This window comes from Ambystoma mexicanum, chromosome 6q (genome assembly GCF_040938575.1).
Source record: "Ambystoma mexicanum isolate Mex_15411 chromosome 6q, UKY_AmexF1_1, whole genome shotgun sequence".
Lineage (NCBI taxonomy): Eukaryota > Metazoa > Chordata > Amphibia > Caudata > Ambystomatidae > Ambystoma > Ambystoma mexicanum.
Window position 1 is genome coordinate 912,103,481 of NC_090937.1, and position 72,089 is coordinate 912,175,569.

The following is a 72,089-nucleotide window of genomic DNA, read 5'->3' on the forward strand; positions in this document are numbered from 1 at the left end:
GTAAGCAGCTTTGGCCTTGGTGATCAGAAAACTGTGATTGGTGCAGAGAGATTTGAGGTTGGTGAGATCTCCAGAGCTAGGATATTTTTCAGAACCATTTTGCGAGGAATCTGATTGAGAATTTGTTGGAGGCATGATTGGTGGTGTACCATGGAGGACATGATTTGGTCTTAGCATGGTTGGTTTTTAGGGGGGCATGAGTTTCCACCAGTTTCATACTGGAGTTGTTGAATACTCCTTGGAGGACTAAGACATTTACTGTTGCAGGGAAGTCTGTGAACTTTGCTTCTAGCTCTTTGACTGGGAAGGTTTTCAAACAGCGGCGCTGAGTGAGTGCGCATTTAAGCCTGACCTTGTGGGCCATGGTGGAATAGGTGATTGACACTGGGATGACAGGATGGTCAGACCAGTCCAGCGGGATAGGGTCCCCTAAGGTGACAAGCAGAGTTGATGTAAAGAAAAGACTAGGACTAGGGTGTTGCCTTTGTTGTGTGTGCGGGAGAGAACAATTTGCTTAAGGCCCATTTTATTTATTTACTGAGCATTTTATAGTTGCCTATACTACAAAATGGTGTTTCCATGCGACACAAGGCCAAGAAGGGAGGGAACAGGAGAGTAAATAATAATGGCAAAAAAAAAACTGTAAATGTACATTCGTGGTCTTACTAAGCATTGTGACATTCAGACGTGCAAGTGCAGTGAAAAGAAGTGCAAGAGAAGGGTAGGGAAGGAGCAAGGTATATGCAAGTGCTGGTGAGAGCATGGGAGGGAAGTGCCAAGGGGAGGCAGGGTAGGAGGCTGGTGGCTAAGTGCTACAGCGGAGTAATCCCAAAGGTGGGATGCCCAGCCACCAGGTAGCGGACCCACAAGGGCAGTGCTGGGATGGAGGGTGTAAGAGGATTCAATTCAACACTACAACTAAGTCAATGCCTAGTCTGGGATACTGAATGGAAACCCTTATTGATATATCTTTATGTCCAGTTCATGCGTTCTGGATGACTAACCCTATATAACACCCCTCTCTTTGAATAACCCTGACCCCACTGAGCCAAGAAGTAGTTCTGTTTTGCAAGTTAAAGGTTTATTTGATAATTTAAACAATAGATATATATATCACACTTTATAATAAATTAATAATTGGATATCACACCTAATCTGATCAGTAATCAATAATGGAGAGTCTGGCACTAGCACACTTGTGAATAGGAACAAAAGAATAAGGTGGTAGAGAATACTTTATATAAGTTCAGATGGATGTAATGTTGAATGAAAAATGCAATACAGAAAATACTCAATATGATTTCAACATAACAATGTAATCACTTTTCTCTGGCAATCCTCTCCCCCCTTTATGCAATGCAAGGAAATGGAAGTAAAGCACACAGTTCTCAGAAATGCAATCAAATGTCACTCAGTTCACCCCAGCAGCTTAGATTACAGATCGGAGTTTTAAACACAGGCCCAAAATGCTTTTATATGTGCTGGCAATGAAGTGAAAAATATGCTAAAATGCTTTTAATTCCCTCTAGAGGTTCAGGGTGAGTGGTATCAAGTTAATATTAGTCCAGGCTCACTTTAGCAAGGATCTAGGGTGTAACTAGCAGGTTAAACGAATTTTTGGCAACTGAAAGCAAGAAAACTGCTGTTTTCACACGTTGAGAAATTTGCAAATCGCGGCAAATTCGCGAGTGCGTTTTTCACGATTGCGGCAAAAGTATCGGGGGTAGGAATGAGGTCCTAGGTTCGTAGAAAAGCCACGATTCCCAGCTTTCGGAAGAAAGTTACTGCAAGTCTCTAGCACAAACGGTTACAGAGATATGAGCGATTAAATAAAGGTCGTTTTTCAGATTTGAAATTTTAAAGTTCAAAAAGACAAGTGCAGCTTGCAACTAGAAAATGACAGGTGACAGCTTTACAAATGACAGGTGACAGGAGGCAGTTCTACTTAGATTAAAATCGCTTGAATTATATTATTTTAACTAAGAGATTGGTTCTGCACAGTTTGCTAGGTACTCACACTATATTCTTGAATTAAATGGGCCTCGCCACGGATCTGGTCAAGTTTTAGACTGGACTCTGGTCTCTGCACTTCACAGTGATCTGGGTCAGCTCTCTCTGGTTCTGCTAACAGCGGTCTGGTCTGGGTCTGCTCTCTCTCTGGATTCTGGAGATTGATGGATTTGAAGTCTGGATCTTTCTGCACAGCTTTCTCTAGAGATTGATGGAGGTAAAGTATGGATTTTCCGGCAGAGCTTCCAGCTGCAAATGGATTTGAAGGTCCCTATCTGTCCTGTCTGTCTGCTTTTATCTGTTTTTAAAATGGGTGTGTGTGCAGCATCACTAGCCCCTACCCCTCTCCACTTGTCATTGGCCACTTCATCCGCTTCCACTTGATTGGGGGAATGAAATGAAGTGTCATCATGATGAGGTCTGTTTATGATACAGAGAACCCACCCCTGTCAACTTTACACACAATCTATATTTGCTCAAAAAACATATTTGCACAGGTACACATTTGTTTAAAATTACATGCACCCTTCACATATCACAGGAGGTATACCCTGTCCAAATCTGCTCTTCCTGGGGGCTTGCATTCAGAAATGGCAATATTTGCACTTTTTAACTGATTTTGCTATTTCGGACATTAACCCAAATTTACACACATGTGCGCAACGAGTATGGACATTAGTTGATGAAGTGTCAGATTTTTCACATGCACACATTTTGAGTAATATCCTCTTTTCCGCTAAACCCCCCCTGAACATACCACCGGGTCCTAACACGTCTTAAAATGTGGGCAGAAAAATCACAAGAATTATGGTATCATTTAAATAATTTTCACAAGTCCGTACTATGAGTTATTCATCTTTTTAGAGTTATGTTCTGGCCCCAAAGGGGTGTGGTTTCCCCCCAGCACAAGGTTGAATTTCTGGTTTTTCCAGTTCTGCCAAGCCAGCTTGCTCTCACAGGCAGTGCTCCTCCCCTGTCCTTCCAGGAGGAAGCTCCATTTACGACTCCCGCCAATAAAACATTTGCCTGAGTCAGGACAGGGCTTTGTTCAGAGCTCCTGTATTCTGTGGGGGCTCCCCTTAATTCAATTATCAGAGAGATGGCATATCCTTAGTGTGGCCAGCAAAAGGCAGATAGGCCTGGGAACACAGCTGTGACTCAAGTTTCATCTCCTGTCGGGGGTAGCTGGTGGGCAGAATTCAGTTCCTTAAGCCAGGTTTCAGATAAAATGTCACTTTTTGTTACCCAGTTTAAGTCAAGACAATGTTTACATATGCAGCTAGAATGCTGATTCTAAGTTTAAAACTATGACATTTAAACAATTGCAACCTATGTGACACTCAAAGTAGGTCACTCATTTCTTTTAAACATTTAGATTTTTAGTGTCTTTCAGTCCAAATGTACTTAAACTGCTGAAATCCACAGCTCAGCCAGTCTTGTTATAAACCTTCAAGTCACTTCAGAATATAACTTTACATTGGATCCACCTCTCAGTAAGTCTTTCTTTGGCTTGCCTTGGGTTCATTTATTCAGTTTTACACAAAAAAATAAAATCGGGTGTTGTTTTAAAACGCCGGCTTTTTGATAGTGGTGAGTACTGGTACTGCACCCCTTTTTGGGATTTAAGAAAATGAATTCCCAACAGTTATGGGTTTGCTTTTGGCAATCAGCATTGCCATTCCCAATGGTTTCAGACTACTGTGTGGGTAGTCCAATGGTGGTTTTAGGCAGTGTCCTTCTGTGCCCATAACATCAGCAAAAATGAGTGGCAGCCTATTCTTCATGCATTTCCCTGTGCATTTTCTGGGAAGCTCTGGCCATCATGATGTTTTCCATGTCAGTACTGCACAGTTTTGAGGTAGGGCTTGGATGTGTGGATAAAAACATCCCACAAGCCCCCCTCTTGCGATGGCCATTCCATTTCACTAATGGGACTCGCAAGACCTGGGATGTTTCCTCATCTTCCAATAGATGGCACAGTTCAGCATCTTTTCCTCCATCCGGTACTGATCGATCGGTTCTCCTCGCCGGTCCAGATGGGAATATTGGGCGGTACTCTGGGCCCGTCGTGTCTCTGCTCCCGGTCTCCGGATCGTCCTCCTTGTCCCGTCCCAAGGTTTTCTTTCTCCTAGGACGACAAAGGAAGAGCGGCAATACCTATTCATAGACATTTTTCCACCACTGTTGAGATAGTGGGGCAGCATCTGCATTTCATCATAACGAAACATTACATTCTTATTTTGAAAAAAAAAAAAACAGTATAACTAAGAGACAGTTTCATGCAAATCACAATATTTTAGAGACTAGATGTGGTATGTTTTATGGTTGGAACTGAATTAGTCTGAGACAGTACCCGCTAGGATTCCAGAGGATTCCTCCAGTTGTTGCAGAGTGTGCCTGGGATGGCAACATTTCAACTGGTTTATGTGGACCCACTTGTCTTCCCCCTCTGCCAAACCGCCTTTGGGGATGCGGATCTTGTAGGCCACAGGGGAGATCTTGTCGATGATCTCAAAGGGTCCCTCCCACGTAGGCAAAAATTTCCGCTGTTTTGCCTGGTTTCTTTGGAAGTTGTATAGATAGACCCGGTCCCCCACCTGATATTCCTTCCTGGAAGTCTTCAGGTCATAGTGGGTCTTCATGCTATCAGCCGATCTTTCTAGATTCCGCTGATCGTAAGCAAAAGCATGTTGAAGGTGTTTCCTTAAATTCTCCACATACTCATGAGTTGTGGAGGCATTTATCAGTGTCTGCTCTTGGGTCCTGTAGAGCAAATGCTGAGGAAGCACCATCTTGCGTCCAGTCATCAACTCAAATGGTGACATTTTGGTTGCAGATGAAGGGGTAGATCTGATGGCCATTAGGACCAGAGGTAATCGGATATCCCAACTTGGCCCAGAATCTGCCACAAACTTCTTTAATATGCTCACAATGGTTCGGTTATATCTCTCTACTGCCCCAGAAGAAGCTGGCCTGTAAGCAATATGCAACTTCCTTTTGACCCCCAGTATCTCCCACATCTTTGTCATCACTTCACTGGTGAAGTGGCTACCCCTGTCTGACTCAATCCTTTGAGGTAGACCAAAACGGGAAAAGATGTGGTTAATCATCAGGGCAGCTGCTGTTTCTGCCTTGCAATTTGGGGCTGGGAGACATTCCACCCACTTGGTAAACAAGCATGTCACAGTCAACATGTACTTATTCCCCCTAGCAGAGCGAATCACGGGGCCTACAAAGTCAATTTGTAAATCTGACCATGGCAGTGTCATCCCCCTCTTTTGGAGAGGCGCACGGTGCGTGAGGGATGATGGCTGAAATTGTGCACACACAAGACACCCCTTCAAGTATTGGTCGAGGTCCTGCCCCATGTGTGGCCAGTATGCAACCTCTCTTAAGATTTCCAATGTTGTGTGAAACCCCCTATGACCGGCGGTGGCCGCATCATGGGCGTGACTTAACATCAGGCTTCGGAATGAGGTAGGAACCACCCACTGATCGTGGCCAGCTTTGGATTTCCTTACCAGCAAACCGTCTTGGATTCGGAACATTTTTGGACATTTCATCAACACTCCTAGGTCCTCTTTCCCAATGTAATCGGTATCCGACAGGGGAAAGTTCTCAGGGTCCTCAATGTGCTGGTAAAATTTACCAATTATTGGATCCCCCTTCTGAGCGGTAATCAAATCAGCATCAGGGGTCTCCTTGCTCCATTGTGCAATTGAGAGGTCATTGTGAGCATTTGTCTGGGACCTAGTGATAGCAGTGACCTGGATTTCCCCCAACAGGGACTCAATCTCAATTAGATCCCCTTGGATGGCCCCGGTTTTGGCCAGCTGATCAGCTAAGTCGTTTCCAGTTTTGTCTGGTCCCTCTACTTTGGAATGACCCTTGATCTTTTTCCAATAGATGGTCATCTCATTCGAGGTGACCAGATCATCAATGTTTTGGATCAACTTCCCATGTTTCAAGGGTTTGTTGTTAGCACATAACATGCCTCTGGTTTTCCAATTAACCAGGTGCTCCACGAACCCGTTCCGTAAATAATCCGAATCTGTGATTATGACCAGTTCGTGGAGTTGATGCTGGACAGCAGTGAGGATGGCCTGATGCACAGCCATCAATTCTGCCACCTGACTACTTCGGGGACCAATTTTGTGTCCAGCGGAGGGCTCTGGGGACTCATTCACCCATGCATTCCCTACGCCGGCCACCAGTTCTTTCTCCCCGTCGTTGTCAACATGGTAAGAGCATCCATCCACATACACAGTGGGCATTCCCTCACACTTGTCTTCTTCAAAGACTTTGTGTGGGGAATTAAAGTATGCCTCCGTGTTGTCCTTGATTTTTAGACTTTCGTCCTCGAGACAGTTTTCTCTGGCACAATCATGCAAGTCAGCCAGACCTTGCGCGAGGGGACTCTTCTCGTTTTGGCCATATCTGACCTCCACAGGAAAGCCTTGCATTGACAGAATCCAGGAAGTAATTCGGGAATTACTCACATTTCCGGCCCGGATTCTGTCACTTTGGAGATATTGCAGAGGCTGGTGTGGAGTCTCCACTATGATATGTTCCCCCTGGATAAACGGGCGGTAATTCTTCAATGCCCACACCGTTGCCAGGAGTGCCTTCTCACAATCGTTGAATTTTTCCTCCACAGAGGATAAAGTTTTACTCGCATAAGAGATTACTTTATTGACCTTGTCATGCTTTTGGTATAATACTGCCGTCAAGCACGTATTAGAGAACCCCGTCTCGAGGAAGAACTCCTTGTTTCTGACAGGGTAAGCTAGGCAAGGCGCTTGTGAGAGGCTTCTTTTGAGTTGTCTTACTGCCTCGGATTGTTCTGGACCCCATTCCCACTTGACCCCCCCTTCAGGAGATGAATCAGGGGTCTGGTGATCTCTGCGTAGCCCTCAATGAACTTTCTGCTGTAATTAGTCAGTCCAAGGAGGCTCCTTAGTTCCCGCAGAGTTGTGGGGTCTTTCAGTTTCTGAAGTGCTTCCACTTTCTTTTCCTGGGGACAGAGACCCTGAGGAGTAATCTCATACCCCAAGAAATTAACACGGGTTCTACCACTGTGCTTTCTGAAAGGAAAGTTTTGCTCCGGCGGCCCTCAACTGCGTCAGAACATAACTGATCTCCGCTATGTGTTCCTCCACAAATGAACTTTTGATGAGGACATCATCTACATAAGCCAGGTTACCCCTCGCATCCAGGTCGGGCATGGCCTTATGTAGGAAAATGTTGAACTCATTACCGGAGTTAAGGTATCCGAAGGGAGTCCGGGTCCATGTGTACTGCTGGCCCCCAAAGGTAAAAGCCAGTTTGTATTGGTCCTCTCTGCTGACAAGCACGGTCCAGTATCCATTGGTCAGGTCTATTGCAGTGAATACCTGTGACCCCTGGATCTGGGCCAGCCCTTGGTCAATGTAGGGCAGAGGCCATCGGGAAGTATGGACCCGTTTGTTGAGCTCCCTGAGGTCGGCACAGAGTCTCCACTGGCCGTTTGGCTTCAATATTCCCAGCACCGGATTATTGAAGGTGCTGTGGACTGGACGGATTATTCCCCTGGACTCAAGGTTCTTAATTATTTCAGTAAGGGACTCCATTGATGCGAGAGGCAAGCAATATTGCTTCACAAACACTGGAGTCATGCCAGGGTCCGTGGGGATTGTTGTTTTGTGGATGTCGGTGCGACCACAGTCATATGAGTCTACCGCAAACAGATCTTGGAAATCCAAGAAAACTTGTTTCAACTTTTGCTTCTGTTCCAGAGTCACACAGGCATCAGCTAGGTTGACTCTCTCTTCCACCATCTGCCTGAAGCCTGGAAAGACTTCTGGTTTGGCTATCTCAGCGGCCTCCTCCAGCTGGGTGGAGAAGTCCCTGGTCAGAGTGCTGATTTGGACTGGAGGCTTCAGGTGGGAAAGGCAGCCCTCATGGACCTGGAAAATCACCTCATCCCTCCTGAAGTCACAAGTCACATCTTTCTTACCATAAGGGCAAGAAGTGTACACCAGGAAGTTCCCCCCATGCCGGGTAAAAATCCTGTCCGGTGTTGTATTGTCATCACTGTCACTGTCAAAGCAGTCCTTGGGGATTCGCCCTAACAGTTCATTACCTAAATCTATGGAAAAATGTCGGTCATCAACCGCCATTCCAATAATGGTGCCTGCGGCTAGAGTAATACTCTTTAAGTCGCTGTTATCCACCTCTATTGGGATGGTGTCATGTTCTATGTTGACTAATGGAGTTGGGTTTACCCCCAACCCTTGCTGGTGGAGAGAAGCGTTTAGATGTATGTAAGCATCAGGGTTTTTCAAATGTTGTCCTCTTTTAACTTTCACTTCCAGGGAGAATTGTCGGGTCCTTTCTGGGATGGTGACTTCCTCTTTAACCTGAATTTCAACTGCATAAGGTAGCAATTGAGTTGACCTAAATGCTTTTTCTGGATCATCAAAGCCCATGGGATTATCCGCTAATCGGGACCAAGCTTTGAAGTTTATTAGGTCCAAACTAATGGCAAAGCGATTGAGAATGTCACTGCCTAAGTAAAAGGCGGCAGGGACGTCTCGCACGACCCAACAATTGTGGAGTATGCTCTTGTTGCCAATGGAGATTTTGAGCATACACCTGCTTGGCAGGAGATGTTTGGAATTAGGTGCTTCCAGGTCCATTTCCCATTTGTCTATCAGTTTGAATGTGGAAATGGCTGGATCTTTTGGGAGTTGGCGGAACATGGCTTCGCTGATGAAGCTCTTACCGTTGTTCACACACACTCGAGCGAGAACAGAGTCCTTCCCATCATTTAACTGAACAGGGATGAACAACTGCTCTCCAATTTGCTGAATATCAGCCAGGCTCTGAGCTGATTTCACATCTTTCTGGACTATAGGAGTGGGAGTTTCTGATTGTGGATTAGTATAGAATCTCAGAGTGTTTCCTTCCAGCGTGGAGTACCACTTTAGACTGGAAAGAAGGTTGATTTTCAGAAATAGAGAGGACCCCCCATCACCAGTCTGTTGTCCTACTGCTATTACTGTCACGTCTGGAATTTGGCTATTCTGGAAGTGAAATTCTACTTGGTCAGGTTTTTGTTCAACCATGTGGCAGGTGCCGTTTAAACTAACATGGTTGACACTCTGTTTTAATTTTATGGGTCGGCTAGTCTGGGTCCAGAGGACCTTGTTTACGCAATCTATTAAGGGTGACAACCTCCTCAGGAGGCAATTCCCCAGTAAACAAGGGGTGCCCTCTGGAGTCACTACTATGACCGGGTGTTTCACCTTGTGTCGCCCGATCTTAATGTCCAAGTCTGCAGTCCCCTCAACGGGAATTTCCTTCCCGTCAAAGTTCTGCAGTTGTCCAGGAAGAGAGGTGAGAGGAATTTGGTAATTCTCTCCCCTTCCAGCATTCAGTTCATCAAAGGCCCTTCTGGACAGAAGGGTGGCTTGAGATCCAGTGTCCACCAGTGCCAAAATTGTACCCTGCCCCTGTACTTGTACCGGGGCATAATATCTTCCCTCCTTCTCCTCAAGGGGGCACAGATAATGCACATTTTTGGACAACTGGTGGGCTAACTTTCTGGTTTTGGACATCGCTAGCGAAGAGATTTGGGCAGAATTCTGTGGAGAGCATTGGGGATCTGAAAGAAAAAATTGGCAACTGGAGATCAGAGCCATTGTGGGTTCCCCTGGCTCCGGTTCCGGGCCGCCCCCCCCCTTTTTGGAGGCAGTCACCAGGATGGGTTTGAACCAGGGGATTTTCTTGCTGTTGGTTCTGGGATGAGATGGTGGGCGGCGGTAGCTCAGTCTCCACATCTCCCCAGTCTGGATATGCATCCCTAGGGACCCATTTTTCTTTGGGAGGAGTTGCCCCATCTCTGAAGGAGAAGATCCTTTTCCCAGGATCCTCTGAGGATCCCTCTCCCTCAAATTGGAAGATCTGTACCTCCTCCTCAAACTGAGTCTGTTTGGGTCTTTTGTTTCTCCTACCACCCCTCTGCTCCTTAGGAGGCAGACTTTCAGGGGCAGGAGATTTTGTTTCCGGTTCCTGGGTTTCCAGGGGCTGTTTACAAGCGAGGAAGGGAGCTTCCTCCAAGGCTTTACACCCCCCTTCCCCTTGTGCCTCCTCCCTGGGAACTGGTGAGTTATCGGGGTGCTGCCCCCGTCATTGTTCTGGAGTACCAGGTCCAGAGTTTGGGGCCTTCTGTGCCGGCATGCCCATCTGAGGGTTCTGCTGCGCCCTCAGTATTTGACCCAGATCCCATGCCATATTTTGGACCTGGCGCTCTAATTGGGAAACCCGCTCAGGCTGATACGGGGCCCTGTTTTCTCCCCTGGGCTGATCCCGGGAAGGGTAGCTATCCCTTCTTTGGTAGTACCCCTGGTTAGGAAGATTTGGATACCCCTCCACCCTTGGCCTCCCCTCTCCCGGATTCGGTTGTCTGGGCTCAGGGAATTGGGGAAAGAAGGGTGGAGGATTTTGGGGCTGGAAATTGGGTGGATACCTGGGGAAAAGTTCTGCCCAGGATTTGGAGAATTTCTTCCCTCCGGTGGGAAGTTAGGAGGGAAGTTCCCTGGGTTAGGTGCTTGGCTGGATCCCCCCCCTTGGGCTGGAGGAGTCCACACATAACCCAGGATGGGTCGACTTCCCTTGTAACGGGGACTTACATAATCAGGAGAGCGAGGGACCCCATTTGTGGGGCTGCCTCCCTGGCTCCCTGTCTGTGACTGGCCCGAGGACCTTCTGGGCCTAGCATTATTAGGTGCAGGTAGGTTTTTAGGCCCCCCCATCTCCAAATCCAAAACGGGGGTGACCTTTACCTCTGCCACCTTGGCAGCAGCAGGGGTGCTGTTGGCTTTGGGGTTTTTCTGGGCATTACTTTTGCTATCTACCGGTTTCTGCACCTCATAGATCCGGGAAGCCTGTTCAATGACCCAGTCTAAAGATCTTTTCTCGTGAAAATCCCTCACGAGCTGGGTCATTATGTATTTGGGCAAGGCATGAAAAAAATGTATTAATGAATTCTCTACTGTCTGTGCGCACCCTTCTGATGGTCTGCGCAAAAGCACGTTTCAGTTCTTGCACAAATTCTTGTGGGGCCTGATCCTCCCCACATTGCAAATTGTAGGCTGCCTTGCGAGCCTCTTGAGGATTTCTGTGAACAGAAAAATGTTTCAAGATGGCCGCCTTATAGGTGGACCATCTTAAATGATTTTGGTCCTCCAGCCCCGCAAAGAAACTGGAGTATTCCGGGGAGAAGGTCCACTTTACATATTGAATACAGCTTTGGCTGTCCTTCAAATGAAAAGTCTCCATCATTTGCTCATAGAGCTCCAAGTGTTCCCAAACAGAATACTTGGCGTTCTTATGATAAGGCGTGATGACACTCCTGATCGCCTTAATCTGCTTTAAGGGGTCCTTAAGCAAGGCCCTTTTTGCCTTACTGGCCCTTTTGGTTCGGGTAACCCTGGTCCATTCATCTTCTGACTCAGAGGCACTGCTCCCCGAGGTTCCCGTCAGATCTTCCAGGTTTTCCCGGATTCTGCGAGCCTGGGAATGGCTGGCAGAATGTGGGGACCTGGTCTCCTGTGTCCTGTACCGCTCAGAGGAGTCTTCAGATCCCTCCTTGCTGCCAGGATTTGATGGGTACCCCCCCCACTGACCTAACTGGGCAGAGGTTTTCAGGATGCCCTTAATGGGCCTACTCTCCTGGGGTTCCCCACTAAATTGCACTGTGCTTGGGTGCCCATACCCGGATGCCCGCCCGTCCATTCCTGGGTGGTACTGGCCTATGAGCCCCATGCTTCTGGCTGGATAGTAATCTGCCATCCCTGTGGCCCTGTGCTCATGTGCGCCAGGGGACATGGGGGTGGCAGAGTCCAGGGACTGAGAGAGATAAAGGCCTCTGGTACTAGGGCTCCTGAGGTTATGCTCAGGAGTTTCCCTTTCCCAGCGAACTTGGTCTCTATCCGCCCCTGCTCCCTGTTGCAATGCAAGAGCCTGCGCCTTCAGTTCCTCAGTTAAGGCCTTACTAGACTCTATCAGTCTCTCCTGCACCGCTACCTGTTGTTGGAGCCTATCATTGTGCTGGCAGAGAGCCTCATTCTCTCTCTGTGTTTCCTGATTGGTCCTGGAGCACTGGGCCAGTCTTTGCTGCAGGAGGGTTACCTCCTGAGCTGTGTCCCTATTGGCCTGCTCCTGTCTTGCCAGAGCCTCCTCCACCCTCCCGGTGTGCTCTAGCAAGTCCTGGTGTTCTTTTTGGAGGTCACCCAGTCCCTGGTGGGCCAGGTGATTTTCTTCTGTTTTTCTTTTTAATTGGCAGACTTCCTGGCCTAAGGCGTCTCTTTCCTGGCTAAGAGCCTGCATTTGTGCCGCCAGGTCGTCCCTCTGCCTTTGAAAGGCACCAGCTTTCTGGCGTTCTTCATCAAACTCTGCCTGGGTATCCAGGTCTTTCAAAATCAGCTTGTTGCTCTCTGCCTTCACTCTATCTAGATGACTTTGCAGGGTGGATACCTGCTCCGTGCATGCCCTGTTAAAGTCTAATTGTTGCTCCAGCTTTTTCTGGCTCTGCAGTAGGGAGTCCAAACCTTCTTGGTACTCCTTCTGCAAGGCCAGAAATCTGGTATCCTGGTCAGCCTTTTCCTGTTGCAGGATGTCCATATCCCTCTTTATTTTAATGATGTGCTGTCTACTCTCATTTTCTGACTCCTGGCTCCCCTGCAGCCTCTGCTCAGAAGAGACCAGGTCAGATTGGACCTTCTCTAACGCCATCTGTCGCTTATTCGCCAGATCTTGGCTTTCAGTACATTTATCCTGCATGTCTCCCATATATAGGTACAGGTATGCGGCTATCCTAACCATCTTGTCTTGTTCATCCTTAGCTTTAGGAGCCATGTATAGTTCACTCAGGGCCACATGTAGGGGATTCTGATCTCTCCATATATCTGACCCTGTTTCCGTGACCTGTTGCGTGATGGCCTGCAACCAGACAGTCTGGTCCTGGTGAGTCCACTCACCTCTCACAAATAACTTATGTAAGAAGTGCTCTCTGGCTATTTTCATATCTACCAAGGTCGTCATTCTAGAGATTGGTCTCTGTCCTGACTTACAGAAATTAGTATTTTATTTTTGCAAAACAGACCTTTTTCTTAGAGCGTTCCTTTGAGGAGTGCTTTACAGCGTAACACAGCGTGTGATCCGACCGGATATGTGTATCTGGTCAGCTGGCACACTGTATTAATCTGCACAAGTGATAGATCTAACCCAAACGTCCGGCACGAGCCCCCAATTTGTAAGAGGATTCAATTCAACACTACAGCTAAGTCAATGCCTAGTCTGGGATACTGAATGGAAACCCTTATTGATATATCTTTATGTCCAGTTCATGCGTTCCGGATGACTAACCCTATATAACACCCCTCTCTTTGAATAACCCTGACCCCACTGAGCCAAGAAGTAGTTCTGTTTTGCAAGTTAAAGGTTTATTTGATAATTTAAACAATAGATATATATATATCACACTTTATAATAAATTAATAATTGGATATCACACCTAATCTGATCAGTAATCAATAATGGATAGTCTGGCACTAGCACACTTGTGAATAGGAACAGAAGAATAAGGTGGTAGAGAATACTTTATATAAGTTCAGATGGATGTAATGTTGAATGAAAAATGCAATACAGAAAATACTCAATATGATTTCAACATAACAATGTAATCACTTTTCTCTGGCAATCCTCTCCCCCCTTTATGCAATGCAAGGAAATGGAAGTAAAGCACACAGTTCTCAGAAATGCAATCAAATGTCACTCAGTTCACCCCAGCAGCTTAGATTACAGATCGGAGTTTTAAACACAGGCCCAAAATGCTTTTATATGTGCTGGCAATGAAGTGAAAAATATGCTAAAATGCTTTTAATTCCCTCTAGAGGTTCAGGGTGAGTGGTATCAAGTTAATATTAGTCCAGGCTCACTTTAGCAAGGATCTAGGGTGTAACTAGCAGGTTAAACGAATTTTTGGCAACTGAAAGCAAGAAAACTGCTGTTTTCACACGTTGAGAAATTTGCAAATCGCGGCAAATTCGCGAGTGCGTTTTTCGCGATTGCGGCAAAAGTATCGGGGGTAGGAATGCGGTTCTAGGTACGTAGAAAAGCCACGATTCCCAGCTTTCAGAGGAAAGTTACTGCAAGTCTCTAGCACAAACGGTTACGGAGATATGAGCGATTAAATAAAGGTCGTTTTTCAGATTTGAAATTTTAAAGTTCAAAAAGACAAGTGCAGCTTGCAACTAGAAAATGACAGGTGACAGCTTTACAAATGACAGGTGACAGGAGGCAGTTCTACTTAGATTAAAATCGCTTGAATTATATTATTTTAACTGAGATTGGTTCTGCACAGTTTGCTAGGTACTCACACTATATTCTTGAATTAAATGGGCCTCGCCACGGATCTGGTCAAGTTTTAGACTGGACTCTGGTCTCTGCACTTCACAGTGATCTGGGTCAGCTCTCTCTGGTTCTGCTAACAGCGGTCTGGTCTGGGTCTGCTCTCTCTCTGGATTCTGGAGATTGATGGATTTGAAGTCTGGATCTTTCTGCACAGCTTTCTCTAGAGATTGATGGAGGTAAAGTATGGATTTTCCGGCAGAGCTTCCAGCTGCAAATGGATTTGAAGGTCTCTATCTGTCCTGTCTGTCTGCTTTTATCTGTTTTTAAAATGGGTGTGTGTGCAGCATCACTAGCCCCTACCCCTCTCCACTTGTCATTGGCCACTTCATCCGCTTCCACTTGATTGGGGGAATGAAATGAAGTGTCATCATGATGAGGTCTGTTTATGATACAGAGAACCCACCCCTGTCAACTTTACACACAATCTATATTTGCTCAAAAAACATATTTGCACAGGTACACATTTGTTTAAAATTACATGCACCCTTCACATATCACAGGAGGTATACCCTGTCCAAATCTGCTCTTCCTGGGGGCTTGCATTCAGAAATGGCAATATTTGCACTTTTTAACTGATTTTGCTATTTCGGACATTAACCCAAATTTACACACATGTGCGCAAGGAGTATGGACATTAGTTGATGAAGTGTCAGATTTTTCACATGCACACATTTTGAGTAATATCCTCTTTTCCGCTAAACCCCCCCCTGAACATACCACCGGGTCCTAACACGTCTTAAAATGTGGGCAGAAAAATCACAAGAATTATGGTATCATTTAAATAATTTTCACAAGTCCGTACTATGAGTTATTCATCTTTTTAGAGTTATGTTCTGGCCCCAAAGGGGTGTGGTTTCCCCCCAGCACAAGGTTGAATTTCTGGTTTTTCCAGTTCTGCCAAGCCAGCTTGCTCTCACAGGCAGTGCTCCTCCCCTGTCCTTCCAGGAGGAAGCTCCATTTACGACTCCCGCCAATAAAACATTTGCCTGAGTCAGGACAGGGCTTTGTTCAGAGCTCCTGTATTCTGTGGGGGCTCCCCTTAATTCAATTATCAGAGAGATGGCATATCCTTAGTGTGGCCAGCAAAAGGCAGATAGGCCTGGGAACACAGCTGTGACTCAAGTTTCATCTCCTGTCGGGGGTAGCTGGTGGGCAGAATTCAGTTCCTTAAGCCAGGTTTCAGATAAAATGTCACTTTTTGTTACCCAGTTTAAGTCAAGACAATGTTTACATATGCAGCTAGAATGCTGATTCTAAGTTTAAAAATATGACATTTAAACAATTGCAACCTATGTGACACTCAAAGTAGGTCACTCATTTCTTTTAAACATTTAGATTTTTAGTGTCTTTCAGTCCAAATTTACTTAAACTGCTGAAATCCACAGCTCAGCCAGTCTTGTTATAAACCTTCAAGTCACTTCAGAATATAACTTTACATTGGATCCACCTCTCAGTAAGTCTTTCTTTGGCTTGCCTTGGGTTCATTTATTCAGTTTTACACAAAAAAAATAAAATCTGGTGTTGTTTTAAAACGCCAGCTTTTTGATAGTGGTGAGTACTGGTACTGCACCCCTTTTTGGGATTTAAGAAAATGAATTCCCAACAGTTATGGGTTTGCTTTTGGCAATCAGCATTGCCATTCCCAATGGTTTCAGACTACTGTGTGGGTAGTCCAATGGTGGTTTTAGGCAGTGTCCTTCTGTGCCCATAACATCGGCAAAAATGAGTGGCAGCCTATTCTTCATGCATTTCCCTGTGCATTTTCTGGGAAGCTCTGGCCATCATGATGTTTTCCATGTCAGTACTGCACAGTTTTGAGGTAGGGCTTGGATGCGTGGATAAAAACATCCCACAAGGGTGCTGATGTCGATTGGGCAGGAGCCTGTAACCTGTGAGATTCATGAAGGTCCAGGCCACAAGTCTCGGATTAGCAGGGAAGAGAAAGGGGTATAGAAAAGCAGTTTTGAGCAGTTTCTGGAACTTAAAGTCCGGCTCTGAGAGGGGAAGGGAGGCTGTTCTTAAGAGAGGCACCAGCCGAAGAGAGAGACTTGCCACCCACTCTCTGCTTGGAGAAGCGTTTGACAAGCAGAGAATTAGAGTTAGAGGATTGTAGGGTTGTAGCAGGGAAGTATTAAGAGAGAGAAAGTTTGAGATAGCGTGGTCCCAGGCTGCAGAAAGCCTTGTGAATGATGCAGAAAGTAGTGGATTTGATCCTCGCTGCCACACAGAGCCAGTAGGGAGATTTTAGGGCTGGAGAGATATGGTCCCTGGCCTTGAGGCCAAGGATAGGTCTTACAGCCCTATTCTGGATTAGCTGAAGGGGGCATAGGGAGGAAAGGGGGAGATTGAGGAAAAGGCTGTTGCAGTAGTGCAGCCTAGGGAGAACCAGAGCTTCTGGGGAAAGGTGAGGAAAGGGAGAATGCCTCTAAGGAGGTGAAGCTGGAAGTGGTCCTTCTTGGCAAGGCCCAAGATGTGAGGAGTGAAGGAGAGAGAGAAGTCGAAGATGACCCATCGGTTTTTGGCTTCACAGGAGGAAAACAGGGCTCAGGTGTCCGAAGGAAGGATCTCCATCTTACTGGCAATAAGACAGAGGTCATTAGCCGCACACCATGCATGGATAGCGGAATGACAATCAGGGATGAGAGAGGAGGAAGAAGAGGTGGCAGAGGGAAGTTTGAAGGAAAGCTGTGTGTCATCATCATAACTGGAAATGAGGAAAAAAGGAGGAGATCAGGTGAGCTGGAGGTGCGAGATAGATATTGAATAGGCATGGCAATATAATAGAGACCTGGGGGATGCCACAGTTGGAGAGTGAAGTGGTGGAGGAGAAAGGGCTCAGATACAGCTGAGAGGAATGGCTAGTAAAGAAAAAGTTTAGCCAATTGTAGGGGAGGCATGGTATCACAAGTATGACACTGACACAATGGGTACAATTTGTAAAACCTTCATTAGAATGGTTGGGGTTGGAGAAACTCCTAGTCTGCCCTATAACTAAGATGGGAGTAGTCTCGACCATCAAATAATAAATAATGCAGTCCAAGTGGAGTCTGTTAAATCAAAATGGCGTATGCTAACAAAACTTAATGGCTGCCCTATCTCTTGTACAAAACAAGTGACTAAAGGAGAAATGTATGCAAAAGGAAAGATCAGTGTTCAAATGAATTAAATGTGGTTGAACCAGCTCTCCTCCCCACGTTAGACCTCACGTAGTAATGCTGTCCCTGTAGGCAGGATGACACACTCTGGCTTGGCTTCCAACGCAATTACAGTTCCAGAACGTGTATCAAGGCCAATCTAGTCTTCCACATGTAAGTCTCTTCTCGAATTTCAAAAATAATGTTTCAACCAAAAAGTTCACAAATGTCCCCTTCATTCGGCCTCAGACCTTTCACCACACAGTTCTCCTAGGCTCCCCTCTGCCGGGCTCAGACCTCTCATGATAAGGTTCAATAACAAACTTGCAACAGGGTCCCCCTTGCCCAAGCTTACTTTATTTCCCGTCTCCTTCTGTCAGGCTCTGACCACTTTCGAATGTCAAAGGCTTTTGAATGTGCTTCGCTAACTTTTCAGACCACTGCAGCACCATTTGACTCAAATTTTTACATCAACTTTTACTTTCCCCTTTTTAGGAGTTAAACTTTTCCATATCACTTTTGCTGTATATTCGCTTTCTTGGTTCAAACTATTTATCTTTCACAGAGACTTTCGAGTGGGGTACTTCCTTTCGTCAGACCACTCCGTTACTTAGTATCGCTGAACTTGCAGCTACCTTTTATTTCAAAGTTTATTCACAGGTCTGCCTTTCCTCGCTTCTCATTCCCATACATACAGCCTCCACTTGTGATAAAAGGTTGCTATTTCAAACTTTAACACACACTGGTCTTTCAGGCCACTTGGCAACTCATTGGCTGTATGCGCTTCATCTTTGCTTTACGATTTCCAATTCACCAGTCAAGGTTAGTACTACAGGCTTGGCCTCGCCTCCCCAAATCTGCGGTTAACCCGGAAGTGTCTCTGGTGTCCTTTTAAAACAAAGCATTTTTCACTTGCGGGATCTGGACTTTTCCACATATCTGTCATGGCCTGTCACAGGCAATAACCTCCAGTAGGGAACTCTGGGGTTTTCTAACCCGATACTCTCGCCCATTGGTCCGTTGCCCTGCTCCAATAGGTTTGCCTTCATCCTGGAAGTCCTGCCCATTCTTCTGTTCCACCGTGCTCAGATTATGACTTTGGGTTCTGCTTTTTATTCGTGTGAGGAGAGCTAATTGGTACCAGGTGTATGCACTTAGAATTAAGTGCCTGAATTTGCCTGAGCTGATTAGTGGGACATGGCAATATGATGTGTGAAAGTTAATGTTGTTGCCCTCAGTCACCCTCTTCTTCAGCCCAGTGTTTGTGTAAAAACGGGGTGGGGAGTTGGGACCTTGGAGCATCCTAAAATAAAGGATGGTTTGGATAAACAAAATAGGGGGTAAAACCGCATCTCACTGTCGTCTGTCTCAACCTCACTCTTAAAACCCCTCACCCAGGTGATCCTCCCGTACTGGTCCACCCCCAGGGTACAGATCCAAAAGTGATGGCAGTTTCCTGGTCACCTGGTTGACAACTCCCCGAGGACTAGCGGGTGATACACCCTTTTATTTCTCTCATACCCTTCCCCTATGCAAGGTGGAAAGGTTTGTTCTTCTCCAGAGTCCTCTAGTCTGAGGGATCCAGAGAGGACACGTGGAAATTCTATCTAAGGACTCTTGCGTATCCACAGAGTTTATTTTCTGCTGTGCTGGTAGAGGCTGTGTGTTAACCATAGTTTCCTTTGAGTAGCCTATGAACAGGGATAAAGGGTTTTTGATACCCAAAATGTCTCTATGAGGGTCTGTCTCCATCCATTCCCATACCGGGGAAGTCTGGGAATGCAAATCAGATTGCCACCAATGTTGTAGTGTAAATTCTCTGTGTGGAAAAGGAGGCTCTTGAAGAATGGTTGAGTATTCCAGAAAGTCTCACCCTATGATAACGTCTTCCCGAAGTCCAGGGATAATGGCCGATGACATAGCCAGGTTTCCCCTCTGATATTAATGTACAACCGTACTCCCGGGTAGATATCATTATATCTGTGTACACAGGTGACTCTAACCATGGTTGCATGTTCTAGATCTGCCAGAGTGACAAAATTGGCTCTTATGGCTGTCTGTTTACTGCCAGAATAGATTAGTGCTTTCACTATTTTCCCATTTACCAGAGCTCTCTCATTTGTAAACACAATTGAGGATTGGCATACTCATATGCTAAAGGTATCCGTTCCTCTCCTTTAGACATCCTATTTCCATAGCATAGGATCCTTCTTTGATTTTTGGGACAATGCTGGCCCAAATGACCTGTCTCCCTACATGAGATGCAGATGGGTGGTGATGGTTTAATCCTTCTGGGTTCTTCTGTCCTTAGCACTTCCTTACCTTTAATATTGTTTTTATTTTATTTCAACCCTCTCTTTTGGGATGCACTCTCAGGTTTTAGGGAGTCCTCCTCGGTCCAATGTCAGGTTTTCATTCCAATGTCAGGTTTTGAGGGCAGTTGGTTGCTTTTTGATCTTTTCTATATTCATTTTTATTTAAGGAATTGAAATGTTTTACTGCATCTGAATGATTTTAGGCAGTCTCGATAGCCATGCTAATGGTGGGCCGATTTAATTGCAATATGGCTTTCTGTAGAAAAGGCAGTAACAAGTTGGTAAACTGTGCCAAAACAATAATTTCTATTACCTCCTCCAGAGTTTTATTGCCGGCCCACAGGGAAACAGTGTTTTTAATTTGTTCCCCTACTCCCAGGGGGGTGTCACAGGGGTTTAATCTGATGAACCATAGTTTTTGTCAATAGAAATTATGGTTCTGTCCTACAAGGCTAGTTTAAGTAACTGATAAGCGGTCTGTAACTCGCTTTTAATAGAGGTCCCAAGTAGCATTTCTTTAAGTTTTCTCCCCATCCCAGCTGTTCGGCTAACCGCTCAAAATTCAGAAAAAAATCCCTAGGTCTACTCCTTCCTGCTAGGGTTATAATATTCCTTGATAATAGGGCCCTGGCTTGTAATTCGACCAATTTTGTTACATTTTCTTGAAGGCGGACTTCGACATGAATCTGATGGGTGGTTAGCTGACCATGACTGCTTCAATATTGGCCATCTTTTCAGGAGGGGTAAGGGTTCCCTCTGTTGGGTTTTCAGACTCAGAGAAAAAAAGGGTCTCAACCTCTTCAGAGAAGGTTTCAAAGTCGTCTTACCATTCAGAGCTTGATTTTGATGGGGGTTTGGCCCCCAAAAAAAAGGTTTGGGAAAAGGTGGGTTTAAGGTGCTAGGTCTAATGAATATATGGGAGCGTCTTATTTTTAAGACTATTTGGTCCCACTGTTGTATTTGATAATGGGTTATTGGCAAGGTGTCTAATAACATGGTGGTTTTGAAAAACAAATCCTGTTGGTTAACTGGGATTTGAAGTTGGGAGAATAGCATCTCCTTAATGTTGGATATTCGATCTGAATCAAGGACTTCAATAACTGTTTTCTCCCCTTCTGGTGGGATGGCAATTACTAAAATGGGTTCTCAACTTCTATCGATTGAGTCAGATTCCACTCTGACTCCATATGGAGGGGAGGCATGGTATCACAAGTATGACACTGATACAATGGGTACAATTTGTAAAACCTTTATTAGAATGGTTGGGGTTTGAGAAACTCCGATTCTGCCCTATAACTAAGATGGGAGTAGTCTTGCACATTCAATATAAATAACGCTGTCCTAGTGGAGTCTCTAAAATCCAAATGGTCTATGCTAACAAAACCTAATGCCTGCCCTATCTCTTGTACAAAAAAAGTGACTAAAGGAGAAATGTATGCAAAAAGGGAAGATCAGTGTTCAAATGAATTAAATCTGGTTGAAGCAGCTTTCCTCCCACATTAAACCACACAGAGGAAAGCTGTCCCTGTAGCAGGATGACACACTCTGGCTCTGCTTCCAACATAAATACAGGTCCAGAACCTGGATCGAAGCCCATCTGGTCTTTAGTCTCTTCTCTTGACTTCCAGAAATAGTGTTTCAACTAAAAAGTTCAAAAAGGTCCCCCTCTGTCAGGCTCAGACCTTTCACCACACAGTTCACGTAGGTCCCCTCTGCCGGGCTCAGACCTCTCATGATAAATTTCAACACAAACCTGCAAGGGGGACTCCCTTACCCAAGTTTACTTCACTTCCGCTCTCCCTCTGTCAGTCTCGGACCATTTGCGAATGTTGCAGGCATACTTTTCAGACCACTGAAGGACCACTTCGACTCAAAATGTATAGTTCAACTTTTACTTTCCCCTTTCTAGGAGTTAAACTTTTCCATATCACTTGTGCTGTATATTCTTTCTTGCCTCGAACAATTTCTTTCACATAGACTGTCGAGTGGGCTACTTCCTTTCGCCGGACAGCTCTGTTACTTAGTATCGCTGAACGCGCAGCTGCCTTTTACTTCAAAGTTCATTCACAGGTCTGCCTTTCCTCGCATCTCATTCTCACGTGTACAGCGTCCACTTGTGATAATGTGTTGCTATTTCAAACTTTAACACACACCAGTCTTTCAGGCAGCTTGCCAACTCACCGGCTGTGTGCATTTCATCTTTGCTTTACGATTTCCAATTCACCAGTTAAGGTTAGTACTACAGGCCTGGACTTGGCTACCCAGCTCTGCCGTTCACCCGGGAGGGTCACTGGCATCCTTGAAACACAATGCAATTTTCACTTGCGGGATATGACCTTCTCCACGACTTTCTCGTGGGCTGTCGGTGTCAACAACCTCCAGCAGGTAACTCTGAGGTTTTCTGAACTGCTGCTCTCGCACTTGCGACACATAATTAGAGGGAGGGAGTCACAGAGGTCACAGAACTGTGGGTGGCTGATTCAGGAGAGTTGAGGTAGATATTGTTAAGTGACTTCAATTCAGCACTCCAACTAAGTCAATGTCTAGTCTGGGATGCCCAAGGGAAGCCCTTATTTATATATTTTTATGACAAGTTCATAGATCTGGATGATAAACCCTTGTATAACGCCCCTCTCTTTGAATCCTCCTGACCTCACTGAGCCAAGAAGTAGGTTTGTTTTGCAAATTAAAAGATTTATTTGAAAAATTAAACAATATATATATATCACACTTTTATGAATAAATTAATATTTGATAGCACACTTATGAATATAATGTTGATCAACAATGGCTAATGTTACAATTGCACACTCTTTTCAATAAGTGAGGAGTTAGTATAGAAAGGATAAGGTAGCAGAGAATACTTTTATGGTTTCAAGGAAAAGCAATGATGGAAAGAATGCAGCACCGAAATAAACTGATATGGTTTCAACAAGAGATAATATGATCACTTTTTCTTTTGACAATTCACTCCCCCCCATGACATATATAAGGAGATGGAAGGAGAGCTCACAGTTTTCAGGAATACAATCAAATGCAATACAAATTCTAGTTCCCCCCTAGCAAGCTTGGAGCAACCAACATGCAGAAATATTTTTAATGTGATTTGCAATGAAGTGAAAATATGCTAAAAATAATTTTAATTTCCTCTAGGAGATTCAGGGTAAGTGACAGCTACTTTGAATTAGTTCAGGTCAATACTAGCAATGATTCATGAGGGATTATCAGGTTGAAAACAAATTTCAGCAATGGAAGCAAAAGACAGCTAATTTTGACAGGTGAAGAAGTTGAGTCAAATTGCAATTCACTGCACTTTTTCCGAGTGAGTCGAGCGCAATTACGGAAAACCTATAAGGAGTAGAACGTTTTGGGCTTGTTTGAAAGCTTAGATTCCTTGGTTTAAAATGAAAGTTCAATCTTGCTCCTAGGACGCGCGGTTCAAAAGATACGGACGATTTAATGGAGGTGGATTCTCAGAAATAAAGTAAGATTCAAATGACAAATGACACTTTCACAGGTTTGAAATCACAGAATAGACACACGATTTCTATGCAGTTCTAAATAGGTGGAAATGGTTTGAATTAGATTATTTTAAACTAAGAGATTGGTTTTGCACAGCTCTGGCTGGATACTCACTCCTAATTTTGGAAGGAATGGGCCTCGTCACAGATCTGGTCAACAGGTTTAGCTGCGGTTCTCTCTGTTCTGCTGGTTCTGGATCTCGGGTTCTGGCAAAAGTTCTTGGCACTGCACTGCTTTCTGGGTCTGGTTCTGGATACCGCTGTGCTTTCTGGGTCTGGTTCTGGATACAGTTCTAGCCAGAAGTGAACAGCACAGCCCGGTTGTTGAGAGTCAGGTTGCAAAGATTTTGAGGCCTGCTGAAAACGGATTCAGCTTGTGGTTCAGGCCCCTCTGCTTTAAATTCTGGAATCTGGAGTCTTCTGGCAAAGCGCTTCGCAAGAAATCAGTTTAAAGTGGAAAGTGAATGTCTCTACCTGGGTCTCAGTGGCTTTTTTTATGTCTTTTAAAAATGGGTGCGAAGGCTGACTTTCTATGCCCAACCCTCTGAGGATCCTGATAGGCTAGAGGATTCTCTGTCGCCTGACTGGGGAACTGAGTTGTGAGTCATCCCACGTCATTTTTATGGCATACAGAAAGAACACTCCCCTTGTCACTTTGCACACAAATCTATTTTTGACTTAAATGCATATTTATCTATGTTCAATTTTTCTAATATTATATGTCCGGTTAACATATTTTCTGTAGCGCCAAACCATCCGATCCCTGTCTTTGTAAGATGTTGTGTTCACTTCTGATAGAATTCTGCCCTTTTCATCCAGAACACAATCTCTACACTTTTCCAGAATTTACACAAATGTGCGCAAGGAATATGGGCATCACATGATGAAGTGACAGATTTTTAACATACAGACATTTGGAGTAATACCCTATTTTCTGCTACTACCCCCCAGAACATACCACAGAGTCCTAACACCTCTTAAAATGTGCACAGAAAAATCACAGGAATAATGATATTATTGATATAATTTTGACAATTATGTACTATGAATTATCCATCTTTCTAAAATTATGCTCTGGCCCAGACGGGTGTGGTTTCTCAAAGCACATGGGGGAATTTCCGGTTTGTCCACTTCCTCCAAGCTCAGCTGGCTCACAGAGGCAGTGCCCCTCCCATTTCCTTCCAAGAGGAAGCCATTTATGACCCCCTGATTTAGCAATTGCTTGGAGCAAAGGGAAGTTCATTGTTCTGTTTTCCTGCAGTCCCAGGTACCTCTCACCTGATTCAATCAGAGAGGTGTAATCTCCTTTTAGTGGGGCAGCAGAAGGCAGGCCAGGCCTGTGAATGCAGTTGCTGAGCAAGTTTCAACTCCTGTCGGGGGTAGTTGCCGGGCAGAATTCAGTCCCTTTAAGCCAGGCTTCAGCCAAAGGTCACTTTTGTGCCCATTTTTCTTCATTCAAATCAAACTTACAATTTTGACACATGCAGCTAGTACGCTGATTCTAAGTTCAAAACCATGACATTTAAGCAGTTGCAACCTATGTGACACTCAAAAGTAGGTCACTCATTTATTTTCAACATTTCGATTTTAGTGGCTTTAAATCCCATTTCACTTAAGCTGCTGACATCCACAGCTCAGCCAGTTTTGTTATGAACATTATTTTAGGCTCTTCATCTTTCCAGATTTAGCATGCACACACAACTTCATTCTACTAGACGTCTGCTAGTGTTCAGTAAGATTTTTGAATATCTTGCAATGTTTGAAATAGGCATTTTGAGCTAGCATTCAGAGAAACAAAGGTGATTTCAAAGCGCTCTTTGAGCTAACAGGCACTGCTGTTTTTCCTTTGGCACCACGTTTCACTCATGGCGCTTCTGGCCCATCACGCTTGCACTGGTGGGTGGCAGGTCAGGCGAACATTTTGTTGTGCGCAAAAACTGTGCGGTTTTCCTGGATTCTGGGGCAAATGTGGGCTTTTCAGCCATCTTGGATTTTCTAAGCCCACAGCACCAAATGTTGCAGCATAATAACTTGAACGTGGGTCGATATACCTGACAATATTGAAGTCACAGCGGAGGAGGAGTTTAGAAGAAGAGGTCAGGAGGGAGGAGGCGAGGTTGGCCCATTCAGAGATGAAGAGAGAGATAGGGCCGGGGGCCTGTAGATGGTAGCAAGGGTGAAAGAGGGAGTAGGAGAGACCACGTGCCTACAGACAAGGAATTCAAAGGTAAAGTAGGATTGAGTAGGTATGATAGAGGTAGGCACCACCTTTGAATGGGTTAGGCCCAGGTTTGGAGAGAATATGCATCCCTCAGGAAGGAGAGTGTCAAGAGCAGTGACAGAACTGGCATTGAACCACATTTCGGTGTGGGCAACAATCTCAACATCAAGTTCTTCAAGAAGAAGACAGATGTCAGAGGATTGTTTGACAGCAGAACAAGCATTCAGAGTAGCTAAGTGAAGCTGATTACCACCTTTGAAAGTCTTCTGATGAAGAGTGCAGGGGTGTGGTATTCCCGTAGGTGGTGATGGAGAAGTTAGAAGAGAGGAGGAAGGAGGGGTAGCAGAAAAAGGGAGGAAGTTAATGAGAGAGGGCAGGCACTTTTCAAGGAGTAGAAGAGTAGGTTGAGAACATTGTGCCATGATAGTGCCATTGTGGTAGACATTAATGATGCACCTAGAGGATGGGAAGTATGCCAAGACTACTTCCCATCTAGTGCCACCATTAATGAGTGACGAGGAGAAAGGGGAGAGAGTGGAGACCAGGTGGGGAGTCCATAGGTCTGGGGAAGGGACAGAAAAGAGGATGGCTGTAATAGTGTGCCTGGAAGTAGCATTGACGTAGGTGTCAGTAATAGGTAGGCCTGGATTTGGGGCTAGGAGAGCTTTTTTAAGCTTTTTTCTTCCAGACAACAATAGGGTGAGAGGATGGTTGATAGAGTAGAAGTTAGAATAGATAGGGGAGATAGTGAGTGCCATGTAGCGGGGGAAGGGAAGGAGAGAGACAGACAGAAGGACTGCGCAATACACAAATAAACTCACTAGACGGCCTAGATGACAAGCAGACACAGATGATGGAGGTGCTTTAAACAAGATATGTACACGGTAGCAGAAACCCAGACTGAGTGAGCGCCAAAATGCAGCAGAAAACAATCAATCCAGAGTTTTAAAGGCACATCTAGATTCAGCATTCCAGCAAAGCACTAAAATGTAGCAGTAAACAAACAATGCACAGATTTAAAGTCACATCTAGATTCAACTTTCCAGCAAAGCACTAAAATGCAGCAGAAAACACTAAGGGGCCGATTCATGGAACAAACGTGTACCGAAAATCCATGCGCAAACAGGCGCAAGGTAGCGCAAGTGCGAGAAATGCAGCGCACGCGCACGTGTGCGATTCAAGGAAGACGCTGCGCGTGTTTCCCGCTGTCCGTGCGCCCAATCCAGCCATGCGCACGCAGGCATACACGGCGTGCGCTACGTGCACAGGAAAAGCGCACATAGCGCGGCGCACACAACCAAAGTGGGCGGAACCATGGGCGTAACACGCGGAATGGGGAATAACGCGTGAAAAAGAAGGCGTAACTGGGGAAGTACTGCAGGGAACTACACGTAACACCCACACGCACGCGAACAACCCGTATTCATGGATCCGAATACGGGAAACCAGTGCACGGCAAAAGACGCACACAGGCGTCAACGCGTCCGCCACACGAAGGCAGGCGGAAGTGTCCCCGCACACATGATAAAAGTGCACGCAAACAACAAACACGTATATACAGCTACAATGAATGCCCCATTTGTCGCAGCACTGATCGTGGGACAACGCAGGAGGAGGAGAATAGCCAGGGCACGCATTTCCGCACCACGGACAAGCCTTTTTGGGATGCCTGACGACCAGGTCTCTGGCAGGTATAGGTTTCCACCCCACATCATCCTAGACCTGGTCAGGGAGTGGGAAGATGACCTTACATCCCCCACCCTTTGCTCCCAAGCATTGAGCCCCTTGGAGAAGCTGCTCAATGTCCTGCATTTTTTGGCCACTGGGTCATTTCAGCGGACTACTGCCATAGTGGGGGGGGGGTCTCACAGGCCACACAGTCACGCTGCCCACACCAGGTACTGGAAATCATGACAGCGCGCCCCTCAGTCCGCAGGCACATATACATGCCCAGAACACCCGCAGAAAGGCAGCCCGTTGTCCTGGATTTTTTCGGGTGGCACACTTCCCCAAAGTGCTCGGTGCCATAGATTGCACCCATGTGGCCCTACCTCCACCTAGGGCCACTGAGCACATCTACCGAAACCGCAAGCACTGGCATTCCATCAATGTACAGGTGGTATGCGATGCAAAGGGAATCATCACCTCTGTCTACGCAAACTACCCTGGCTCCACCCATGACAGTTTCATATACAGAATGTCCGCCCTGAGCCAGGCCCTGGAAGCTGGGCAGCATGGCGACACATGGCTCCTAGGTGAGTACAAATGCCCTTGCACATGCATGCATGTCACACACACACACACACACAAATAAACAAACCCCAATAATCACAACCATTTACACCTCCCCAGGGGACAGTGCCTACCCTCTGAGCAACCACATGATGACGCCAATCTGGAACCCCACCACACCACCCCAGGTAAGATACAACGCCGCCCATATTGCAACCAGGGCCATAGTGGAGCGCACATTCGGAGTGCTCAAGTCACGTTTCCGCTCCCTTGACCGCTCTGGCGGGCAGCTACTCTATGCACCACCAGTAGTGTGCAGGATCATTGTGGCAGCATGTGTCCTGCACAATGTTGCAATATGGCAGGGCGTCCCGGTGGACATGGTGGTGCCCCCACATCCCCAACCACAGGCACAGGCACTGCCCATGGGAGGGGACAGGGCACGTGGCGAGGAAGCCCGGACCCAGCTTGTGGCCACATTTTTCACCTAAACTCCCACCCCTGCGGAGTGCACACAGGCCTGGCACATACCAGGTGACAATCGATGATGACAAAGAGACAGTCAACTGTCACAACCCTACCACCCTGAGATAGTTGTCATGGAAGTGCCACATTGTCTGCATCCCTAGCTACCTAAACACAAGCTATCCTGTGTGACCAAAAGGCACACATATGACATGACATGATATGGCCTATACACAAGTATTTCAAGGTGCGATGAGGCAGGGAGGGGGGAACAAAGGAAGACAGACAATGGTACTACTAGGCCAGGTGTCATTTAGATTGTGCAAGTGCAGGGGTAGGGGGAAGGGAAAAGTGCAAGGGGAAGGGGGGGAGTGCAGTACTGGGTAAGTAGACCCAAAAACAAATACATAGGCCAGCTGGTGGCAACTGCAAAGGTAAGTGCAGACAAGTGCTGGGAAGGGGGGGCTATAGAGAGACAGTACCGCAGTGCAGGGATTGCCAGGGAGGCAGTGCAAGTAGAGAGTGGCTGGGCCAGGGACCGAGGTCGGTGAGAGTGGCCCAGTTGCAGATCTTGTGCATTTCCAGTGAAGAATATTGCAAGGGAGAGGCAGAGAGAAAGCAGAAGCAAAGAGGAAGGTCTTGATGTGCTTCCCGAACCGGAGATGGTTCTCATCAAGTTCCAGTGAGGCAGGAAGGCTGTTCCAGAGGGAGGGCCCTGCCGCGGAGAGAGATCTACCCCCAGCTAGTTGCTTTGAGAAGCGGATGACCCTGACATGCAAGGTGTGAATCACACACACCTGCAAAACAGGCCATGGCCATCACTGTTATGTCACTCAAACCCTCCCAAACCACAACATGACATGGCAAGCAATACCCATACACCAACACAGTAACAATAAGGTACACATTGCCATGTCCAAAATGTACAGTGGCATCAGACAATGATGCCTGACCTGGAATCAGATGAAATGACTGACCAACAACCACCCACCCAAAATAAGTCATTTCCAAATGCATTACAAGAGTCGTAGACGTAACATAACAATGAATGCCTGTCTACATGCACATTATGCATTGCAAAATCAACACTGCAGCTTCTGTGTGCTGTGTCCTACTTCTGCAACACACTGCTCAGCGCACAGCACAGTGAACAGCCATTGTGTGTGATGCACACCCTGAGCATCACATCTAAGCGACAGACCACATCAAAAAGCAAATTAGGCATGTACAGGATCCATAATTGGTCACAGAACATGTGCTGCAGGGACACAGTGGGCACCAGAAGGCAAACAGTGTACACGTGGATATGCAAGGGTGGTAGTACATTCAGTGCATCAGAGTGCAAGTGTGTGGGTCAGCAAGGACATGTACTCAACATATGAATGTGCAATCAAGTGACCATCAGTGTTCTCTAAACATCACATGTGAACATTCGCCATGTGTACACCCCAGCATGTCAAACCACAACTATCCCCTCGCACCTGAAAGGTAAACACAACACATGAACAGGCATTGATCAGCAGAACACAACATGTACATAAGATACCACCATTACAATGTCAGGGTTCCCATCACACTGCAGGGCAAGGCAACTATCAACAACAACCCCCCCTCCCTTACAAATGACCATGACCCACTGAACAACTGCACCTGGGTCACTGAACAACTGCACCTGGGTCATGGAGCCTTCAACCCTCAATTCCACCTGGCCACAGGATCACCTTTACCCTTCGTCACCATCTCCCACCTTGTGTGTAAAAAGGTGCCTGTACCCTCAGAATCCACACTCATTTCCAAAATCACAAAATCCAAGGCATAAAAACGAACCAGAACACCCTCCAGTAGATGACTTGACGTAGCAGTACTTCACAAAGGCCAAGTACTACCACAATGATGCAACAACCAAGGTAGCACAGTAAAACAATGTCACAACAGGATGTGAACCATGTGTGGTACATAACATAGAATGATCCACCATGAACAGATGTGTACCGTCACAGGTCCCGTGTACAGGCGCAGGAGTGTCACGAAACAACCACCCCCACCGTGTCCCGGGTGCCTGCAAGGTCAAACTCACACAGGCCCCTGAGACCCTGGTGGGGAAGGAGGTTCAGGGATATGCAGTCAGGACAGGTGTTGGCACACTGGATAACTGGAATCAGTGGCAGGAGAGGGGAGGAGGAATGACACATGAAAGTAGGGAATGCACAAAAATGTACTACCTGCATGAACACGTACACAATCCAAACAAACATGGACATCATTGTCATGGCCTTCTGTAGTCCAGGCTTAGGAGTGGCACGAACCAACCACCCCCTCTAGGGTTTTGGCGCCTGCAAGTTTGGGGCTTACACAGGCATCTGCAACCCCAGCGGGGAAAGAGGGTTAGGGAACGTTGCTTGGATAGGTACGGGAAGCAGGAACACTGGGTAGAGGGTACAAGGTTCAAAATTGCATAGGATTCCGGGTGATTAGGGGGAAGAAAACATACAAAATTGAATTACACATACATCCATGCATTAGTGCACCCCCCAGCAAGCCAATGCAGAGCAGTTTGAAAGAAAAACAACAAGACACTTAGCTCTGGGTTTGAGTGCTGGCCTCCTGCCTGCGCACTCTCAGGTCCGGTTAAAGGAGCATTGCAATGCTGCAAAGAGAGCCACAGTCAACAACCTGTACGTGCCAATCACACAAAAACACACCACCAAAAATGCCCCATAGCAACAAACTACTCTACAAACAGACAATCTGGTGTAGCTGCTACGTACCCATATATAACATTACCCCTGTGATGGGTCAAACACAGTCAATGCAGTAAGTCAGCCGCCGGTGGGTGCGTGGCAAATGGAACACCAATGTGTCACAATTCACACAACATACAATGTTCCCTGGGTAAGCAGACATACCCATATAGCAAGCCATGACTTCAGAGCAAGTTGTGTACCACCATGACCGAAACAAAGTTAGCAGTGCATTTATCATAATGTACATGGAAATGAAATGCACTGCACCCGAGTATGTCCCTTGCTGTATGTCCCTGTGAGCTGCCCCTTTCCATGTCTCGGAAGGCTACATGGTTGATACAAGTGCTTCGATGGACCTTGGTGTACCGGAGGGTATGTGCCAATGCCCCTGCATGTGTCCCAGACAACCCTACTATCAACAGCCATCAGTCCGTCTTTCACATCCAAAGTGTGGAACACTATCTACAGCATGAATTGCAACAAGCACGTGTACAGTAAAGATAAGAAACATACTACACAATGCATAGCAATGAATGTACACATTAATCATGAAACACCCCATCTAGCAAAAGCTGAACAGTGGACAATGACACCAAAATAATCCCCACTAGGGGTGTAAACACAAGTCACACAGCACCAGACATGCCACAGATATGACAGTCCAAAGCCCTTGTGTAAAAGTTTGTGACACCGAACCATCCTTGCCAGCCCATGGATAAGGGAGGCAGGAGTGGCATATTTGAGTCAAGGACCCCAAGCAGCAAACAAATACACAAGACAAGCCTGAAGGGCCCAACTGGAACAGACAGTGGATGCCTTCAAAAGCCACAAAGCACTGCACCGTCACATGAAAGCACAATAGACAAGCAATTTTAAACTATATTAACTAATTATACTAACTATGGAAAACCTACATTACCTAATTAAACTAACTATCAAACAGAAACTTAACTAACTAAACTAAAAGAAAAATCAAAAATGGCCACATACGACCCGGGGGGGAGGGGAGGCACCCAGGAGGGGGAGGTACAGGGTGCTGCTCAACATCCACATGCGATGATGCTGAGCCAAAAAAAAAAACCTCCATGGGCTCAACGCCTGCACAGCCCGACCTATGTGGGAGATAGATGGTCGTCCGAGTCTGGCTCATTCTGTAAAGGAGGACGTGGCACAGTAGCCTGGCCACGCCTAGCCGCAACTTGCCCCTCGTCGGCAGCAAGTCTGCCGGACGGGTGAGCCTGGTTCTGTGTGGCGATGTGACGTAGGTCTGCATGCAGAACCTCACGTGATACACGTGCTTCCTCTTGCAAGGTAGCACGTGTAACACGGAGTTCCTCCTGCAAGGCCTGGCTGGACAACCGCTGCACCTCCCGGCAAGCCTGTAGGTCAGCCGAGATGGTACGCTCAAGCTGTGCAAACCTCTCCTCTGCCTGCTGCCTCTGGGACATCATAAGGACACCCAGAGTGGATCTGAGGGAAGCAAACTCCTCCCTCAGGGCATCCATGTGCGCCTCTGCGTGAGCAGCAATTGCTTGACGCAGAGATGACATTTCATTTCAGCCTAGCGTGCACTGTCTGAGGCTGCCATGCCCAGCCTGAGCAAGTGGGCCGTGGACCGTGCCGCCTGCTGCTGGAGAAGCACCTGCCTAGCAGGGGGGAGCACAGATCGGGCCACACGCTCCATGCTCTCAGTGATGTTCTCCATTGCTGCCCCCTGCCGTTCTGAATTGGCAGTCATGTCTTGCTCCCACTCAGTATACTGCGGTTGCGCGTGGCGACCGCGTTACCGGGCTTGACCCCTGCGGGACCCAAGGACCGAGGGTCCTCGCTGTGTTGGCACCGCCTGCGGCTGCACGACTACATGGCCACGTCGACGTGATGTCCCAGGCACATCAGTGACTGGTATGGAGGGTGACCCTGCATCCCGATCCACCACGGGCAGAGGAACCAAGACTGTCTGATCCATCAGTGCAGGAGTCGCAGACAGAGGAGTGTCCACCTCAGAATCACTCACCCCTGACACATGGACTTGATGCTCATCCAACTCAACATGGACGTCAGAGTCGTCATCAAGGCTGGACTCATAGGCAGCCAGAGACAAGATGGACTGTAGCACTTGGGGGTTTTCGTGGCCTACCACCCCACGACCCCCACTAGTGCCGGGTTGATGTAGTGGTAACAACCCTGTGTCTGGCATGACAAAACCATCCTCCGCCTCCATTCGTCATCACCTGAAAAATAGAGAGAAAAAAGGTCACTACACATGTCAGAAGCACACAACACACACACACTGACAGCAAACGCATCAGGCAGACATGTGACACACAACATATAACCTGGCATGCATGCTGGGTCAACTTTGAATTGCTTCTGTGATCAGACCTGTTGAAAGGTGGCAGTTTACATGGAAGTGGGTCTATGCAGTGCAGAAAATGTGTACGCCACTCACTACCTACATGTACAAGGACTCCATGGTGTGTGCCAGGAAATGTGAAGGCAGTGCAATGTCAAATTCAGACATCACATGCATTGTGCATTCAATGTGTACCATAACTAGAAGCCAAGCACCCCTCCACCCTAGTACCAAAGCAGGGATGCCTAGCATGGTATCAAAAGGCTGACCATACACCTGTGTATTGACAGGCAGTGTTGACTGGCATCAACAGCTTAATGTGATTCAAGTGACAACACTGCAAATGATGCTGGGACAGTAAGCAGGACACATGATGAAAACTCTGGATTCCGCCCATGTGTGAAGAAGACACAACAACAGTTGGACAGAGTCATTGGCCATTGAATAGGCTGAGGCCTGTAAGCCACACAGATTGTCAGACCGTAAAAATGTGTGCAACGCAGGACTGAGCCACAGTTGACATGGGAAGGCTGATGAGATGGCAGGCAATGTATGTAACCAAGGACTTGTATGAATGGGCACTCATGTCCCTGCGGGACATCTGAGCTATGCACAGTACAAGTGAGATACCCTGCATCAAGTACTAAGGCTGTACCACACGGCATGTGTCTGGCAGATTCCATGCTGGAAGTTAGCATCTACACAGGACGCATGAACAAGAAAGTACACATTGGCAAGATTGAAGAACACCAGTGCAAAGGTGGAACTGTGGTACAGAGTGGCAGAGGAGGGGCAAGGGAGCATGCCTACATGGAGTCCCCGCATGCAGGCAGAGGAGACATGCATGACGGAAGCATTGCATTACTTACACATCAGAACCATGTACACGTCCCATGTAGTGGCAATCATGCACAACACATCCCACAAGTGAAACACACACGTCCTCAACAAACACGCATCAACACTCACTGGACTGGGCATCAAAGTCCAGCATCTCTCCCACTCCTTCGACCAATTCAGGTGGTATGAACTCCGAAACGAGTGCCTCATGCGGATTGAGCTCTTCCTCCTCTGGTGCAGGCCCACCGCCAGTCACCAGAGTCAAGTTGTAATTAGAGGCACGCTTAGCCTTAGTGCTGCGTTTCATGTCATTCCAACGCTTTTTGCACTCTTGCGCCGTGCGCACCTCATGGCCGAATGAACTGACATGTTCCGCAACATGTTTCCAGTGGGTGTCACGTTGGGCAGCCGTAGTCTGACTATTGGCACCCACTAGCATGTTACGGCTGTGGCCCCGCACGTAGTCCACGAGGAAGTCCAGTTCCTTCTTGCAGAAAGGCTTCTTCCTCGACGTGCAGGAGGTCGTGGCTGTGTGTGGGGTCCCAGCCTGTGCTGCAGGTGCAACCTTCCTCCTCTTGGACTGTGGCGCAGACCCTGGCTGGCTACTGCCGCCCTGACCAGTATGGCCAGTGGGTTCGGTGGATTGAGCAAAGGGAGTGGCAGGTGGAGGGATGACCAAAGGCCTGACTTGTGTCAGTGGCAGCTGGGTGCCCACTAATGGACCCTGCGCAGCAACATCAGCTGTGGCAGGGTCATTAACCGCAACGGTCCTGGTTGGCAGACTCACAACCGGGGTGCTGTTGGGTGCATCTGCCCCTGCACTTGCCAACACCCGGCTGTTCGGGGCAGCAGATGACATGACTGCCCCAGGGACACCTGTCTTGGTCTGAGCAGCCCGGCCTGCTCCTATGGTTTCCCTCCTGGCCTGTTGGAGATCTACCAAGGGCTCCTCAAGTGCCAACGCAGCCTGCGCTGGCAGACCCTGAGCCTGGGTGGCGGTGTCCACAGCTGCACCTGCAGCTACCACTACCCTTGGGACCGTGGCAGTCGATGGAACGGACTGCCGGGTCACACGGGCGCCAGTGCCAGATGCAGAAGCTGCATCCCCCGGAACCACAGGGGGTGGTGGCATGACTGCACCGACACATGGCACAGCATTGTGCTCAAGTGGCGCACCCCTGCTTCTTCCCCCTCTGTGGACACCCTGGAGTCCCCCTACTCCCTGGTCACCACGGCCACATCCCCGACCACGCCCGCCACGAGGAGGACGCCCAGCTGAGGCGCCCCTCACCTTTGGTGGCCTCCCAACCATGGCACAGATGTAGTAGTGCCGGCACAGATGGAGTGGTGCCAATGGGAGGTGTACACCACAATTGACCTGGGCAATTGGGGTGAAGGGGGTGGAAAGCAAGATGTTAACAGCCCCCCTGCACCTGCAAGGCTGTATGTGACCCCGGTGATGTAGTGACGGGTCATGCAACGCTCAGGCACCCCAAAACTGCAGTAAAACCATGCACGCAACCCTGCAGCCTACGTGCGTGGATTCAACCTCCCGCAGTACGCGGTGGCACCCAGTACCACGAATAACGCGTACGCGTGGGACACGCAGGCTTCTATGACATCGAAAATGGGTGCGATACACAGGGGCACCCGCAGTGGGAAAAAGAGCGTGTGCGACTCACCGTCTGACTAGCGGGATGCAGAAAAACACGCGTAGCCAACACCCCTGCCAAAAGAAGAGATACGTCCTTGATAGCTGTGAAGTTGTGATGGCGCGCAAAACAACAGGAAGCAGCAACACACGTCGGTCTCCACGAAAGGCACGTACAGCGAACCCGTGCTGACCTTTAACCCGTGCTGAGGGAAACGCCCGCGCGCGTCACGTCACTTACGCGCATGGGCCCTTTCCTCGGATTACACGCGGACGTGCAGTTTTTCACGCGCGCTGAAATGCCCATGCACGCCTGTGCGCGTCACATCACAGGGGCGCTTGTGCTTGAGGGGCCTTCTGTCCAATGAAATTGCGTATGCGTGCAGACGCGCTTACGCGCTAAGGACCTTTCCTCAAATTACACGCTGACGTGCAGAATTTTCACATGCCAAATCACTCCGTATCAAGCTGGCCACGCGTAAGCACACGAAAGACCACGCTCCTGCCCAGAAGGCCGAATTACTGCCCCCCATAGCCCCGAGCACGCTCCCACCTGCCATCTGCTGCTGCCTGACTGCCTGCTGCCCACGTGCCCTACCATTTGCTGCCTGCACATCAGCCAGGGGTGCTGTTGCTGTGACCACCCCTGCTGGAACCAAAGACTCCCGACTGGGATTCCATCGCTCCACAGCCCAGCCCCAGGACCCAGTTGCCCACCCACTCCTGCCTCTGGGGTTGTCATGTCGGGCACTGCAACATCTGGCACCACTGACAACCCCCGGCCAGAGAGGCAGAGGGGCACCAGCTTCAGTGCCAGGGAAGTTGGTGTCCTGGTGGAGCAAGTCCTGGGGCAGTATGATGCCCTCTTCGGAAGTTCCCGCGCCGAGAAGGAAGGACAGACTCGGATCTGGACTGACATCGTGACTTCCATCAACGCGGAGGGGGTGGCAGTCCGCGACTTCCAACATGTCAAGAAGCGCTGGGAGGATTTCAGGTCCAGGAACCTGAACAAGGCCCGGCGCCTCTTGAAGGAAGCGGGTGCTAAGGGGTACCGGGGCCACTTGTCGGAAGATCAGATGAGGGTCCTGGAACGCATATCCCCAGCGCTCCACGTCCAGGTCCTTGAGAGGCAGACCCGTCTGGAGTCGAGCGGTAAGTGTACATGCATCCTGATTGTGAGATGTGCGTGTGGTGATGTTTCAGTAGTGTGCAGGTTGCACATCTGTTTGTATGGGGTCGAGTATGGGTAGGGGTGTACAGGGCCGTGAGGCTAACACATGCGAGGGCTGTAATGTGTGAGACATGGATGGTGTTTGTGTGTGTAGGCTTGCATGCCAAATGCAGTTGTGTGGGCACACATGTTTGGATGAATGTGTATGTAAGTAGACATGTTCGTGATGTCACGCATGTATGTTGTTTTCAGCTGCATGTATCAGCACTGTGTACATGTGCATTTGTGTGTATTTGACAAGGGTTCAACAGTGATGCAACATGGATGCATGTGACAGCAGGATGTGGAAGCCTGATTGGCAGATGTGACATGGATGCCCATCTGAACACTGCAACACTTGGCAGAGGTGTACACATGCATGCAAGTGTGGTGGTGTGTGTACATGTGTAGTGCACTTCCTGTGTTGCATGTGATGTCTGGCTCAGCTTTGCCTGCTCATGCTGTTGTGTGTGTATGGATGGTGCTGGCAGTTGCGATATGGCTGTGGTATGGCTCATGTGTGCGAGTTGAAATGACATGTGTGTTGGGGATTGTGATGGCATGTCTGAGGTTTGCTAATGCCACTCATGTACAACTGTCATGTGTGTATGTGTCCATTGTACAGTGCCCTGGTGCCTGTGTTTTATTTCTCCCTGTCTGCAGCGTCAACTGATGAAGAGGGCGGAGAAGGTGCTGTGGAGCACAGCGGCGGGGATCCCACCACCAGCCGGAGACGCAAGGCCCGGCTCCCCTCCCATGTTGTGATCTTGTCGGGGAGTGAGGAGTCCAGTGCCGCGTCCCAGGCCGCAGCTGCCGAGGGGAGGTCCAAGAGGCGGAGGTTGGAGTTGGACTCCTCGGCAGCAGAAGGGGCAGCTGGGACCCCACAGGGCCCAACGGGGGAAGATGGCACGGAGTCATCCAGGTTGGTGGGGGGTTTGGTGGAGGAGGAGGCCGTGCAAGCAACAGAGATGGGGTCTGGAGGTTGGGATCCCACTGGTGCTAGTGGTGCAGTGCAGGACCAGGGACAGGAGGCAGCACAGGCCACCGCGGAGGTGCCTGTGTGCAATCCTGTCCCTGCATCATCTTGCACCAGCAGGGATGCCTACGTCCAGACCCGTTTTCAGGCAGGGGATGAGTTTACGACAACTGGCCTTCCTCTGCCTGCGGACGTGGCTATCCGGGTCCGGGTTGAGCCTGTCCTGACTGGTGTGGCGTTGCGTCAACGGGCCATGCGAGGTGACCTGCAGTCTTTTCATGAGGAGACTGCACGTTATCTCGAATGGCTCGTTGACTGCGTCGGCCTACTGGGACAGGTCACCCAGGCTGGATTCCTCCGTTCGATGGGGCTTGCTGCGACCCCCTCCTCAACTGAACCCCGTATGCGCCAGTCATCCTCCGTGCCATCTTCCCACCCATCAGTCACCTGGGTGCCCTGTGGAGCTGCCTCTGACGGTGCAGCCAGGCTGGTGGAGGAGGCATCCCTGCCACAGTCGGGAGTCGGACGTCCAGCAGGGGTGGCCACATCAACGACTGCACCCCAGCCAGCGGAGGATGTGCAGGCAGCAGGAGGCAGTGCACGGGCAGAGGCACAGCAGCAGCAGCAACGTGGTGGGAGCCATGAAGGCTCGGGGCCTTGAACATCGGACGGGCAGGCATCGGCCGGAGGGCAGGAGGACCCAGGACAGAAAGTGTCTTCCGTGTGGAAGCGGTTGGGCCACGCCATAGATGCGGAGCGGCAGCGGGAGGACGAGGCACGGCTCACGATGGTCCATGCGGAGGGCCCTGAGGCGGGCCGAGTGCCTCGAGGCAATCCGCAGGGGGTTGGAGGTGGACACGTCGACGGCCCTGTGGACCCTCGGGGCCATGGAGGAGGACCGCCTTCGGGACATTGAGCAGAAGTTTGATGATGCCCTGGCCCGGGACATCCAAAAGTGAGCCGTCAGACTAGCCCGCTGCCCTTGTACATAGTTATGTAGTTAGTGTTAGGTTTCCTTTGTTTTTGATTTGTTTTGGACCTTTTGGACAATGGGCCACATTTTTGTATATAGTTTTTTTATTAGTTAGTGTTGTTAGATAGGTTTCATTTCTTTTGTTGGGATAATGGACCCTGGCTTGTTCATCTGTACATAGTTCACTGTTGGATTTTCTTTTTCTTTTACAATTTACCCATGGAGCAATGGCTTTCAATTATAATTTTCCATTGGATTTTCTTTTGTGGGCTGTGACTTTGGACACCATTCCTTTGGATTATGATTTTTGGTTTTGCTTTTTTTCACGGACATGCTTCTTTTCATTTTTTTACATTCCCATTTCTGTTTGTTTATTTTTGATTCAATTTATGTTTCCTTTAATACATATTTTTTGATCAAACTTCAATGTGTAGTATCATCTCATTGGTTTCATCCATTGGGTGTATGTGAGGGACATGTGTTTGTTTCCAAACTTCCAATTGGTGTTCTATCATGTTATTGCCATTTCTAAGTGGGTGGATGCAATACTCGGGTGGGTGTTTTGCATTTGGAGGCTGACCATAGGGACCAGGGATCTAGATTGTGATGACATGTTGGCTGGGGAACATGAGTTGGGGCCTGCTGGCAGGTGCCCCACAGTGCTGGGGGGTGGGGGTGCAGGGGAACATGAGTTGGACATGAGTGGGGGCCTGCTGGCAGGTGCCACACAGTGCTGGGGGGTGGGGGTGCAGGGGAACATGAGTTGGACATGAGTGGGGGCCTGCTGGCAAGTGCCCCACAGTGCTGGGGGGTGGGGGTGCAGGGGAACATGAGTTGGATATGAGTGGGGGCCTGCTGGGAGGTGGCCCACAGTGCTGGGAGTTGGGGGGGCAGGGGAACATGAGTTGGACATGAGTGGGGGCCTGCTGGCAGGTGCCCCACAGTGCTGGGGGGTGGGGGTGCAGGGGAACATGAGTGGGACATGAGTGGGGGCCTGCTGGCAGGTACCCCACAGTGCTGGGGGTGTGGGTGCAGGGGAACATGAGTTGGACATGAGTGGGGGCCTGGTGGAGGGTGCCCCTGCACTGCTGGGGGGTGGGGGTGGTGGGAGACATGGGTGGGGGCCTGGTGGAGGCTGCCCCTGGTGGCTGGGGGGTGGGGGTGATAGGGGACATGAGTGGGGGCCTGGTGGAGGCTGCCCCTGCACTGCTGGGGGGTGGGGGTGGTGGGAGACATGGGTGGGGGCCTGGTGGAGGCTTCCCCTGCACTGCTGGGGGGTGGGGGTGGTGGGAGACATGAGTGGGGGCCTGCTGGAGGGTGCCCCTGCACTGCTGGGGGGTGGGGTGGTGGGAGACATGGGTGGGGGCCTGCTGGAGGGTGCCCCTGGTGGCTGGGGGGTGGGGGTGGTGGGAGACATGGGTGGGGGCCTGCTGGAGGGTGCCCCTGCACTGCCGGGGGGTGGGGGTGGTGGGAGACATGGGTGGGGGCCTGGTGGAGGCTGCCCCTGGTGGCTGGGGGGTGGGGGTGATAGGGGACATGAGTGGGGGCCTGGTGGAGGCTGCCCCTGCACTGCTGGGGGGTGGGGGTAGTGGGAGACATGGGTGGGGGCCTGGTGGAGGCTGCCCCTGCACTGCTGGGGGGTGGGGATGGTGGGAGACATGGGTGGGGGCCTGGTGGAGGCTGCCCCTGCACTGCTGGGGGGTGGGGGTGGTGGGAGACATGGGTGGGGGCCTGCTGGAGGGTGCCCCTGGTGGCTGGGGGGTGGGGGTGGTGGGAAACATGGGTGGGGGCCTGCTGGAGGGTGCCCCTGCACTGCTGGGGGTGGGGGTGGTGGGAGACATGGGTGGGGGCATGCTGGAGGGTGCCCCTGGTGGCTGGGGGGTGGGGGTGGTGGGAGACATGGGTGGGGGCCTGCTGGAGGGTGCCCCTGCACTGCTGGGGGGTGGGGGTGGTGGGAGACATGGGTGGGAGCCTGGTGGAGGCTGCCCCTGCACTGCTTGGGGGTGGGGGTGGTGGGAGACATGAGTGGGGGCCTGGTGGAGGCTGCCCCTGCACTGCCGGGGGGTGGGGGTGGTGGGAGACATGGGTGGGGGCCTGCTGGAGGGTGCCCCTGGTGGCTGGGGGGTGGGGGTGATAGGGGACATGAGTGGGGGCCTGGTGGAGGCTGCCCCTGCACTGCTGGGGGTGGGGGTGGTGGGAGACATGGGTGGGGGCCTGGTGGAGGCTGCCCCTGCACTGCTGGGGGTGGGGAGGTGGGAAACATGGGTGGGGGCCTGGTGGAGGCTGCCCCTGCACTGCTGGGGGGTGGGGGTGGTGGGAGACATGAGTGGGGGCCTGCTGGAGGGTGCCCCTGCACTGCTGGGGGGTGGGGGTGGTGGGAGACATGGGTGGGGGCCTGCTGGAGGGTGCCCCTGGTGGCTGGGGGGTGGGGGTGTTGGGAGACATGGGTGGGGGCCTGCTGGAGGGTGCCCCTGCACTGCTGGGGGGTTGGGGGTGGTGGGAGACATGGGTGGGGGTCTGGTGGAGGCTGCCCCTGGTGGCTGGGGGGTGGGGATAATAGGGGACATGAGTAGGGGCCTGGTGGAGGCTGCCCATGCACTGCTGGGGGGTGGGGGTGGTGGAGACATGGGTGGGGGCCTGGCGGAGGCTGCCCCTGGTGGCTGGGGGGTGATGGGGGACATGAGTGGGGGCCTGGTGGAGGCTGCCCATGCACTGCTGGGGGGTGGGGGGGTGGGAGACATGGGTGAGGGCCTGGTGGAGGCTGCCCCTGCACTGCTGGGGGGTGGGGGTGGTGGGAGACATGGGTGGGGGCCTGCTGGAGAGTGCCCCTGCACTGCTGGGGGGTGGGGGTGGGGGGAGACATGGGTGGGGGCCTGGTGGAGGCTGCCCCTGCACTGCTGGGGGGTGGGGGTGGTGGGAGACATGGGTGGGGGCCTGGTGGAGGCTGCCCCTGCACTGCTGGTGGGTGGGGTGGTGGGAGACATGGTTGGGGGCCTGCTGGAGGGTGCCCCTGGTGGCTGGGGGGTGGGGGTGGTGGGAGACATGGGTGGGGGCCTGCTGGAGGGTGCCCCTGCACTGCTGGGGGGTGGGGGTGGTGGGAGACATGGGTGGGGGCCTGGTGGAGGCTGTCCCTGCACTGCTGGGGGTGGGGGTGGTGGGAGACATGAGTGGGGGCCTGGTGGAGGCTGCCCCTGGTGGCTGGGGGTGCAGGGGGACATGCGTTGGTGGGCAGTAGTGCAAGGTGACATGTGGGTTGGCTGGGGGGCATGGCCATGGTGGATGGGGTGCCTGCAGGACATGTGCAGGGTAGGCCCCTGTGGTGTGGGCCACCTGCAGGGGCCTTGGAGGGTGTAGAGGGAACACCTGGGAGGACCCACACGTGCAATTCACGTGTGGTGCTCCCCGCGCACACCTGTAATACACATAACCTGATGGAATCGCGTGTGATACTTTCCGCGCACCCCTGAAATACACGTACCCTGCTGATTTTGCGTGTGATACTTCCCGTGCACCCCTGTAATAGACGTACCCTGATGGAATCGCGTGTGATACTTTCCGCGCACCCCTGAAATACACGTACCCTGCTGATTTTGCGTGTGAAACTTCCCGCGCACCCCAAAATACACGTAGCCAGGACATTCGCGTGTGGAACTTCCCGTGCACCCCTGATATACACATACCCTGCTGATATCGCGTGTGAAACTTCTCGCACACCCCAAGATACACATAGCCAGGACATTCGCGTGTGGAAGTTCCAGCGCACCCCTGGAATACACGTACCCTGCTGATGTCGCGTATGAAACTTCCCGCGCACCCCGTAATACACGTAGCCAGGACATTCGCGTGTGGAACTTCCCGCGCACCCCTGATATACACGTACCCTGCTGAATTCACGTGTGAAACTTCCCGCGCACTCCTGATGTACACGTACCCTGATGGAATCGCGTGTGGAACTTCCAGCGCACCCCTGAAATACACCTACCCAGCTGAAATGACGTGAGGTACTTCCCGCGCACCCCAGTGATACACGCAGCCCGCTTGCCGTGCTGGTACAGGGTTAGCGCAGCCCTTTGCTCTGGATTGGGGATTTTGATGGCTTTTCCCTGCGCGAGAGGCGTTCTTGGGGGCGTAACTGGCGCTGCTGCAGGGTCGCTGCGCCACTGTGCGCCACGGCTGGTTTTGGTAGCTGGAATCCATGAATACGCTGTGCGCGGAAATGGATTTTAGCGCACGCGGCAGGCGCAGGGATTCGCACGCGCACACTGTGCGCCAGCCGCGTGCGCCACTTGTGCGCTAAATTCTATGAATTACCCCCCATATGCGCTGGTTTATGCATCAAGATTCAAGATTCAGGCAGTGCAGAGACTACAGAGGTAAAAAAAGGTCTTCAGAAGTTAGTTCCAAAGGCAAGAAAAAGGCAGCAATTCAACACAAGCAGTGTATAATTAAAACACCTAGATTTGAAATTCAAGCACACATGTAGAAAGGCAGCAATTTAACAGGGCATGAACAGTAATCACAGATAACAGATGGCACACATAACACAGGCTGCAGTGAAGAAGTGCTGCTATGCTTTCCTGTACGTGGGTGGTGCAGCTTAAACCGGACAGAGTAGGCAGATAACAAGATGTAATTGCAGAGGCACCCATAAGCAGAAGAAGCAGCAATTGAGAATAATAGAAAAGTGAGACAAATTCAGCATAGCTGGAATGGTGGGTAGCATCCACTATGGGAAGAACGTGGCACAAGGGGGTCAAAATAGAATATAGAAGGAGGAGATCAATCAGGTCCTGAAGGCACGCCAAGTGAGGGAGGACTGCTAAAGAAAGCACGCATTTGGAGCTGGGCAGCAGCACATAGCGGGTGGTAGTGAAGTCAAGGCATGCAGGCAAAGTACAATGAACCATCAGAGCTTGGTATGAGTGGGCCAGATGACCCTTAGAAATGGTGGGGGACAGCAGCCAACAGGTGCGGCAGCAGCATATCAGGGTGTATGGAGAACAAGGATGCTTAGCCGGTGCTGCGGTGTAGAGGTCTGTTGTAGGCGAGTTCAGGGATGTTGCAGGGAAGGGCCCTCTAGGCTCTCCCAGGCCCTGACATGGCCAGACAAGGTGCAGGTCCATTGCTGGGGGCCGGCGCTCCGCTGCCAGCTCCCGGGCCAATCGGATCTTTCTCCACATGATGAACCAATCAGGCTGCTTCAAGGATGCTTGTGGACCGCCTCAGATGTTAGCACCAGTCCCCGCGGCCATGTTGGAAAGCCCAGGATCGGGTTAGTGCAAAAAGCATGCTTTTAATGTGGTTGTCAAGGTGAGACTCAGGGACATTATAAGTGTATTCTAATTTGGTACAGCAGAGTATGTTGATTTGGAAGAACACAGCCCCCTAGTGAGTTGAGACAATAATAATAATAATAATAATAATAATAATAATAATAATACTATTAATAATAATAATACAATGATAGTATTAAAAATAATATGCTGATCGTTGGGTCAGGGAAGTAAGGGGGGTCTGGGCGATTCCTTTTATATGTGAGAAAAATGAAATTGTTTGCTGTCCCACCAGGACTCCTGTACCCCTATTGTTTACTATTTTCCCTTAAATTCTAGATGACATTTGTTAGGGCATCCCTTAATGCTTTTGGCACCAGGCATTGCCGGTTGTTACAATCTTGATAGTAAATTCTAGCTGTTCATCTTAATTGGAAGGCATCATGGGGATCTAGGCCCTGCATCGTTCACCTGAGAAAGATGTGGCCTGAAATGCATGTGTACTGCCATGATTTACCCGGAAGATATCTGTCACGTGACACCTTTTGGACATGGACATAAAGGGGGCACTAGTCCCTCAAGACAAATACCTTCATTGATGTATGGAAGGGGGGTCTAATGTTTGCAGAAGGCCATAGGGTGGAGCAACTGAAGTAAACCTGGAGGGCGGAGGGAGTTAATGGGTTGGGAATGGATTAAGGCTAGGATGCTGTTCATTTGTCTTGGAAGACTAACTGTAATACACCATTTACTGAAAGTAAGTTCATTTAAATTTCATTTTCTGATGTTCAAAGATTGGTGTTCTGACTTGGACCAGTCATGCAATACAGCACTGTACTGGTGAACTGCTGCTTCCTCTTGAACACCCCAACATGCACACCAAGAAAAGATAAGGTGTCCTTGTTGAAAACTCTATGGGGGTATTGGGAGGAGGTAATGCAGGTTAGTGGGTGCTGTGCCTGCTGAGCTGCGCAGGGGAGCCAGGAGTTTTACTAATATGGGTGATTAACAAGGCCATGTGTTCAGCAAATATGTTAAGATGGTTTGGAAATTCTGCTTGGGGTATGCTCTCTTGAAAATTGGTGTTAACTGCTTTATTGCTGTGGTTTTGGAAACTATCTACCTTTTCAGCCCTGAATGAGATCTGGCAAAATAATACGAGTGATAAAATAGGAAGGCTGGATTTGTAGTAAAACCCTGCAGGTCTCAGATATACGTATCTCAGTGCAGACCGAAATTCGAATGGACTCTGGTAGAAGGCAGCACTCAAACAAGTCCTCTCTGTGATTCTGGTTTAGACAAAGAAATATGGAAATACAATGAGAATGGGAAAATGAGTTATGGTTGGTGAGACAATAATGCTCAAGATATAAATAGGGAAAGGTGCATTATTCCAAATTGCGTACACCTTAGCCCTTTTCAGGGCCACTCCATGGAGTCTCTGGTAAACCCACTTCCCCTTCGAAGACTGTGAAGGAATGAGGGCAAAGAGGGATTGGTACATGGGCAAGTGAGCATGGTGCACTTGAAAAACATAACGACAGAAAATGGCCAATAGGCAGTCTAGGCAGGCAGAATCCCCCTTCTGAGCGCTCACCCACACATTGTACATTCACTAAGTTCAATATAACGACTTATGAGATTTTGGACTTGTGGCATATCCTGACAAGACATGATAAACACACACAGTTCCTCATCAAATGACCTTTAATCTGGACAAACTGGGAACTCAGTAATGCACTTTAGAAGAACAAATGGCTAAAATAAGCCCCAAAGAGTTGGGGGTATTTGCAACTTGGTTAGAAGAAGTGACATCGAGACACAATGACTGTAAAATGAAGGCAATAAGGGAGGTTAATGATAGATTGCATGGACTAATAAAATACCTGAGGACAAGTGCAGCATCAGGGAAATCAACACACCTGTGCACGCAGATAATGGAGGGAAATATGACAGTGAGATGGCTCATAACATTGTTGACTTTTTTCCCAGTGTGCGTGCTGCAGCGAGAACAGGTCGGAGACAGGGAGGGCGGGGGGCACAGCCAGCATTATAGGACCAGCCTCCTCTGGCGATACTGCCCCAATCTGGTGAGCCCTCTGTAACAGCACTGTCTGGTCTGAGTAATATGTGACCCTAAGACGGTCCCTGTTGTCTGATGCAGCTCTTTCATATACTCCCTCTGTGATGAGGGGAGTCACTGTGTACGGGAGAGACTCTCAAGCACCCCTTAGCCAAATTCAAAATGGAAACGAGGAGTAAGGAATGCAGTAACTGGCCCACGTAGTGACTGTGCATGTTCCATGGACTTCAGGTGATCATTTGAGGTTGGCTAAAGAATTCCCAAAATTTAGAGAGCAGTCACAGTGATTCATAAATGAGCTCTGCGCAGTCAGACAATGCTCCAATCCTCGATGGGCCAACATGAATTGGCTCATGATCCAGGTACCTGGGGCACCCTTGTTCAGTCTAGAGAAGGAATAATTACTGCAGTTGCTGAGATTTTCCCCCAAAAGACTGACTGGGCAAAGATAGGGAATTGCAAGCAAACCCATGTAATTGCCTATAGATTATCAGGTATTACTAAGCCTGACAAAATCACCCAGGAGTCCATAGCAAACTCAATCGTAACTGGGCTATTGCCCAAAGTACAAGCACAGCTAAATAATAATGTGTGAATCACTGCATAGCGTGCCAAGAGCTGAAGATGCGATCCTTTGATAATAAACAACTGACCCCAGATGCAAAGCCAAAAGGGACAGGCGCAGGACATATACAAAAATCACAGAACATGGGACTGAAGGGTGGTAGACTGCAGATAGGGGACAGGAGGTCCGCTCACAGGACAAGTGAGACCAGGAGGACCCTGAGCAGGCTGCCAAGGTTTCCAAGAACAACCTAGACAATGGGGCCTGTAGGGTCAGACAAAAAAAGGGGGCCAACGAGGGCACACACAGGAACTGCAAGGCTAGCAGAGACGACAGAGATAATTTGGTCAGGAAGAACCACAGAGACCACTGACTGACCCATTCATTTGTAATTAGTATATACAGGTAGGGCATTGGAAGAAAGAATGTCCATACAGATCCCAGAGACCATATTTCAGGCCTATCTTGTATACTGTAATATGCAAGATCGCCATGCCAATAATCTTGCTCCTTCCCTAAATCAAATCAGGGAACGTTAGCTACCTTCCCAAATCTAAATAATCCAACGTTTGCCCCCGGACCACCTCTAGTTACCCAGACCAACCAAGACACTGTTCTGTCTACATAAGGATGGTGGGGTTCAAATGGACCTACTAATTCTGATTGATCAGGACGGTCCGCATGCTCAGTGCAGTGTGGAGGGAAATTCAGAAGCTGCCCTGGGTGAGAGAATAGCTCAGAAGCAACTAGCTCTTCAGGGGAACAAGACAATGCTGAACAACATGGGTCTGATACTCGGTGTCAGGTTTCAAGGCTGGAATCTGACATAAATACCTAGATTTAAATGTGCTCAGCATGTGGACCATTTCCCGGATGTACTGGTGTCCACCAAAGCAGTGAAAGCTGTAGGCATATCCAATACTCTAAGTCCCTTTGCCAGACATTAGTCCCAGTTACGAGAGCCTTACCCAGATTCTTTAACTCACTATCTTTCACAGAGGAGAAATATCCAAAACATATCAGTCTTTGTCCTGCCTGCTCTGGGGCAGTCCAGCACTGAAATGATAGGCAATTCTCCTCTGAACAAGAGTACCAACAGCAACCCCAGACACATACTTTGGTCTGGTTCGACCTCATCAGTAGGGTGGAGCTGTGTCTCTCTAGGAATAGTGACCAAGGGATCCACGTCTAGATTGCCCTAGTAACTTAGGGTGAGACCCACAGTTACTTAAATTATGCAAAAAACAAGGGGGGGTCCTGGGAAGTCCCTCTGCCAGATATTAGTCCAGTTATGAGAGGCTTACCTAGATTATTTAGCTCACTATCTTTCACAGAGGAGAAATATCCAAAACATATTAGTCTTTGTCCTGCCCTGGGGAAGTCCAGCACCGAATTGCTAGGCATTTCTCCTCTAACAAGAGTACCAACAACAACCCCAGAAACGTATTTCAGTCTGGTTGGACCTCATCACTAGGGTGGAGCTGTGCCTTTCAAAGAATAGTGGACATCACAACATGTAAGTACCTAAATGTATATCCAGACTCTCATTGTATTATGCTATTTTTCTGTGCAAATGAGGTCTCTTTCTATAAGGACATAACTTTTCATTGATTATCAAAAATATTCTTTATTTTGTATGAATGCATAAAAGACAATATGAAGGCAGTGTAAAAAAAAATCATGCCTTTAAAAGTACATTGCTAAGTCTGTAGTTCAACAATACATTGTTAATCATATAAAAGCAGACAACAGATCAACACTATGACTCATCTAAACCAAACACATGCATTACCATACATAATCCATTCATACTGTGCAAATGACGCAAAGTAATTAATTAGTAGAAAAACAATGGGTCTAACAATTCGACCTCTGATGTAACGTGTTGTTTGAACCTTAAATACACCAAATATTTACAAAATTGGTATGTACCAATATACAATTCTGATACAATAATTTTCCACAAACATCATAAAAAGCTATTCAATTTGTAGTCCAGTGGAGCTTGTGACAAAAAAGTGTCGACTCGAGTTTTGGCTTGGTACTCAGCATGGTTTTCATAGCAAAGCCATCTTCAGGGAATCCATTTGTAGTCACATTGGTGTGTGTTAACTATTTAGACAATGAATATCTAATCTGTGGACTTGCAGCTGATGTTGGAAAAGTACCATCTGTCCCTGTTTGGTGGTGTCTGCCACCCAAATGATGTGGTCCTTATGTAACAGTCTCCCTGGTAAATGATACGGAGATCCTGGCCATGTTTACTTCTGTACAGTGTTCTCTCCTCATTCCATGTGCGCGGTGGCTGAAAGTTTCACTGCAGCAACTCGCCCAGTTTGTACCGTAGTCTATACGCCTCTGAGGTGAATCATAGACATCCAAAAGCCATGTCCAATTTTCGGGCAAGTAATCCCAACATTGTGTTGTGACGCATGGTCATTTCTTCTAAAAGTCGCGACGACAACAAGCACTAAGTATAGTGAGCAAGGGGTCCATGTCTGCATTCTCCTAGTAACTTAAGGTGAGACCCAAGGTTACTTAAAATTATGCAAAAAACAAGGGAAATCCCAGGAAGTGCCTCTGCCGACCGTTAGTCCCGGTTACATGTCCTACAGCTGTACTCCAGGTAAACCTTGTTGGTTGGGCGCCAATCCTTTTTCTTCTGACTAAATGTGTGGGACATTGTTGCCAATGTTGACATTGCATGTAAGGTAATGCGTTACATCATTAGGTTGAATGTAGTATGTGGTATTTATGTGACATCTTTTACAGCTAAAAATAATTTTATTGTGGAAAGAATGTGCCAATTATGATTGATGGAAATAAGGAAAAAAGGGAAGGGAGGAGGGTAAAGAAAGGTATGCCAAAAAACTCCTCAATAATTAAAACGAGAACAAATATTATTTTGAAAAATTAAACAACAATTTCTCTTTTGAATCATAGTGTAATAATGTCCTTATGGAGATCTTTCATTATAGTTTTATAAATAGTTGTGGTACTTTCAGTGGTCCAAATTGTACATGGAGTTTGAGTATTGAAACATTGTTGAAAGTAGCCTGTACTGATACGGACAAATTGGAACAAATATTTACATAATGTCATACTATGTTTTAACTACCTCTTGGTGATATGGTACCATTATGTATATGACCTTTAATCCACAATTTAAATTGGTTATTACACTTGATTTGCAAATCATACCTTATGTAATTGTAATTGGTTATTTGTAACACGCTTAATACCTAGAGGTTTCTAAGCGCAGACCCAGGGATCAAACCTGTGTTGCACTACATCGTCTTGCTTCCAAGGCAAGCCCATTGCTCCTCAGCTATCCTCCCGAGATGATGTAGTTCTTCCTTCTCATTCAGTCCCTCTCTAATTGAATTTAGGATAACAATCCAATATCATTCTTACAACATCAATGTGTATGTTACATTCCTCTTCCTTTTGCATTGATGTATTCTCTCAATTCTTGTCTATTCAAAGTACATCTATGTATGGCCCATCTCTTCAAAAGTGCTGAAAGATTTTAATTGCAGCTGAACCTGTACTGATCCTTGAGCGATGTTCAGCCTAAAGTGTGAGAATTTGATGGCCATCCACCTAAGTGACTTGGGCATCTTGAATATAGGCATATCACATACAGATAAAATAGTGGATCATCAGTCGCACAGATGTTTGATGCCTATTTACTGAAGAATAAGAGATGGTTACCCATTACAGTGTTGGTAAAGCAGGTGGCTGTTTGGCCAGCAGCACTTGTATGAGTTGCTGTTGAATATCTAGCTGTTACCTACCTATTTGCAGTTCAAGAGAGTTGTAGTGTAGCTGTAACTATTGTCTCTAACTGCAGGTGAAGCTTTGCAGTGCTGCATGTTGTCCTTAATACAAATGAACAGTTACTAACTTGCAGAAGACTATGGAATTACATCTACTTATAACCAGCACATCAAATCAAATGCTTGTGATGATTTGTTACCCGGTACATGTCAGACAATGAAAAGTCAAACTGGGTTGTTCAGTGGTTTAGAACTGGATAGTTGTAAAAGTGAGTTAGAGGTCCTGGACCTTTGCTGTCTTACACATGTTGTTTCCTACTATTTTAGTAATGCCTTTTTTTATCCTTGTGTTGACACATGATGATTAAACCACTTATCAGAAATTCTCACATTCTCCCTCCCACAGGATTCAGTCATCCACAAGTTCTCCCATGGGGTGCAGTCACCCTTTAAGGTTCTAGTGTCCTCCAACAGGGTGCAGGCACTACTTAAGTCTTACGTTTCTCGGATTTTTGCAAAGGGTGCAGTCAGTACTTAAGGTTCTATCACAGGGAGCAGCCATCCCATGAGATTCTAGGTTTCTCGCACTGAGCCCAGGCACCACTTATGGTTTCTTACAGAACACAGCCATCCTTAAAATCCCTGGGTTCCCTTACAGGGTTTAGTCATTCTTACAGGGTTTAGTCATTCCTTACATTTCTCAGGTTTTCAGACAGGGTGCAGCCAACCCTTAAGGGCATTGAGTCCACTCACAGGGAGCAGAGATCACACTTAGGGATCTTGGGTTTACCTCTGATGGTTCTCATGGTTTTTCACAGGGCACAGCTAGTCACTAAAGATCTGTGGTTTTTTTGCAGGGTGCAGCCTCCTACTAACATTCTTGGGTTCTCTCGCTGGGCACAGCCACCCTTAAGCTTATCTGGTCTCTCACCGTGTGATGGCACCCTTCAGAGGTATTGGGTGTGATCACAAGGTAGAGCTGCCCAGTAACATTTATTGTTTTGGTTATCTCACATGGGGAAGCCATCTCTCAAGTTTACCATGTTCTCTAAGTGTGGACATCCACATCTTAAGTTTCTGTCTCACGGCTCCGTAAATATTTAAGTTTATCAGGTGCCCCACAGGATGCAAACACCACTAATGTTCTCTCACGGGTCAGCGTCACCTCTCAAAGTTCTCAGATTCTCTCACGAGGCAAAGCCACCCATTGAGGTTCTAGGGGTGTTACACCGGGTGCAGCCATCACTTAAGAGTTGCATACTCTCCACAGAGCATTTCCTTCGGTTCTCCTACTCTGACACAGACAGCTGACACTACTGCAGGTGAGGGAGTCTCCCTGTGAGACCCATCCCTCCCCCATGACTGCCTTATTCCTTCAACCCTCAAAAGGCCCTATAGGAGGGAAGGATGTGGGAGCTCCCCTTGCCTCCTCAGGTTGCCTGCTGCCACCACGCAACCAGCTCTAAATGGCTCACGGACTGTGCACAATGAAGGCATTAGGTGCCTCCATGGACATAATGTAGTCGGGGGGAGGGGGTTCCTGCAAAAGGGTGGGTGATGCTGGTAGGGCACTGCCCCGGACACTTGTTTTGGCTCTTCGGCCCTTTGTTGGCCTCAGCAAATGTAAACATTTAAGGTTCACATGTACTCACTGCAGTTGTATGCTAATAAAATGTACAGCCTCTTTACTTTCATGTCAGTGGTGTTATCTCGTTCATTTCGGGGGGGTTGGGGGAGTTTAGTCGTGGCGCGTGCAGCATGAAAAGCTTTGCCAAGACGTTGATTCCTCTGGTGGGTTGCTGAATTTGAGTGTGTGTTATGCTTTCTGAAGATTTCATCGTGTGTTGGTCTCTGGCCTGATTTCTTATAGTGGCCATAAGGGTCATGTCTAGCAAAATAATTCTACGCTAATGCACTTTTCTGTTTTAAACCTAATACTGTTTGCCTTTTATTCCTAATTACTAAACTCAGTGAATAACTTTTGCTCATCTAGTTATGGGATATGTTCGATAAAAGATGATTGCCATCTTTAAATTAATAGCATTTAATAACGATAATGAATTGCAATAAACTGCTGTAGCGTTTTGCGTCGTTTGTATAGATTCATTGCATCCGAAATAAACATGATTTATTGCTGTGAATCAAATGATTTCATATGATGCAGTGTTCCAATATGTGCTGTTTGTCTCCCACACCTCGCCCCCCAAACCTTGGTCCCAGACACAGTGGTACTGCCATTGTCTGCCTCTCACGCTGCAACATCTCTAGACATACCTGTGAGTTGCCATCTTGTGGAGTTGTGAAGTGACTCTGCATGCCATCCCACATGAGATACCAACACATGATCTATTATCTTTGCATCTCGTGGGGCTTATGTTGAATCCGTCCAAGCCGAAAAGAAAATATCCTGAAATGCATATTTGCATATTTCACTATATTTGATGATTGATAAAGATGCCCTCTGTGGCATGGATATATATTATTGTAATATACCATAGCAGTGACCAGATTCGTTGCTTAAGTACATTTGTAATCACAATTATTTAAATACAATAGTTCTAGCAACAGTAGTAGTTAGTAGTAACTACATGTGTAGACTTAACAAAGCCTATTGACATTCTTGATTGCAATGTCAAATTGAAGCATTGCATTTTGATGCACACTTTTGCTTTTGGACTTCTTAAACCCCTAATGGGCCTGAAAGTGTTTTTCAATAGGATTTTCCTATTGCAACACGGTTTTTGTAAATCAGTCTTATTGGGTCTTGAACTGAATTTCCAAACGTGGTGTGATGTTACAAAAGCATCTAAAAACGAGTCAATTCAGTAGAGACCCAAAAGCCACAAAAAGGTGTTCCAAAACAGGTCTTAAATACGTTTGCGGCGACGAATGGGAGGTCGGGCATGCTTTCGCCAGCTCTTTGCCAAAAGTCTGCAGAGAAGAGTCGGTCTGATCGATGCAGTATTTTAGTCTGAGCGCCTTTGCGACTGAAAATATAACACTTGTATCTGACTCAGAAATGGGACTGACTTCTCCAATTAACTGGCCAATTGACCCGGCCTGAGTAAGGTTAAAGTTTCCGCCTAATATATGGTCATTAGGGCTTTCATGTTGCCCCCTCAGACAAGGTAGTCTGGGAAAACCCAGAGACAAGCCATTTTTTGGTGCCAGACTGATAAAGCATTTAGAGATTGTCAATTACAGGAGAAAGGCGGGACATTAATGGCCACGTCAGGCTAAGTACTGTAGTGGGGGATCCTGGATGGGGTTCGCTCGCTTTGCTTTTTTCTGACACTATTGTTCAAACCGTAAAAGTAAAGGGATGCAGTTCTCCTGAAGAGCAGCTCCGCCTACACCATGTTAGGAAAATAAAATGATAGTGGCTAAAACAAAGCACCAGCAGTTTAGAAAAACATGAGGCAAGAGGCACGCCTTCCAACACGTACGTGTGTGTGTGTGTGTGTGTTTGTGCGCGCGCGCGTATATGTTTACGATGGCCATTTGTATAACGTAATGAGGTGGCGATGAATTGGCCCGCGTTCAGCCACATGTGTTTCAGTTTCAAAATACTCAGACTTAATTGCTGAATAATTGTGTGTTTTTCTCGGCGCCAATTAACAACTGCTAGGTGGTGGCGCTAGCTACCCTGTGTCAAATATGCTCGGATGAAAGACACGCTTGACAACAAGTTGCATTCGTGATTTCAGTAGGGAACATTTTGTTGTAGTATTGTGGCTTATTTTTTTAGGACGAGAGACACCGTGTTTGTGTGAGTGTGTGTGTGTGTTAAGAGAAATGAAAAACTACTCAATGCAATTGACCAACATTAAAACTATGTAGAAAGCTGGGGTGTTATTTACGACATGCGCTGTGCATATTGTTTTCAGAACATTTGAAAAATGTACAAAAGGCAATGCTTTAACATCGAAATCCAATCTTGAATGTGAGTGGGTGGGTAAGATAAAAGCACAGTCTGGCATTCAAGACAAGCATTTCATGGCTAGGGACGGCGTCTATGTGTCCAGATACAACTGTTTCTGCTGTAGTCAATTGCAGCAGCTGGATAAAGCAAATGGTGCGCTACTCTTCTTGCCAGAGGAAACTAAATACGAACATTGATCACCAATAACAAGTCCTATTATGCAACTGGAGTCAGATTTAATTTTCTTCATAGCAGTTTAGTACTTGCCATACATTCCAAATGCCAAACGTTATATGTAGGAAAACGCATTTATTACTATGTCAAAGGGAATTTGTCTTCCAAGTATCATGCACTCCTCCCCATTTTCAGACATCATTCAATCATATCATTAATTCGTTTGGTGTTATACTATGTTGTACATAAAGACATAACTCATCAATAGTTTGATTTCTTTTCAGATTTGTCGCTCCATTTTAAGTAAATTTGAACAAATAAGTTTGAACTGTTCAGTTATTGGTATACAGTCTTTGGTTGTTTGCCAACTCATTTTTCAATCATACAAAAAAGGTAGCAGGCGCCCCTCTCTCGAAAGAACAAGGCATGATAACCTGTTCAGTGGTTATTAACCACATTGAGAGTTCGCAGCCATTGCTTTTTGCTCACTGTACCTTCACAGATGGGAAATATCCATTTGCATATCAGTCTTTGTCCCACCCACAAGGGCAGTCCAGCACCGAAATGCTATGGCAATTCCTCTCTGAACAAGAGTACCATCAGCAACCCCATACACGTGTTTCAGCCTTGTTGGGCATCATCAGTGAGGTGAAGCTGAGCCTCTCTAAGCACAGTGAGCAGGGAGTCCACATCTGGTTGCCCCAGGTAACCTAGGGTGACCAACCCCAAGTTCCTTTCAAAAATACAAAAAAGGTAGCAGGCGCCCCTCTCTCGAAAGAACAAGGCATGATAACCTGTTCAGTGGTTATTAACCACATTGAGAGTTCGCAGCCATTGCTTTTTGCTCACTGTACCTTCACAGATGGGAAATATCCATTTGCATATCAGTCTTTGTCCCACCCACAAGGGCAGTCCAGCACCGAAATGCTATGGCAATTCCTCTCTGAACAAGAGTACCATCAGCACTTTCTCAAGGATACAACTTCTACTTTGTTTGAGATTTTCAAATGTTAATTTGCAAAGTGATATCATTAAAACTGGAGAGTCAAGTGCCCTTCCATCTCTGTCTCCTTCTCCTCTTTAGGGGGAAACCCAAGTCCAAAAGTGCTCCCACCACTAATCACATAGTTTCATACTGACACTCATTACTCTGCTACTTCCAGCCTACACACAGCAACACCTTAGGATTCACACCTTCTCCTCCATCGAACCCACCAACAACCAAGCCCATTGCCCTTAACCTCTTCTTGCAGGGCCCTGGCCAACAGGGCCTCCAAAATGGTAGGGGCCACATAGCCCATGTAAAGTACAAGATATATTCCTAATAAAACTAAGTCAACTTCGTTTTTTTTTGTACCAACTAAACTGTCACTCTAAGTCGCTCTAATGTCTGAAGAAAATGCAAATCTTAAAAATAAGTGTTATGTCCGATGTGTCAACAATCAAAGCAGTATGATATTTTAAAGAATTATGAAGTAAATTGTACCGGTAGAAAATATTTGCGTAGATTAGAGGTCTGGGCAAATAAAATGGAGGAAGAGGGAGGCAGTGTTAATGGGGTACAGGGACAAAGAAGAGGGAGGCAAGGGTAATGCAAAGGATTACAAATCTGTTCTGGAACAAGGAACAGTGAGGCCAGGTAATTCAACAAATTGCTAAAGAGGTACTGGTGACAAGAAAGTTTGAGGTGGGGTAATGCAACAGATTACTAATATGGTGCTGTGACGAGGAAGAGTGAGGCAGGAGTAGCAGAGTACTGGGACGAGGTAGAAAGGCATTGTAATGGTGATACTGGGATAAGGAAGAGTGAGAAAGGCATATAGCTGCTGGGTTAGGAAAGAGGGAGGTAGGCATAATGGGCTACTGCGACAATGAATTTAGAGGCAAGTGTTTTACAGTACAGGAACAAGAAGGGAGGCAGTGTGCCTCTAAGAAGTATTACACAACATGGAAGAGGCTGCAGTACCTGTAGAACATCAAAATCTGACTATGTTTGAGGTGATTTCGTTGCAGACCCATTTCAGGTCATTGTTAGACTAGAAACTAGATCACCGTAGTTACCTAGAAAAAATTTAGTCAGACACATGAAGGAACAGTGGTGTGTTTACTGCTTTATTTGAAGGAAAATGCTCAGAGTTCGGGTGTGAAGCATCAACTTAAGCATTTTTTCTTTGTTTTAGCGAATGGAGTTGCCACAAAAAACAAGAGAATCTGGCAAGAGTTTATTGATTTTAGGAAAGTGAAAGCAGTGAAAGTTTATTTTGTAGAAGAAAATGAAATGTATGGAGAAAAATAAAATTGTACCAGACCACTTCTTCCTCATGTGTCCTTTACCTTTGTCTTTTGAAGAGAAGGGCAATGCAGATGAATTGCAGCTGCTGAATCAAATATTGTATTCGAGCGAGCATTACATTAGACATTCATTACATTGACCTGAAGGGACAGGCGATACTCTACAATTGTATGAGATGAGACAAACTAAGGTGCACCAATCCGTGTATGGGAAAACATGCTGGAGGCCCGATTTTACCAAATATTTTTTCTCACTTGAAAAGGTGGAAGATTGGATGACCATAACATGGCCATTTCTTATTCAGCATATCACTGTACACAAATGTATTCTGAGGACCCCAAATTCCGGACAATCATTGACTATATGTTTCACTTACTGTATGAAAATGAATGTTCTAATCTTCGCTATTCAGTAGCTCACCCTCTTCGGACAGGGATGGTCTTCCAAAATGTTACTCCAGTGAGATAGTGGAAAAAGCAAAAGGTAAGGATGAGGTTTTAGAATCAAAGGTTACCAACATGTTAGCCAGCATGTGTGGAACTGGTACACATGACATTCAGATGTCCAATATATGCTTCAAAACATGGGCCTTCCAGATCCCAGAAGCACAAGTGTAGCAAAAACTGCTGACATAAAAATGAGAGTAAAAGAAAACAATATAAAAAGTCTAAATTTGGATTTTGAAGGCCCATGTGTGCAGCCGGTCACACAAACAGTATGTTATCATCTTTTCATCACAATGTCACTGGAAAATCACCCAAACCGTCTCACTTCATAATTGGCTATAATCCTGTCATTGCTTAGCTTTGGAATGCAAATACTGATGTCTAACAGTGGTTGCTTGTTATGTTACAGCATACTTGTAATTGATCAAAGTAGAAAAGAGAAATATGAATGAGGTGCAGGCTGATTTGTCAAGAGACATACCTCTGAATCAAAAATCTTCTAAGCATTGGTATCAAAATTCTCTCTCATATTGAGTGGTGGGCGTTTGATGCCTCAAATAGACTTATAGTTTTATATAGTTTGATATAGTATGATATTGTGTCAGCAAGAAATATGCCAGAAAGAATAATACAGAATTCTGATGACTTGCAATGTTAAGTAAACCTTAAAACACAATCATAGTAGGTGTGTGTTTCTCAACGTTTTTTTTAAAAAACAAAAACCTGCATTTCCTGTATTCTTAATTGTAGTGCATTGATTTTTCTCAGAACATTTGAGTATACAAAGTATTTAATTTGTTTTTGCAACTAGCGTCCACTGTAATTTAACAAGCAATATCTTGAGATAATCTTACATGCATATAATGTGATTTTGTTAGTATATTTTGCATGTACAGTATAGCACAAAATAACAGAATGTAATTAATGCACAATTTAAATTAACCTTAGTGAGTGAGATGTGTAAGATTATAAGTACAAAAGGGGTGTTAAGATTTTTTTTTTCTTAAAAAATAGGGGAAATTGTGAGGAATAAAGGGCCTCAGCAGGAAAGAAAGCAGCTTAATAGAGCGGTTTCAAGGAAAACGAGCAAAAGACTACATTTCCCATGAAACCTGTTGCAGTTGGACCAGGTGTGCCAGGTTAGCGGGAGAACTCTTAAGCCCCTCCCCGGCCCATGCTGCTTGTTGGTGATTGCAGTATGAAGGCACGGGTCGGAGGAGGCAGACTACAGTTGTGATGGTGCTTGCAATTTGAGAACCCAGGCTCTGGCGATGAACTGCTGCGCTCCTTCCCTCGTTGAGGGGCTGGAGTGGCTTACGCTTCTGTGACCGGACCGTGCCCGGTGGTGAGTACATGATTCCCGAGCGCCTGCCATTTGGGCATTGACACACACTCAGCAGCGAGGACATCAATGCTGGATTCTACACTGCCTGGTGTGGTTCTAGCGAGCCCCCCAGGCGTCAGTTAAGTGCTCCTATGTTTGTTAACTTCTGAGAAGAATGAATCATTGTGTGGGTGCAAATGCACCAGATTTTTAATTTACATCACGTTCTCTGACGTTCTAGTGAAAGGAACATTGCAGGTTGGGATGGGACGCAGCGGCATGCTACGGTTCTGAGCCTATGAACATTTGCATGGGGACATGCCTCGGCTCACAGAGCGACAACGCTCTGGAACTGTGAGTACATAAAGATACTATTAGGCCAGACAGGGGCTTGCTATTTGTGGTTTGTGGCTGCTTGCTTCTTGAGTTCATGTTTGTCCTCTGGGAATCATTATGTTCATGTGGAGAAGTACTCTTGTTGACTGACACGGCAAGAGATTCGAGGAGCCATTACCTGGAATATGCCAAACCTTATGTTGATTCATGTGTTTCATGTTACATCTTGTATTGTTGCTGCACGCTAATCATACCATCAATAATGCTCCATGTGCTTGTGTTTGTTGCTCAGTGTAGGAGGTATTAGGATTACAGGAGTCAGGTATGGTACTAATTAAAAAGGGTCCAATAGGTTGAGTACAGAGTGATACAGGTTGATTCAGATTATATGTACATGTATGTTTTTTCCCTATGTTCCCTTACCCTATCCACATGCAATATTCCGAAACCTTTTTCTGGTGTCCCTAGCACCCCCCACCTAGCCACAACCTCTCTGTAACCCTCTTCCCCCCTTTGGCTGACTCGTGGTGCCTGTGTATAACAAGATCAGGACCCGTGGCTAGGAAGGAGTTGTGTGATACTCCAGGGTTGTGACAGAGATGCAATTTGATTGTAGGTACAAAAGGAGTGTTAAGCAAATAATAAAATAAAAAGAGATAGATTGGTTAAGTACCTTCTCCAGCCCTGACACGCTTTTGACATGGTTGATGTACCCATTAGACTGAAATCTGGACAGGGAGGTGATACAGCTTCTCAGAGGGCAATGCTGCGAACTGTTGGTAACTTTGGTGAGTTTTTTTTTCTTTCTCCTCTCCCCCTTTTCCGCATTTAAGAGCGCTACAGGATGTTAAGATGAACTATTCTCTTCCCAGAGGATGTTGATAAAATTATATTTACTAGTTGAATTACGAAGATATTAAATTGAAATGTTGATGCGTTGTTTAGGAGATTAATTAATGTTGCAATTGCAGTGACAAACAATTAATTTTAGCCTTTTTCTGTGCATGTTGCTGAAGTCGATATAATGAACGAGTTGCAAAGATGCTGACTCGGAATGCTGATTTGCGGACCATGAGATTAATTAATGTTGCCACTTGCACTGATATTTGATGAATTTAATGTTTGATCAATGTTTCAATTAAAAGATTTTGACAAAAAAATAAAAATAAAGAGAGATATGGGAAATGCAATTTCCATACTCGCTGCATTTAAAACCAAGCAAGATGTCATCTTAACTGAAAAATACATTTCTTAGCTGTTTACATAGTGTTAAGATACCCAAGTAAAGTTTTTTGTAAATTAAAATACGTTTTAATTGAACCCAAAAGTGTTTTCACAGACATAGTCAACAATGGGCTGTGGTTTGAATAAGCATGCACTATAGCCTAATGAAGAAATGATTGATAATTGTGAGATCTGTGAAAGTCATAGATAGTTAAAAGGAATTTGAAGAATGAAAGGGAGCTTAGTGTGTCACTTCCACTCCCATAGCATATGCTGCCAATGTAAATTCACCCCTCACTCCATAGTAGTAGAAAAGTATCCTTCGCCATTGGAACTCGATTTGCGAAGTAAAGTGTGTGATGTACTCATCTATTAGGAAATCATAAAATCATTTAACTGTACTGGATGGGTGAATCAAGATCCTGTGTGTTATATGTTAAATGCATTTTCTACCACAAACTTGCAGAATTAGATCAAACTCATTTCAGCCTGCATTTCAATTTCATAGAAACAGACTAGAAACCCACATTCTCACATTCATGTAGGTGGATAAAATTGTTGAAAATCAGTGTAGATTAATGCATATTTGTATGCAAAGTTCTTCTTGTACCAATACTTGCTTTTGATATTGAAGCATACAAAATGTAACGGACTCGCTATTTATTAGCTGAAATTGATTATGTGTAAATGTTTCCTGAAGAAAACTTTAATTTACTGGCTTATAGGTAGCATTATGGTGTAGCATTATGGTCATATAATTAAGTACTTCTTAGAGATGGTGTTGTATTAATTAGGAGTAGAAATGTCCGAAAGATGTTCACTATAAGTTATGGTGATTGAAGCGTGTGTTTAACCTACTAGGGAGTTTGTCAGATGCTCATCTACAAAAGGCCATGACATATGTATATATGATTTCTAGTGGTGACTTCCCCTACATGAAGTAAATTGAAAATCTTGGGTTTTACTTTGATTTAAATACATTTGAGTTTCAATGATACATATACGTTGTCTTCTATCACAGAATTGTGGTGTGGCACTGTATCCTAGGGGAAGTATTCATACAGCGCAGATGTTGATACATCCATGAATTGAGTAACTGAAATTGCTCAAGACCACAGATGTGTCTGAAGGTGCATTATTAGATGGTCCCTCTAGCACAGTCCCATTAGAGGAGACAGCTTGACCTTCTTAAGATGCAACAGATATAATTGTCATGTAGAATTGATTTACTGCCTCAAAAGTGTATTTTGGAAAGAAACATTGGACTTTTGAAGTGAAATGTAATTCAGGTGATTGTTTTTTTGATTGGAGGATAGTGATTAAACTACATATTAAATTGTACTTGTGAGCAGATATATAATCTATCCTAATTTCAAAGCTGATTTTAACAATCCCATGACTAAGCATTGCCTAGATATAAGGAGACAAGACCCCTTAGACCTCAGGTGACGAGAAGGCACATAGGGACAACATGTATCCTGTAGATATTCAGCTCTGAGCATAAAATGCCAGATGCACTATCACCAGTGATTTAAATTGTACCTGTTGAAGAACTGGGAGCCAGTGCAATGATCAGAGACTAGAAGAGATATGGGCATCATATGGGGTACCGGTACAAATGTGTGTAGCAAAGTTTTGAAGTAGCTGCAAATGATGGAAGAGATACAGAGGTTGGACCAGGAAGAGAGAGTTACAATAATCCAGCCAACAGAGGAACAGAGAAGCTATTACTAGGGGCCTCAGTCAAACAGGGAGGAATGGCAGAACCTTACAAAGCACTCGAAGTGTGAAAAATCCTGCTTTACAAATGGCCCCAACTTGACCATCCATTGTTAGAGAAGAAGAAAAAATCCCTCCCAAACTCTTTACCTCTGAAAGCAGGGAAGGACATGGCTCAAGTTCCATAGGCCAAAAGGCCGGGGACTAGGTCAAGGCAGACATGGGACCAATCGCCAGAAGGCCGTATGGGGTGTACACTACCAGTACCTCTGTCTTGTCCCCATTCAACTTCAGCCAGTTACTGCCCATCCATTTACTCACGGCCAACAGGCAGCTCCTAAACTGAGACGCGATGCCCGGTTGGATAGAATCCAACTGGACAATGATTTGCATGTCATCAGCATGAGAGTAACACCTGAGGCCAAAAGAGCGGATGAACAGAACCAAGGGCTGAATGTAGATGTTAAAAAGGGCCGGGGACAAGGACGATCCCTGGTGGACCCCGCACAGCAAAAACGTGGCGGCTGAAAAGAAGGAAGTGAGTGTCATTGTCTGAGTACGATCGGCTAAGAAGGAGGTTAACCAGGCCAAAACCTGACCAGAAAGCCCAGCCAATGCTAAATGATCCAGTAGTACCTGATGGTCCACTGTATCTAACACAGTCGATATGTCTAACAAAATAAGTGCACCTGTTTCACCTCCATCAGCCAGCAGACAGAGATCGTCATACACTAAAACCAGAACCCTTTCTGTCCCTCGACCCGGGCGAAACCTGGGCTGGAACGAGTTCAGAAAAAAGGAATGTTCCAAAAAAGACGTAAGCAGAGGGGAAATAAGAGACTCCAACAATTTCATAAAGAATAGAAGCAACAAGATAGGCTTCTATTTATTTTTTTACTGTTGATCCTATGTATTGCACTCTCCCCTTCCCGGCACTTGCGCAATTTCAATGTCACCTGGGCTAGTAAGATCCTTGTCTCTGTCTTCTCTCTGTTGCCCCTCCATTGCCTTGTCACGCTTTGAAACACTTGTGTATAGGCATGTTATAAATGCCATATCATATCAAGTGATAACTGTACTGTGAATGGACACGGCCGGGTGGCTGACATACCCTGGAGCAGACGTGCGAGGCGAGAGTTGATGTGGTTCATCATACTGAGACCTTCAGTGCACTCTTGTAAGTGACTTCAATCCAGCAATCCAACTAAGTCAATGCCTAGTCTGGGATGCCCAATGGAAACCCTTATTTATATATTTTTAAGTCAAGTTCTTAAATCTGGATGATGAACCCTTATATAACGCCCCTTTCTTTGAATCCCCCTGACCTCACTGAGACAAGAAGTAGGTTTGTTTTGCAAATTAAAAAATGTATTTGAGGAATTAACTATATATATATATATATATATCTCACTTTTATGAACAAAATAATATCTGATAGCACACTTATGAATATAATAGTGGTCAACAATGGGTAATATTACAGTATCACACTCTCTTTAATCAATGAGGAGTTGGTATAGAAAGGATAAGGTAGCAGAGAATACTTTTATGGTTTCAAGAAAATGCAAGGTGGGAAATAATGCAACACAGAACTAAACTTGATATGATTTCAACAAGAGATAATATGATCACTTTTTCCCTTGTGACAACTCACTTCCCCCTTATGCAATAGGAAGAGATGGAAATGAGGACACACAGGTTTCAAGAATACAATTAATAATGCAGTTCAATTCCAGTTCCGCCCAGCAAGCTTAAAGAAAACTGGTATGATTTTAAACAGGCAAAAATACTTTTGAAGGTGATTGCAATGGATGGGAAAATATGCTAAAATGCTTTTAATTCACTAAAGGAGATTCAGGATAAGTGATAGCTACTTTTGATTAGTTCAGATCAACACTAGCAATGATTCATGAGTGATTATCAAATTGAAAACGAATTTCAGCAGTGGAAAGCAAGAGCCAGCTATTTTGACAGAAAATGAAATGGAGTTAAATTGCAATTCGCAGGACTTTTTTCGACGTATGTAAATCGCGATTACGGAAAAACTATAAGTTGGAAATTTGGGTTGTTGGAAAGCTTAGGATTTTAGCTTTAAGATGACAGTTACATTTCGCTTCTAGGACGTGTGGTTCAAAAGATATGGACGTTTTTGTGAAGGTAGATTTTCAGAAATGAAGTCAATCTTTCAGAATGACAAATGCGCGTTACAGATTTGAGATCACCAGGATGGACACAAAATTCTAAATGCAGTTCTGGACAGGTTGAAATGGATGGGATAATATTACTTTAGACTAAGAGATGACTATGCACAGTTCTATACTAAATACTCACTCCTAGTTTTGGAATGGAATGGAAATGGGCCTTGACACCGATCTGGTCAGGTTTGGACTTCACTCGCCACAGGACAGTCTCAGGCACTGGTTATGCTCACAGCACGGCACAGCGGTCTGGTCTGGCCTCTTGGACTGGATCAAGCGGGTTCTGGATACAGCGCTGCTTTCTGGGTCCGGATCTGGTTGTGGCACAGGGTTCTAGCCAGTCGCAAACAGCGCGGCAAGGCTGTTGAATAGTTTGGTTAGGTTGCTGGATTCTGAGGCCTGCTGAGAAGAGTTCAGCTTTTGGGTTGGGTTCTAGAGCTTTGTTCTGGATCTATCTGGAGTCTAAGTTTTTCTGGATATTGTCTGGATCTGGTCCGGCAGAGTGCTGTGCAAGAAATCAGTTGAAGTGGAAAAAATGAGTGTGTCTATCTGGGTCTCAGCAGTCTCTTTTCATGTGTTTTCTAAAGGGGGTGCTGAGGCTGATATTCTATGCCCAACCCACTAAGGATCCTGATAGGTTAGAGGATTCTATGTGACCTTACTGGAGAACGGAGTGGTGAGTCAGAATGAGTCATCAGGTGTCATGTTTATGGCTGAAGCTGAAATCCTTCCCCTCTGCTTTTACTTAGAAATCAATTTTTCATAACCAAACATGCTTCCCAGATACACAAGTTGTTGAGAATACATGTGTACATCACAAATTAATTAAGGTAGGTCTCTGTTCAACCCTGATCTTTCTAAGAGCTTGGGTTCAGAAATGACAAGTTATTCGCGATTTTAGTAGGTTTCGCAATATTGGTTTTGCACCAAATCTTACACAGAGGTACACCCCCTATCTGAGCATATTACTGTAAGTTTTCATTTTTCTAGTATAAACCCTGTGACTACAATATTAATAAATGCCGGGGTTTGGCCTCAGAACAACGTACGGATTTCAGCTTAGTCTCAAACTGTGAGTGAATTTTTCATATTAAGAATCCCAAAGTTGTACATTTCTGTCAGCTTGATACAATATTTTAGAGGCATTTTCTTTAAACATATATTTGGTGCAATATTAAATCCACAACCCAGTCTGGTCCGCCCCTAGAAGCTTGGTGAGTCAGATGGTCACATGTCTTGCTTCTCCCAGAGCAGTGTTGACAGTTACACCTCAAATCAGCATATTCTATTCATTCCAAAGCCCCCATTGTTCCTTCCTCCGGGCTGCAGAGAAAATCTCCTCCTCTCCTGATTTGCATGTCAATGCAATATTTATTTATTTATTTATTTATATTTATATAGCGCGCAGACAGCCCAGGGGCATTGTGGCACTGTTACTTGCAGGAACTTAGTTACAAGGGGTACAGGATTGGTAGCAGTCGTTGGCACATTATGATTGCGCCAAACAGATTAGTCATTAAAGCTCATGCATCTTTGGTTATTACATTACAGACAGTTTATTGGCAAACATGGTGCTGCGAGAGACCTCATGTGAAGAGGATGGTTTTCATAGCTTTCTGGAAGGCAATGAGGGAGGGCTCACCTCGGATTGTGGGAGGTAGGGCATTCTAGTGTGATGGTGCGAGATAAGGGAATCTGGATCCTCCAGCTCTGGCTCTTTTTACTAGTGGCACACAGAGCATGTTGGTATATGGTGACCTGGTTGGCCTTGTGGAGGAGACGGGGTGGATTCTTTGTGAGAGGTAGACCGGGGCAGTGAGGTGGATGCACTTGTGGGTCAGTGTCAGAGCTTTGAAGATGATTCTATCCCTTATTGGTAGCCAGTGGGCTAGTTTTCTGGCCTCAGAGATGTGTTCTCTTTTCGTGATACCTTGGGCAGCGCAGAGGGCATTGTTCTGTATGATTTGTAGCCTTTACAGGTTTTTGTTGGAAGTTCCTAGGAAGAGTACATTGCAGTAATCTAGCCTGGAGTTGGTGATTGCTCTGGCTATGTTTGTGCAATTCTCTTTGGAGAGGAAGGGTCTGACTGCGTTGATCAGTTTGGCATGGTACGCAGCTGAGGAGGCTATTGCGTTGACTTGTCTGTCCATGGAGATGTTGGAATCCAAATAGACATCAAGAGTTTTGACCGAGTCGGAGACAGGTATTTTAATGGAGTCAATGGTGAAAGGACTGAATTGGGAGTCTAGATTTTTTAGCGTGTCGGGGGAGCCTACCAGTAGGAGTTCAGTCTTGTCGGAGTTGAGGCATAGTCCATTGTCTGCCATACAGGCTTGGATGGTGTTGTAGAGGTTGTTGAGGGTCAGTGAGTCAGTGTCATAGTTGCCAGTGCTGGTAAGACCAGGTGTGAAGGCTTCCCAGGGACAGAAGGCCTCTTGAACTTTTAATTAAATCAGACTGCCTTCTAATCAATTGCAACTTAGTTCCTTGTGAAAAAAAATATAACATTATAAACTGAAAATAAGCAACATATCTTTAATCAAGTCTTTTTCCACATTAAATCAATGTGTGGCACTCTATATGGCATTTTGATAGACTTCTCTGCTTTGGCATATTTAGCTTCTGCAATACAGCTCTCCTGTCAGAATTTAGATCGCCAGCACCTGTCAGTGGCGAGCACCGGTACTGCACCCATTTTTGACAGCTGTCTTTAAATTAATGTCTTTAACATGGGAATTTTATCCTAATAACATATGATTCTTGCTGACGTTGTACTGATGTGGATTCGTGCAGTAGAGTAATGTAGAATACCCAACAAGAAGTTGTATCCTTTTGGTGGTTTTGTGAGCCATGATTTTATCAATTTTGACGATCAAGAAAATGAATTCCCAAACAGCTCTGGGTTGCTTTTGGCAATCAGTATTGCTATTTCCAAGTGGTTTCAGGCTACTGTGTGTGTAGCCCAATGGTGGTTTTAGGTAGTGACCTCCTGTGCTCACTAAGATAGGCAAAAGTGGATGGCAGCCTATCTTTCAGATTTTTTCTTTTGCATTTTTGGATGGTTTTGAGCGAGCAGCATGCTTTCCAATGGCCATTCTGATGTTTTCAATGCACCGTACTGTTGCAGGGCTTGGATGAGTGGGTGAAAGCATCCCACAAGCCCCCCTCTTGCGATGGCGTTGATTTTCCATCAATGGGACTCGCAAGACTGGGATGTTAGCCTCGTCTTCTTCTGATTCTGCAGATGGCAAAGTTCAACATCTTTTCCTCCATCAGGGTGGATAGAACGGTTCTCCTCGCCGGTCCTGATGGGAGTATTGGGCGGTACTCCGGGCCCCTCGGATCTTTGCTCCCGGTCCCTGGGTCGTCCTCCTTGGTCAGTCTCCATGATTTATCTCTCCTAGGATGACAAAGCAAAGCAGCAGAAACATATTTGTAGATATTTCCCCACAACTATTAATGTAGTGCGGTGAACATATACATTTTATAAATCAGGAGACATTTGCATTCTTATCATTATATTTATAGCCTATATGTGGAATATTTTAGGGTTGGAATTTTATTGATCTGGAGCGGCCCCCTCTGGCATTTCATAGGACTGCTCCAGTTGCTGCAGAGTGTGCCTGGGATGGCAGCACTTTAGCTGATTAATATGGACCCACATATCTTCCCCCGCTGCGAAACTGCCTTTGGGGATGCGGATCTTGTAGGCAACTGGTGAGATCTTGTCTACAATTTTGAAAGGTCCCTTCCAGGTAGGCAGAAATTTCCGCTGTTTGGCCTGGTTCCTTTGGAAATTGTATAGATAAATCCAGTCTCCTACATTGTATTCTTTCCTGGTAGTCTTCAAGTCATAGTGGGTCTTCATGCTATCGACTGATCTTTCTAGATTTCGCTGAGCATAGGCAAAAGCATGTTGAAGGTGTTTCCTTAAATTCTCAACATACTCATGAGTTGTGGAGGCATTGATCAATGTCTGCTCTTGGGTCCTCTAAAGCAGATACTGGGGAAGCACTATCCTGCATCCAGCCATCAACTCAAATGGTGACATTTTAGTTGAAGGTGAAGGGGTAGATCTGATGGCCATTAGGACAAGAGGGAATCTGATATCCCAACTTGGCCCAGAATCTGCCACAAACATTTTTAAGATGCTCTCAATGGTTTTGTTGTAACGTTCTACTGCACCAGAAGAGGCTGGCCCGTAAGCAATGTGTAGCTTCCTTTTAACCCCAAGTATCTCCCACATCTTGGTCATTACTTCGCTGGTGAAATGGCTACCTCTGTCTGACTCAATCCTTTGGGGCAGTCCAAAACGGGAAAAGATGTGGTTGATCATCAGGGCAGCCTCTGTTTCTGCCTTGCAGTTTGGTGCCGGGAGATATTCACCCATTTAGTAAATAAGCATGTTGCAGTCAACATGTACTTATTCCCCCTAGAGGAGCGAAACACGGGCCCTATGAAGTTGACTTGCAAATCTGACCATGGCAGTGTCATCCCCCTCTTTTGGAGAGGCGCACGGTGTGTGAGGGATGTTGGCTGAAATTGTGCACACACAAGACACCCCTTCAAGTATTGGTCGAGGACCTGCCCCAAGTGTGACCAGTATGCAACCTCGTTTAAGATTTCAAGGGTTGTATGAAACCCCCTATGACCGGCTGTGGCCGCATCATGGGCGTGAAATAACATCAGGCTTCGGAATGAGGTAGGAACCACCCACTAATCATGGCCAGCTTGGGATTTCCTTACCAACAAACCGTCTTGGATTCGGAACATTTTTGGACATTTCAACAACACTCTGAGGTCCTCTTTCCCAACGTAATCGTTATCCGTCAGGGGAAATTTCTCAGGGTCCTCAATGTGTTGGTAAAACTTACCAATTATTGGATCCCGTTTCTGAGCCGTAATCAAATAAGCATCTGGGGTCTCCTTACTCCATTGTGCAGTTGAAAGATCAGTGTGAGCATTTGTCTGGGACCTAGTGATAGCAGTGACCTGGATTTCCCCCAACAGGGACTCAATCTCTATTAGATCCCCGTGGATGGCCCCGGTTTTGGCCAGCTCATCAGATAAGTCATTTCCAGTTTTGTGTGGTCCTTCTACTTTGGAATGACCCTTGATCTTTTTCCAGTAGATGGTCAACCCCTTCGAGGTGACCAGATCATCAATATTTTGGATTAACTTCCCATGTTTCAAGGGCTTGTTATTAGCACATAGCATGCCTCTGGTTTTCCAATTAACCAGGTGCTCCACGAACCCGTTCCGTACATAGTCCAAATCTGTGATTATGACCAGTTCGTGGAGTTGATGTTGCACAGCAGCGAGGATGGCTTGATGCACAGCCATCAACTCTGCCACCTGACTACTTCAGGGACCAATCTTGTACACAGCGGAGGGTTCTGGGGACTCATTCACCCATGCATTCCCCCCCTTCCCCATGCATTCCCTATGCCGGCCACAAGTTCTTTTTCCCTGTTGTTGTCAACATGTTAAGAGCATCCATCACATAAACAGTGGGCATTCCCTCACACTTGTCCTCTTCAAAGTCTTTGTGTGGGGAATTGAGGTATGCCTCCATGCTGTCCTTGATTTTGATTTTTAGACTTTCGTCCTCAAGACAGTTTTCTCTGGCACAATCATGCAAGTCAGCCAGACCATAAGTGACCTCCACAGGAAAGCCTTGCATTGACAGAATCCAGGAAGTAATTTGGGAATTACTCACATTTCCGGCCCAGATTCTGTCACTTTGGAGATATTGCAGAGGCTGGTGTGGAGTCTCCACTATGATGTATTCCCCCTGGATAAACGGGCGGTAGTTCTTCAATGCCCACACCATTGCCAGGAGTGCCTTCTCACAATTGTTGAATTTATCCTCCACAGAGGATAAAGTTTTGCTCGCATAGGAGATTACTTTATTGACCTTGTCATGCTTTTGATATAATACTGCAGTCAAGCTGTATTAGAGGACCCTGTCTCCAAGAAAAATTCCTTGTTTCTGACAGGGTAAGCTAGGCATGGCGCTTGTGAGAGGCTTCTTTTGAGTTGTCTTACTGCCTCAGATTGTTCTGGACCCCATTCCCACTTGACCCCCCCTTCAAGAGGTGAATCAGGGGTCTAGTGATCTCTGTGTAGCCCTCAATGAACTTTCTGCTATAATGAGTCAGTCCAAGGAGGTTCCTTAGTTCCCGCAGAGTTGTGGGGTCTTTCAGTTTCTGAAGTGCTTCCACTTTCTTTTCCTGGGGACAGAGACCCTGAGGAGTAATCTCATGCCCCAAGAAATTAACACCGGTTCTACACCACTATGCTTTCTGAAAGGAAAGTTTTGCTCCGGCGGCCCTCAACTGTGTCAGAACAAAACAGATCTCTGCTATGTGTTCCTCCACAGATGAACTTTTGATGAGGACATCATCTACATAGGCCAGGTTACCCCTCGCACCCAGGTCAGGCATGGCCTTGTGTAGGAAAATGTTGAATTCATTGCCGGAGTTGAGGTATCCGAAGGGAGTCCGGGTCCATGTGTACTGCTGGCCCCAAAGGTAAAAGCCAGTTTGTATTGGTCCTTCCTACTGACAGGCACAGTCCAGTACCCATTGGTCAGGTCTATTGCAGTGAATACCTGTGACCCCTGGATCTGGGCCAGCCCTTTATCAATGTAGGGAAGAGGCCATCGGGAAGTATGGACCCGTTTGTTGAGTTCCCTAAGGTCGGCGCAGAGTCTCCACTGGCCGTTTGGCTTCAATATTCCCAGCACCGGATTATTGAAGATGCTGTGGACTGGACGGATTATCCCCCGGGACTCAAGGTTCTTAATTATTTCACTAAGGGACTCCATTGATGTGAGAGGCAAGCGATATTGCTTCACAAACACTGGAGTCATGCCAGAGTCCGTGGGAATTGTGTGGATGTCGGTGCGACCACAGTCATATGAGTCCACCGCAAAGAGATCTTGAAAATCCAAGAAAACTTGTTTCAGCTTTTGCTTCTGCTCCAGAGTCACACAGGAATCAGCTAGGTTGACTCTCTCTTCAACCATCTGCCTGAAGCCTGGAAAGACTTCTGGTTTCGCTATCTCAGCGGGCTCCTCCAGCTGGGTTGAGAAGTCCCTGGTCAGAGTGCTGATTTGGACTGGTGGCTTCAGGTGGGAAAGGCAGCCCTCATGGACCTGGAAAATCACCTCATCCCTTCTGAAGTCACAAATCACATCTTCCTTACCATAAGGGCAGGAAGTGTACTCCAGGAAGTTCCCCCCATGCCGGGTAAAGATCCTGTCTGGTGTTGTATGGTCATCACTGTCACTGTCAAAACAGTCCTTGGGGATTGGTCCTAACAGTTCATTTCCTAGATCAATGGAAAAATGTCGGTCATCAACCGCCATTCCAATAATGGTGCCTGCGGCTAGAGTGATACTCTTTAAGTCGCTGTTATCCACCTCTATTGGAATGGTTTCATGTTCTATATTGACTAATGGTGTTGGGTTTACCACCAACCCTTGCTGCTGGAGAGACGCATGTAGATGAATATAAGCATCAGGGTTTTTCAATTTTTGTCCTCTTTTAACTTTCACTTCCAGGGAGAATTGTCAGGTCCTTTCTGGGATGGTGACTTACTCTTTAATCTGAATTTCAACTGCATAAAGTAGCAATTGAGCTGACCTA